At 39.7% G+C, this 72,089-nt stretch overlaps 1 protein-coding gene across 1 annotated transcript; it reads left to right on the top strand.

Moving 5' to 3' along the window:
• Nucleotides 1-30,942: 30,942 nt before the first annotated feature.
• On the top strand, nucleotides 30,943-71,626 carry PCSK1 (proprotein convertase subtilisin/kexin type 1). Its single transcript, XM_019929219.3, has 14 exons — nucleotides 30,943-31,257; nucleotides 34,417-34,521; nucleotides 37,815-37,925; nucleotides 39,873-40,019; nucleotides 41,328-41,404; nucleotides 47,020-47,108; nucleotides 49,751-49,923; nucleotides 50,940-51,152; nucleotides 53,641-53,741; nucleotides 61,912-62,145; nucleotides 65,249-65,406; nucleotides 66,791-66,924; nucleotides 68,481-68,642; nucleotides 70,751-71,626. Exons 1-14 carry the CDS (start codon nucleotides 31,078-31,080, stop codon nucleotides 71,126-71,128), a joined length of 2,262 nt encoding a protein of 753 aa, XP_019784778.2. The 5' UTR covers nucleotides 30,943-31,077; the 3' UTR covers nucleotides 71,129-71,626.
• The last annotated feature ends 463 nt before the right edge of the window (nucleotides 71,627-72,089 follow it).

Raw genomic sequence — 72,089 nt, 5'->3', positions numbered from 1 at the left:
CACATATAGAAGAAACTGGACCCTGGACTCAAACCAGTTAGGTTTAATTCTAAGGCCCCATGCTCTTAAATGCACAATATTTTCCTTATTCTAAGAGCATGTTCATTCTTGTTTCTTTGGGCTATAATACATTTTCTTTTATTAAATTCTGGTGATAATGGCAACATTTAAGTGTCTTTACTTGGTAAGACACTACAAGCTGGCAGCTCTGTTTATTTACTCTCCTCTCCAGTTCTTTAATTTTACTAATCCAGGAAATCCCGAAGTCTAGGAATTACTTCTCTAGATTTAAATTTCTGTAAAATCTAGATAGTAAATATTTTAGGCTTTGTAGGCCATATATCTTTTGCAATTACTCAACTCTGCTATTGTAGTGAAAAGCAGCCCTAGATAGCACCTAATCAAGTAAGTGTAGTTGCTTTCCAATAAAATTTTATTAATGGACACAAATATGAATTTCATAAAATTTTCATGTGCCACAAAATATTATTACTCTTTTGATGTTTCAACTATTTAAAACTGTAATGACCTTTCTTAGCTCTCAAACTGTATACAGATAGGTGGCTGAGCAGTTTTGGCCCTTGGTCCGTAGTTGACTGACAGGACACTGGACAAGCTGTTAACCCATGAAAACAGGGAATAAGACTTACCTTGACAATTTCCTTTCATGTAAATATATATCATGAAAGGAAATTTAAAATCAATTTTCCAGAGCAAAATCAGTAACATAAGAAAGATGAAATGCATTAAGTTTTAAAGCCCAACTGTAAGCTGCACAAAGGAGTTATAAACCCAGCACAGAGAAAAAGTACAGTTCCCTACCTAGGTGGCCTTTGTCGGGTGCATGTTCCAACAGAATCCCTTTGCTGGGAGGGGTGGCTTCCAAATGGAGGACAGTAACTGATCCATTCTGAGTTCGGGGAGACAAGGGACCATTCGATCCCTTAAAGGAAACATGATTCAGATAGGAAGGGAAAAGAGTCAGGAATTCTAAGGGACTCACTTGTATGAAGTTGTGCAGGTAGGAACACGTGCTGAGTTCGAAAGACAATTCATAAGACATAGGATGGGATCTGGACTCAGGAAGAATGAAAGATAAAGTTGCAAACATGGTTAGTGGAGAGCTTAAGGAGGGCTAAAAATGTGTACCTTACTGTGGGAGGCAGAGGTTAAAAGGGAATTGTCAGGAGCTACACCTAATATGCGGTTGTTTTGTTTAGTCTATATAGCATTTTTATAAATTTGAGGCAATCTTTCAAAATCCAGTTTCTCTTGAAAAATTAGAAGATCTGCAAATACTAGCCCAGCATTCCTGTGACCTTATAACAATATGCATAACCCAGCTTTCCACAGTTCCAAACTCTTCTTACTGATTTATTTCTATCTCATTTAATTCATTTTTGCTATAGCCATATAGAAACTTCTCAGATCCTTGAAGCTATCATGCTCTTAATTGCCTCTAGGCTATTACATACACATTCACACATTCACATTCACACACACACACACATTCATCATCTCTCTACAGCCCAACATCTCCTACTTATCCTTCAGGGCTAACATTAAATGTGGCCTCTTCCAAAAAGCCTTCCATGATGTGCCAAGTCTGGGTCAGATATTTCTAGAGCATCCTGTATCCAAGGGTGATTTTTCTATTGACCATGACAGTCTGAGCAAGGTCTGAATGTGTAATTGTTTCCAGTGTATATGGGGTATGATTTATCCATTCACAGACATTTATTGAGGACCTATAGTGCCAAGTACTGTTCTGGGTACTGGGGATGCAAAAGTATACAAAATTAAGTCCCGGTTTTCTTGGAGCTTAAATTCTAGTGCAGGGTGACAGATATTAAGTTAATAAGTAAGTAGTACGCAAGACAGTGACAAATGTTATGGAGAAAAGTAGAGCAGGATAAGGGGGCTGAGTGCTCCTTCTGTAAAGTGTTTAGGGCAGGCCTCACTGACAAAGTGACATTTGAGCAGAGACCAGAAGAAAAGTGAGGGAGCAGGTCATGTGGACATCTGGTAGAAGAATGTGCCAGGCGGAGAGAGGAACAATAGCAAAGGCCCTGAGGCCCACCTGACAAGGAATAGGTCCATAATAATCACAAAAACTTGCTTTCAAGAAAGGATTGGAATATTTTTGGGTTAAACTAAACTCACTGGTGGGAGTTAATACATTACCTTTCTTGGTGAAGGTGGATTTTTATTTTAATAGGAATCAAAACTTTTAATTAAAAGAATCATGGCAAACTGAAATGAATCAGCAGAGCTCATGAAGACTGGAACATAAAAGTCCATTATCTCTGAAATGATGTAATTGGGTAAAACAGGTATTACCTTGGGAAATAACTTGGCACAGGCTAATCTCAAACTGTAAAAGATAAATGAGCTTCAAAGTATTATTAGGCTGTATATATTTATTGTTTACACCAGCACCCCACTTATTAAGAGGTCATTTATCTGGAAACTTTGACTAGACTGATCACAACTGGGAATGAAGAAGACAAGAAAATGGTTCTCGGCAGCTAAAACAAATGTCACAAAGCCCGCGTATTAAGCTCGTGCAGCACTCTACTAACCATGTCGTGGAAAAGCGTCCCCCCGCTTCTCCAAAGCACTGGATTCCAACGAGAAAAATTATATGTGTATGTACGTATGTGTGAATACGTGTGTTTTTATATGTATATGTATTTATACTTACATATCGCAGAGTTCTAACAAGCCTGGTTATCTAGAAGCAGCCATTCTAGAAGGTTTAAAGAAGTCTGCTGAAGTCAGGTACTTTGACAATGAATAATCATGATACCTGACAGTCTTGTAACAATGGTAGAGAAAGAAAAACATTAAAAAGTAGTGGCAAGAGTTTAGAGGGTTTATCAACCCGGGCTATTTGGTGAGGGAAACAGCTTCATGCTCATAGAACCTGAGGAGGTCAGTGTCTGTGTAGCTGTGCCTTAGTTATTTAATTTTCGTACTGACAGCCGTGATACATAGAGGTAATGCGTGTCATGCTATAGACAGTCTGCTCTGTTTCAGAGATTGCGGAGGGGTGAAAAACAGTACAGGATAATTTCTGTCTGGAATGACTATAGAAAATCAGGAGCTTAAGCGGCAGCCTGCATTAATTCAATCAGCACATATTCAGGACTGCTTCCACATGTTCCAGTGACAGAGACAAAATCTCAACCTGACGGAACTGACACAGGAGCATGAGCACACAGAAGGTGTTTAAAGCCAGAGGATGGGGTGAAATCACCAAGCTTTGGATCTGGGATGTGTGCTTTCGTGGAGTGTACATTCTCAGCTGGTGTTGGGTAGGAGGGCCATCATTAAGTTGCCCATATCTGCATCCTAAGGAGAAAGTTTGTACAGGAGGCAAGATGCTCCTTAGTTGTGACAACTAAGTGGCAGATGTATTACCTGCGTATTCTGGTTTCAACCCCTCAAATGAATTTCTCTTAACAGTAGAACCATGATGTCAAGCTTCATTATCTGTATCTTTTTATAAACAACTTCATCTTATTTCCAGGGGTTATTTATAGTTTGCCTAGAATAAAAGTCACCTATTGGTCACTCTGTTTATTTATGACCGTGAATGAGCCTTACAGGAGTAATTTTTTTTAACGCACAATTTCTCTTCTATAAAAAAGAACTTTCCACCTGTTAATCTCTATAAAAGAGGTTGGAGGTAGCTTCTCCCTACAACTAAGCAGGGGCAGAGCCTAGTTCAGGACCTACTGCAGGCTGGGCTGCCTGAGACCCTGCCTATTCTCTTTTGGTTGTACTCCAGTCCGTTTCCAGGGTTGGCTACCTTGCCATATCATTGTACTATTTTTTTAACATGTATTATCACCATATGCCTGTATTATTACTTTTAAAATATCATTATTTCACTTGGCTCACTTTTAGCCTAAATTCATTTAGAAAGGACAACTTATATCACTATCACAAATGGAAAGTTAGCATCAGTTGTCATAAATAGAAGCTACTAATAAAATAAATGCTCTGTTGCTTGCCAAAACCTCTGAACCAAATGCCTGCTTTCACTTTATTGGTAAAAGAGATTAGCAGGAGCTTTAAAAGCATACTAGCCCCGGGCTTCCCTGGTGGCGCAGTGGTTGAGAGTCCACCTGCCGATGCAGGGGACACGGGTTCGTGTCCTGGTCCGGGAGGATCCCACATGCCGCGGAGCGGCTGGGCCCGTGGGCCATGGCCGCTGAGCCTGTGCTCCGCAACGGGAGAGGCCACGACAGTGAGAGGCCCGCGTACCGCAAAAAAAAAAAAAAAAAAAAAAAAAAAAAAAAAAAGCATACTAGCCCCAAGCTAAGCCATTCTTCTTGATGATTATTAGAAGGATAGAAAAGGGAATACAACATTCCCTTTGAGATTCAATATTACTTAATTCAGGGGTCAGTGGACCACCTAAAATCATTTCAGTTGCCACTGGTGAAACATTTGGGAAATAGGGGAATTTTTCAAAGAAACAATGTCTATTTAGTGTACCAAGGAAGTAGACTGGACATTTCAGTATTTTGTGTGTCCCATTAGGCTCAGCACAGAGCTGGGAGCAGGACAGACACCCCATAATTGCCACCTTGACATCTACAACTTCAACTGCACCCTGCCTCTGCCAGACATCCACAAAATTGCTTCTTTTGTTTGCAAAGATTCGGGCACAGTAAGATGGCTGAACTCCGGGACAATAAAATCATAGTGCTGGGGCTGTTGACAGTGAATCAATCACCAACACCTCTTTTGTGTTATAACGACGTGAAAGTAGCACTGTAGAATTTTTAAAGGGAATTAACTTTGGATCTATCTTCCAATATATGCTTAGGAACTCGCTAGTTTCAGATCTTGGCCAGGTTATTTAATCTCTCTGGTTTTGGTTTCCTTGTCTGTAATATGGGTCTGATAATACCTTTCTCATAGAGATGTTATCAGGACTAAGGAGGTGGCACATATATTATGGTTGTCACGTAGTAGGGCTGCAATAATTTGGAGATAGTTTTTAGGATAGCACATAGATAGTCTACAATAGCTCCAAGGTCTCTTCTTACATCATAGTTGAGAAAGAAAAAATTATATTTAGAGAATTAGGCAAAGTCAGAATTAGGCAAAGTCAGCATTTCTAAGGATACAGATTGGAGAGAAATCTTGAAGAAATTATGCAGGCATTCCAGATCAAAAGTCCTGCTCATTAGAACTAAGGAAGGCCGGTCTGCATTGTTTTTTTATGGTCTTGATTCATCTAGATGATTTCCTGAATTCTCTCTTTTGCAGCATGGATACAGCTCTAGTGTGGACCAAGAGATGCATCACTTTGCCCACTGTGTTTCATGGATGTTTTTGCATCCTGAAGAATTATTTTTAGATTTAGGTTTTTAGTTGCTGCCAAAGTCTTCTGATAGTGCTTTCGATTGAGTCTAGTTACCTGAAAGGTCAATGAATCATACCCCATATACACTGGAAACAATTACACATTCAGACCTCGCTCAGACTGTTATGGTCAATAGAAAAATCACACTTGGATCTCCCCCAACAGTGCTTTATGGTGAGGCCCCAAATACCTCCTGCAGCTGCATTGACACATTATTGTAATATAGCCAGGATAGCCATTTTCTTTTTTATATTGTTCCACTCTTGATTTCGTAAAGGAATTCTATTCCCTTAAATAGAATTAAAATTCATCGTTTCCTTTACTTACAGTCCTCTCTAGAAGAACTCTGTTAAGTTCACCATACATAGGTAGTGGCAAAATAAAGTTAATCTGGAAAATAATTTTGTTCCCCAATTATAAACCTTACTGCTTCTCCTTAAATACAATTAATAACTGTGCTTGTGTCAATGCGAAACGGGATCAAAACTGGATTTATGCGTATACATGGTGAAAAATAACAGATAATTATCCAACTGGCATTTAAAATTTTTTTAATTGAAATATAGTTGATTTACAATGTGATATTAGTTTTAGGTGTACAGCATAGTGATTCAAAATTTTTAAAGATTATATTCCATTTAAAGTTATTACAAAATAATGACTATATTTCCCTATGCTGTACAATATAACCTTGTTGCTTATTTATTTAATATATAATAGTTTGTATCTCTTAATCCCATACACTTATCTTGCCCCTCACCCCTTCCCTCTCCTCTCTGGTAACCACTAGTTTGTTCTCTATATCTGTGAGTCTGTTTCTGCTTTGTCATATACATTTGTGTTATTTTTTTAGATTCCACATAAATGTTAACATAGAGTATTTGCCTTTCTCTGTCCAACTTATTTCACTAGGTATAATACTCTCTAGGTCCATACATGTTGTTGCAAAATGGCAGAATTTCATTCATTTTTATGGCTGAGTAGTATTCCGTTTTCTATATATACCACATATTCATTTTGTTTTACACTTTATTTAAATTTATTTTGTAACATTTTGATATTTTCAGTGTACAAGTCTTGAACATCTTTTATTTAATTTATTTCCAAGTATATTATTTTGGGTGCTATTATAAATTGAGTTTTTTGTTTGTTGGTTTGTTTGTTTGTTTTGCAGTACGCAGGCCTCTCACTGTTGTGGCCTCTCCCGTTGTGGAGCACAGGCTCCGGACACGCAGGCTCAGCGGCCACAGCTCACGGGCCCAGCCACTCCGCAGTATGTGGGATCTTCCCGGACTGGGGCACGAACCTGCGTCCCCTGCATCGGCAGGTGGACTCTCAAACACTGCGCCACCAGGGAAGCCCCATAAATTGAGTTTTTTGTTTCATTTTTTTTTAATTGTTCATTCCCAGTATATAGAAATATAATTGATTTTTGTATCTTCAACTTCGATAATTTCCCTTATTCATTCTAAACAATTTATACATACCTTAGGGTTTTATTTTGAATTTTTTATACAGCACGTTCTTATTAGTTATCTATTTTATACATATTAGTGTATATATGTCAATCCCAATCTCACAATTCATCCCACTACCACCACCCGCCCCCCGCCACTTCCCCCCCTTGGCATCCATACATTTGTTCTCTACATCTGTGTCTCTATTTCTGCCTTGCAAACCAGTTCATCTGTACCATTTTTCTAGATTCCACATTTATGGGTTAATATATGATATTTGTTTTTCTCTGTATGACAGACTCTAGGCCCATCCACCTCACTACAAATGACCCAATTTTGTTCCTTTTTATGGCTGAGTAATATTCCATTGTATATATGTACCACATCTTCTTTATCCATTAGTCTGTCAATGTACATTTAGGTTTCTTCCATGACTTGGCTATTGTAAACAGTGCTGCAATGAACAATGGGGTGCGTGTGTCTTTTTAAATTATGGTTTTCTCTGGGTATATGCCCAGTAGTGGGATTGCTAGGTCATATGGTAATCCTATTTTCAGATTTTTAAGGAACTTCCATACTGTTCTCCATAGTGGTTGTATCAATTTACATTCCCACCAACAGTGCATGAGGTTTCCCTTTTCTCCACACCCTCTCCAGCATTTGTTGTTTGTAGATTTTGTGATGATGCCCATTCTAACTGGTATGAAGTGATACCTCATTGTAGGGTTTTTTTTTAAAATAGGACTTACTCTTTTTTTTTCTTAATTAATTAATTAACTTATTTATTTAGGGCTGTGTTGGGTCTTCGTTACTGTGTGAGCGCTTTCTCTAGTTGTGGCAAGTGGGGGCCACTCTTCATCGCGGTACACAGGCCTCTCACTATCGCGGCCTCTCTTGTTGCAGAGCACAGGCTCCAGATGCGCAGGCTCAGTAGTTGTGGCTCACGGGCCTAGGTGCTCCACAGCATGTGGGATCTTCCTAGACCAGGGCTCGAACCCATGTCCCCTGCATTAGCAGGCAGATTTTCAACCACTGCGCCACCCGGGAAGCCCCCTGATTGTAGTTTTGATTGGCATTTCTCTAATAATTAGTGATGCTGAGCAGCTTTTCATGTGCCTCTTGGCCATCTGTATGTCTTATTTGGAGATATGTCTATTTAGGTCTTCTGCCCTTTTTTTCATTGGGTTGTTTGTTTTATTAATATTGAGCTGCATGAGCTGTTTATATATTTTGGAGATTAATCCTTTGTCCATTGATTTGTTTGCAAATATTTTCTCACATTCTTAGGGTTGTCTTTTCATCTTGTTTATGGTCTCCTTTGCTGTGCAAAAGCTTTGAAGTTTCATTAGGTCCCATTTGCTTATTTTTGTTTTTATTTCCATTACTCTAGGAGGTGGATGAAAAAAGATCTTGCTGTGATTTATGTCAAAGAGTGTTCTTCCTATGTTTTCCTCTAAGAGTTTTATAGTGTCCAGTCTTACATTTCGGTCTTTAATCCATTTTGAGTTTATTTTTGTGTGTGGTGTTAGGGAGTGTTCTAATTTCATTCTTTTACATATAGCTGTCCAGTTTTCCCAGCACCACTTATTGAAGAGACTGTCTTTTCTCCATTGTATATCCTTGCCTCCTTTGTCATAGATTGACCATAGGTGTGTGGGTTTATCTCTGGGCTTTCTATCCTGTTCCATTGATCTACATTTCTGTTTTTGTGCCAGTACCATATTGTCTTGATTACTGTAGCTTTATAGTATAGTCTGAAGTCAGGGAGCCTGATTCTTCCAGCTCCATTTTTTTCACTCAAGATTGCTTTGGCTATTTGGGGTCTTTTGTGTCTCCATACAAATTTTAAGATTTTTTTGTTCTAGTTCTGTAAAAAATGCCATTGGTAATTTGATAGGGATTGCATTGAATCTATAGACTGCTTTGGGTAGTATAGTCATTTTCACAATATTGATTCTTCCAGTCCAAGAAAATGGTATATCTCTCCATCTGTTTGTGTCATCTTTAATTTCTTTCATCAGTGTCTTATAGTTTTCTGAGTACAGGTCTTTTACCTCCTTAGGTAGGTTTATTCCTAGGTATTTTATTCTTTTTGTTGCAATGGTTAATGGGATTGTTTCCTTAATTTCTCTTTCTGATCTTTCATTGTTAGTGTATAGAAATGCAAGAGATTTTTGCGCACTAATTTTGTATCCTGCAACTTTATCAAATTCATTGATTTGTTCTAGTAGTTTTCTGGTGGCATCTTTAGGATACCACAACTTCTTTATCCATTCACCTGTTGATGGACACTTGGGTTGCTTCTATATCTTGACTATTTTAAATCATGCTGCTTTGAACATTGGAGTGCATATATATTTTCAAATTATTGTTTTTGGTTTTTTGTATATATACCCAGAAGTGGAATTATTGAATCATATGGCAGTTCTATTTTTAGTCTTCTGAAGAATCTCCATACTGTTTGCTATAGTGGCTGCACCAATTTACATTCTCACCAACACTGTACAAGAGTTCCCTTTTCTCCACATCCTCACCAACATTTGTTATTTGTAGACTTTTTGAGGTTTGACAGGTGTGAGATGATAGTTCACTGTGGTTTTTATTTGCATTTCTCTAATAATAAGCAATGTGGAGCATCTTTTCATGTGTCTCTTAGCTAGCTGTATGCCTTCTTTGGAAAAATGTCTATTCAGGTCATCTGCTCATTTTTCAGTTGGGTTTTCTGATATTGAGTTGTATGAGCTTTTTATAGATTTTGGATATTAATCTCTTATTGGTCATGTCATTTGCAAATATCTTCTCCTGTTCAGTAAGCTGTCTTTCCATGCTGTTTTAATTACTGTAGCTTTGTAGTATAGTCTGAAGTCAGGGAGCATGCTACCTCCAGCCATGTTCTATTTTCTTAAGATTGCTTTGGCAATTCAGGGTCTTTTGTGATTACATGTAAATTTTAGGATTATTTATTCTTGTTCTGTGAAAAATGTCACGGGTATTTTGATAGGGATTGAATTATATCTGTAGATTGCTTTGGGTAGTATGGATATTTTAACAATATTTATTCTTTCAATCCAAGACCATGGGATATCTTTTCATTTCTTTGTATCATCTTCAATTTCCTTCACCAGTGTTTTATAGTTTTCAGAGCATAGGTCTTTCACCTCCTTGGTTAAGTTTTCAACTGGCATTTTTAAATAGCTCTTTCTGCTATGTTTTGAGATTCAGAAACAATGACTTTGAGGATTTACATTTCATCATACTTTGGAGGCCCATTTTTCTGTATTCATTCTTTCTTAGCTGAAATAAACAGTTGGGTTTTTTTTCTCTACAGCTGTTGGGGGTCATGGCTGTTCATTGGCTGAAGTCATTCCTTAGCTACTTGTTATTTCTGTGACAGGATGTTTAAAAATACATCAATTTCCTCACTTTCATTTATTCACTGTTCAACAGACGTTTATTAAGAACTATGTAGTGGTAAGCACTGAGTTAGATTCTTGAGGTTATATGTAGGTAATAGGTGGTATGCAAAGATGTATGACTAGGTCCTTGCTGCTCTGGGGTTTGCAATTTAAGCTTATGTAGAATTCATATAAAGCGTTAAATATATGCCGCAGAAGTAAATGATAGGTGCACTGGAGTACTGCAGGGAAAGAGTAGAAGAATCAGAAGAGAGGACATAGGTCAGATCTTGGAGGAAAGGCAGAATGTCAGTAAATGAAGAAGGAGGGCATCCCAGCAGGAGAGAATTTTCTTAATATGAACTCCTTCAGTTTAGTCTGATTCAGCCATGATTTGCTGAGCAACTGCTAAGGATAAGATACCTGGGACTCTGAGAGATAAAAATATGAATATGAAATAATTCCTGCCCATAAGAATGACCAGTCCAGGAGGTCCAGCACCCAAATAACAGATACAAGTCCCAGAAAGAGAGGATAAGGAATATTGATGGCAAGAAAATGAGTTTCCAGATTGTCCTTCAGATTTCCTGACACACGAGTTTTCAGATTGAAAGATACACTAAATGTCCAGTACAATGGATGAAAATAGATCTGCACTGAGGTACTTCACTGTGAAATTTCAGAACACTGGGATAATTTTAAAAAGAAAATGTTAGACCTCCAGCAATAAAAAAAACAAACAACAGGAATCATAATAACTTTGAACTTCTCAACAAAACATTTGGCAGTAGTATGAAATTAGAGTAATATTTAAAATATTCCAAGGAAAACATTTTTCCAACATGAAATTATACATCCAATTAAATTCTTAGTTAAATGTGAGGGTAAATTGAAGGCATTTGCAGACACGTACTACACATTTTCACAATCGTATTTTTAAAAGTACTCTATAAACACAAGGGAAAATACCAAGAAGGCAAAAGAGACAGAATCCAAGAAATTGGCTCTAACTCAAGAGGGTGGTGAAGAGAATCCCTGATGATGATGAAAGTGTACAAGATACACCAGGCATGAAGAGAAGAATCCTGTCCAGACAGGCCAGGCAGCTCTGGGAGAATATCCCCAGGAAGATGAGATGGACAGATTAGTTGATGCATCTGAGCATAACGAGAGGAGATTTAGACAAATGGGTGAGAATTTAGAGATGAATTGGTGATAAACACATAAAACACTAAGCAAAGAACACACCTGGCAAAGTGTATAAGAAGGGAAAAGTAATCATAGTAGACAATATGCCTCATGGGTGAAAAGACTTTACACAGTCTAATCATGTAAACACTGAATATGTGTTTAAACAAGATTGTGATATAACTGTATGAAGAGACAAAAGTTACTGCGTATGGCTGGAGTGCAAATGTGGTTAAAGAAAACTAGGTGCTTTTAGGCTAGATAATGCTTAAAATGGAAAAAAAATCAAGAAAGCAGAAAATAAGGTAATATAGAGATGTGGAAATAAAATGAAGATAAAATACTGAAAGCTAAGAAAGCAGAAAGTGTTGTTTTGGAGGAACTGGAAATGGAACAGACTATGGAGGGCAGAGGACTCCTCATTCCATAATGAGTCCAGCAGAAGTAGTTGATCTAATTACGTGTATAACTTTATACAAATAAAATGCCAAATCTTTTTAAAGGTACTATTTTTCTTCACCATTTATCAAGGAGTCTAGGTCTAGGGAATGGTTGCATTTTTAAATGGCATATGAATCAATTAAGCAGCAAACAGAAATGTTTTTGAGGGTCTCTGCTGGCCTACCTTTTTTGATCAGTGATATGATCTTTGTGTCCTTGTGTCTTCTTAGACCAGATTCCTTCCTCATGTGAACATGACAACCTGGGCAAGCTCTAGATATTTCGAGTTTCTGGGTTGATCTTTCCAAAGGGACTAAACGCACTAAGAGCTTTGAGAATTTAAGCACTGTTAGAAACACATCCAAATATTCACAGCTTGTTCTGATCTGAAAAGGCAGCATATATGTAAAGATATCATAGTCAATTGAGGGCAGGGAAACTGTTTCCAAGTACAGTGCTTGGTATTTGGTGAAAGCGTAATAAACATACGTAGAATGAATGAAATACAGCAAATTCTTTTGGGACGGCTGACAGGATGGGCTGCATATGCCAGAGTAAATCTTTGGCTACTTTCTATCACTTCTTTAAATCCAGCAAGGCAAGGACTCAGATGAAGTTATAAGCCCAAGGGACATAATTAGAAACATTTTATGCACAAATTTCCTGTTCCATTTGGAATTAAACCTAGGCCTTTAAGATTAATAGCCCCGGGCTTCCCTGGTGGTGCAGTGGTTAAGAGTCCACCTGCCAATGCAGGGGACATGGGTTTGAGCCCTGGTCTGGGAAGATCCCACATGCTTTGGAGCAACTAAGCCTGTGCACCACAACTACTGAACCTGCGCTCTAGAGCCCGCGAGCCACAACTACTGAACCCACGTGCCACAACTACTGAAGCCTGCGTGCCTGGTGCCCACGCTCCGCGACAACGAGAAGACCGCGCACCGCAACGAAGAGTAGCCCCCGCTCACCACAGCTAGAGAAAGCCTACACGTACCAACAAAGACCCAACACAGCCCAAAATAAATAAATTAATTAATTAATTAAAAAAAAAGATTAATAGCCCCCACACCTGTTAATACACTGTCTGTAACACACCCAGCGCCACAATAGTAGAGCAATAGTTTTCAAAATGATGTTCTTTATATAGGGGCAGTCCTATCCCATGAAAATACTCCAGACAGATGCCCTGAGTTGCTTCCTGGTCCCTCCTCTCCACTCAGCCAGGAGGGCCCTGCTTTTATCTTTTTTTACAGATGAGAGTTCCATCCAACAGGACATCTCTACCGCTTAAAACGAAACCACTGATGTAGACATGTGCTGTTCTAGCAGAGCAGCCGTTCTACTTCTTGTTGTATATTTTCTGGAGAGACTGGAACAGATATGTGGTCATACTACACGATGGACAGCATGTGAGCCAATTTAATTAGAATCTCAAAGAACAGGGCCCCTCGGCTGACATCTGGGTTTTATATACATGTGCACGTGTATGTGCACACACACACCTCATTAGGCACCCAATGGGTAAAATACATCTTTATTTATCTGTAAATAAATGTAGTGTCTATCATAAATTCACATTTCTGTCTAAAAGCAGAAAATGTGATCAAATTTTCCCAAGTGGATAGTAAAATTATTGCTCAGCTATTCTAATTTCAAACTCAGACAATTTTAAGGTTCTGCCTTTCTCTATTTTCTCCCCTGAACGATATTTAAATTCTGAAGAGGGCTTGGCAGGGGTGTGCATGTGTGTGTGTGCATGTGTGTGTGGTCAGTAGGCATTCTTTATTCTCTGCTGGCATCAGCTGCTATTTAAATTGTCTTGCCTACCCTTTGGAAATAGGCCCTCATGCTCCTTAGTTCTGTTACTGCCTGAGGTCCTAACACGGGTTCAAGCTTCTTAGAGTCCACTGGTGTTCTCAGCCACTTCCAAGACCCCTTGGGGCTGCACACTTTCAGCTGTCACCATATTACTGGAAGCCTGAAAGAAACTCAGAGAGGTATCTCATGCTTTCTCATGCCTTAACTTTTTAATTTTATTCCTCTCTTGCCACTGTCCTATGAAACACATACACAAGGCTCTGCCACCCTGAATTCTCAAATGGGAATCAGGCATTACTCCACTCTGTCCAGGTCTGTTATTTAGCCAACATGCACCAGAATGATCAGTTGGTTTGATTGTGTATCTTTTCTAATTGGCCAATCTTTGTGCTATGTTAAATACTTAGAATGATGACTATACTCTCAAATCTCCGAAATGATAGAAGGCTCAGTCACTTCTCTCTCTTAGATGTTGTTCTGATGGGGACAGGAGCTGAAGTCTCATGCCCATATTCCACTGTTGCTTTTTCTTCAAGGTAACTTTTTCCCCAAGTCTAGATAACCTTTCTCTGGTCTCCAGGATGGGGCACTCTGACTCCTTCTGTATTCTCTTCCCATTCTATTGTTTATAGCACAAACTTTATGCTCAGTTTCCTTTGGGGCTTGGCCTCTTGCAGCTCAAAAGAAACTGGAATATCTATACCCTTGACTTTATAGATTACTTTCTTTGCAGTGAGGTTGAAATTTTATTTTTAGACATTCAAAAGCTGAGCACTGACTGCTTATTTTCTTTTTGTATTCTTGGTATAAAACCCCACATCTTCTCTGAAGCAGTGCTTGCTACTGACTGAATAGGAGAGGATGTTGGACCCTGGCTAACATCTCAAAATTTTATCCTGCCACACCCGTAAAAGTGATGGGCCTACCCAGTCCTTTCTTTTTTCAAACATGGAAGAAGGCCAAGAAATTAGAGAGAAGCAACTGGCCATGGTATCCTTCAAAGTCATGGTAATGGTAGAGTACTTTGTGATGTAACCCAGGGTTATGAGTAAATGGTTCTTATACCATAATAAAGAGTCAAGTTAACAACAGAAGGACGGGTTTCTTATGCAGACTCAATGAAGGGTTCCAGTAGGGAGGTAATCCTAGGAGTTCTGTGATGTTCTTTTGGACACAAAATTATTTTGCAATTCCAAATAGAATCCCAGCACCCCTTACTCCCCACCCCAATTTCACATAGAACAATGAGAACTGGGTTCATCTTTTCTCAGAACCCAGCATGTTTCTTTTCATTTTACAGAAATTGAATCATATATTATAAACTTTGCTTATTAACTCTACAAAAGAGGCTGTGACCAGGCCTACTTATGGACAGCCACTGAATACACATGAGTGGAAGACTCTCACAGTGCAGGTGTAGAACAAAGTAAATCATCAAAGTGTGTCATAATAAGAATCTCTGGGCCTAGAACCTGGACATAGCCAGGTAGCACGATTGCTAAGTATTACCTTACATGGTAGAATAAATTATTTCTGGGGATTGAAATGGCCTGGAAAGCATACAAGGAGGTAAGCCTGACCACTGTGTGCCCTGGGCCTCTCAGACTTGTCAGATTTCTCACCTGCTCAAGCTGCTGACCATTGCTTTATCCCTGGGGGAAGAAGAGGAACACCAGAGGCTATTCTTGGTCAGAGGCATCCTTGTCAATATTGTTCTCATACCCTTTTGACACCGGATACAGCTTGTGAATAGAATTCACTGGTGCCTATGAGTTCTATTTCTGTCATTTTTGAACCCAGTTACAGTCTTCTCAAATCTGGGCCAAAGACACTGTGACCTTGGGCAAATTGCTTAGTCGATCTAAGCCTCAGTTTCCTCATCTATAAAATGGATAATAAAGATAGTTTCCTTATAACATTTTTTTTGTGTGAAATTACATGAAAAAAATTCATTAGGGTCCTTAGCAAAGGGTGAGGACAGAGAAAGTACTTTGTTAGCTACTATTATTAATGTTATTAATCTGTCATTTTCCACATGGAAATTGATACATTTCTATGTCAATAACTATTCATTGGCATAATTTTTTAATGATTAGATAATCTTCCATTTTATGAGAGTCCTACGGTTTATTAACTAGTCAAATATTGGGGGTCATTTAGATTGTGTTTGTTTGGCTATTATCCTTTCAGGTAAAGTTAGCTGATTAAATGCATGTGTCTACATGCACTCCCTCCCCAAACCCCTCCAAAACTACAGGGAAGGGATTTTTTTAAGGCATAAACTCATTGTAATGAGAACAGGAGTGGAAGCGATAGCAATAAAATTATGGAAGCAGAAAAGCAAATACTTTGGCAGACCCAAGAAAATTGAATCTTAAGCCAGCGGCAGGGAAAACTAAGAACTAACCCTTTCTACATCTCAGAATTCCCCTAAGGCTTGGGAATTCATGGCACCAAATGGCTCTGGAAGCTGAGATGTAAAGAGATGCTAAAATAAAATGGATTACTCTAAAGCCTGCTTCTGAAGCAACTATACCCCCAGATCCCCTTATCACTACCAGGAATCCACTCTTTTGCCACCCCAGCCAAAGACTAAAGGTTTCTTCCCTACAGAGAGTAAAACAGGGATTTATCAGGACACAAGCACAACTAAAGGTGGAGTTTTCCTATGGAACTACGTGAGGCATAATGGATGCTGAGTTCCCCAGGGCTCTTTTCCCTCTGCAGCCACCCTCTCTCCCTCCAGTCTGGGGGATGGAGGTTGGTGTCTTCTCTGTGGCACCTGACCAACCCAAGAGGAAAGACTTAAAAGACTCCGGCATCAGTTTTCTCACCTCGACTATCTGCTAGACCGCCCTATAGCAAAGTTCTCACTTGTCAGTCCCCTTTGAAAGGATCACAACTTCCAACCATCCTTTCCTTGCCTCACTCTTAAACAAGGTCTGGCAATCAAGGATTGTCAGATATCTGAGGAATGCCTTTGCTTTGACAGAGCAGAAACAGAAAAAAACAAAAACCAAAAAAACTTAGTGGCTGCACAGGGGGAGGAAACTTCAAAAAAGCAAAAAACTGGCAGGAATATTCTCAAAGATACGAGGACATTTTGCAACGATGAGAGAAAAACAAGGACAAATAAAAAGGAACATTCCTAAAACAAAAAGGATCTCTTGGAAATTAACAATATGATGGCAAAAATGAAAATGAAGAACTCAGTGGAAGAGCTGGAATATAAGAAAAATTTTCCAGAAATAGTAAAAAAAAAAAAAAAAAACGACTGTAAATGAGAAAGAAAAGATTTTTCTTTTATCTATTACACACAATGATTTGGTGGAAATCTTTGAAAGAAAGATTTTAAATTATATAAGCCAGCAGATTTTGCAGCATGAGATAAAATCAGAAAAGAATTCAACTTCTAAAAGGTCCTTAAACTTTAAAATATAGAAAACAGGATAAGTTTATTCCCAAGTGCCAGAACATTTAGGCAGACAGCAAGTACTAGAACTTTATTAGTGATCTTTCTAAATAAAACAAATTTTATGCCTAGCACCTACAAAGTGAAAAATCTGTTACACGAGGCATATTGGCAAATCACGATCTCAATGCACCTATTTTCAATGAGAGCTGAAAAGGCCTAAGCCGAAATTGAAGACCAGTGTAAAAAAATAGTCTCTTTACATAAATCTCTCCAGCTAATCTTCACAAGCTCCAGAAAGGGTGAGGGGGGGTGAATGAACTCTCAACTCCTTCTGGCTACTTCTATGACTACTCTGATTCAGCCATGAGAAATGACTGACCAGCAGACTTAACTTGCTTTTTACCTTCATTCTTCACATTGCTAAGATTCACTTGGAATGTCCTTGAAGTTGCATATGTTATTAGGTGATAAGAGTATTTTGACAAGGTCAAGTACACCCTAGCAAAATGAAATGGAGAATTCAGGCAGTTAAGAAGTCCTAAACCTAATATTTCACTTTCCCTAAAATATGCAGGAATTGAGACTAAAACGTTCTTAAAATTCTCTGCTTTATTTTACTTCTAATCTTAATCCGTACCTATGCCTTACAGAGGAAGGCAGAGAGCTGCAGTTGTCAAGTAAATCTGATCTGTGTGTATTAATAACCACCCTGTGATGCTCAGTAGAGTTCCTTCCTAGCATGCTCTGGGACACACTAATTCAATCATAATCTCTGGGTGTGGGTCCATGGCATCAGTATTGTTTAAAAGCTACCTAAATGACCCAAATGTGCAGCAAGAACTGACAACCACTGATAATCACATCTATAATTTGGGCTAAAAACACTTTGAAACTCATGCTTTGGATTAGCTATTTATATTTCTTTAAAAGTTGGTAAGCGCTAAATATCTTCTTTCTTTGAAGTGGTACAGATATAGTATCCAAATAGGTGACCATACTTTGTTCGATTAAGTGGTTTATAGTTGGCACTTGGCTCTGTTTTCTGGTTTCTCAGCAATAAGGTTCAATAAGGTGGGAGTTGGGATGGGGAGAGAGGACCAAGAACATATTTCTTGGAAGGCCTGGCTGATTTGAAGCAAAAAATCAATATAAGTAAGATTCCTATTGGATTGTATGGATAATAATCCTATACCTAGTTATGCATCTTAATAGGAAAGACTTTAAGGGCATTAAAGACTTTCAGGGCATTAAATTTGGTTCTAACGTTAATAAGCTCTGGAAACAAACATGGGCTATTTTACTCTTTGTGACAGGGCCAGAGCCCAGCAGCCATGTGAGAGCAAAATGATCACTTCAACTAAATAATTGTCTTCCTAATTGGCTCCAGGGAAGTTATATACATATATTTTTTCCCTTTGAGTAATTACTCTGTATTTTTCCCCCAGGTTCAGTGGCATTTTCTCTAAAGAGATGATAATATAGCTAGCTTAACAGTGGAAAATAACCTCAGGAAGTCTGTTTGAAAGGCTAAAAAAAAGAAGAAAGAAATGAGAAGATAGAGAAGACAAGGGGATGAAGAGGATGATGGTCACAGTGACAAAAACAAAAAAGGAACAGAAGAAAGAGAAGCAGGAGAAGTAACAGCAGAGTAGGAGTCAACACTGGTTAAGGGCCTTTCAGAGTTTCTTACGACCTCCAAGGGTATTTGTTAAAGTTTGCAGATGCCTACACCCCACACTATCCAAGAATCAGAATGGGAGGAGGGATGCTTAGCAATTTGCATTTTAAACAAGCACCCCAGGTGAGCTTTATGTACAATAAACAGTTTGAAAATTACTGGCCTAAAATATGCCTGGTACTAATGCCAGGGATGCCGTCCAATTTAACTCATTTATTTTGCGAGCTCCCAGTCTTGCAAAAGCAACAAAGGGTAATAATATTTTAAGATAATATAAACCTAGGGACATAGTGTTTCCAGGATTACTCTCAAACCATGGTCAGTTCTCTTTGATTCAAGGCCAAGAAAATGACCAGAGAGGACAGACCAGAAGTCATGACAGGTAGCCTTTACTGAGCACTTACCATGCTGCCCCAAGCCCTGTTCTAAGCGATTTACATGACTGAGAACCTTCAGTTCTTATAAAGAGTAGTCAGTATTATTTCCCCTACTGCACAGATGAGGAAGCTGAAGTTTCAGTTTAAGTAAGAGGACTCATATCCTCAACTGCTCAAACTATTAAACATCAAAATATTCCATGCAAAGGAAGATAGAAGTACTGCAGGCCTGCGTTCTCATTTTAGCTCTACCAGATTAATTATGCAAACTCTGGTGGCCTCACCTGCCTATGACTTAGGTTACTTGTCTGTAAAATGGGATTGGTGGTATTGGTGTAGTGAGAAGCTAGTAGATGTTAACTCTTTATCAAGAGTATAAGGTACCATACCATGTCAGTTATCATTATACTCCTGTAATCATGGTACACGTGGGCCAGATCTAAATCCTCCCACATGAAGTTAGAAAATAGAAATGAAGTAATTTTGTTACTATTCAATCACACAGGTAGAATCATAGGTTGGTTCTAATAGCAGGAGGACAAGGTGGAGGGGTGAAGTAAAGTTTTTAAAAAGGTGCCCTTTTGACTGTTTTCTCTGTGTGCCTCAAACTCTGACCACTACTCCTGATACTGACTGTAGAATACACTGGCTCAAGCTTTCACACAATATTTTTTTTTTTTTTTTTTTTTTTTTTTGCCGTACACGGGCCTCTCACTGTTGTGGCCTCTCCCGTTGCAGAGCACAGGCTCCGGACGCGCAGGCTCAGTGGCCATGGCTCACGGGCCCAGCTGCTCCGTGGCATGTGGGATCTTCCCGGACCGGGGCACGAGCCCGTGTCCCCTGCATCGGCAGGCGGACTCTCAACCACTGCGCCTCCAGGGAAGCCCCACATAATACATTTTCATCATACTTAACATATCAAGTCAACATAGTACCTCATTTTTTTTAAAGTGCCATTTTTAGAGACTGTGTTTAGAGGAGTAACTTTCTAGTTCTTCCCAATACCCTTAACTCAGTGACTGTTTATTCTCCACCATGAAATCAAACGCCAAGTGCTCAAAGAGGAAGGAGCTGGTACCCAAAGTCAAATGTGTGATGTCAGCTGCATGAGCCCAAGGTAAATTACTTCACTCTTCTCCATCTCAATGGAGTAGAGTTAATCAAATCTGTCTTGCTCCTCTCAACAGGATTATGGGAAAAAACTACTGAGAATATGCAAGACTATGATAGAAAGAGAGAAAAGAGGGAGGGAAGCACACTGGAAAACAGTTGAGTAGGAACAGAAGAGAGAGTGATGTGTGAATTGGGTGCCAGAGCCAGGCAGGTTTAAACACTGCAATCACACAACCAGTGTGCTTCCACAGCCCCACAACCTCCTCCGCATTGAAAAGACACTTCTCTAGCAAACTGTGGTATAGCCAATGTGCTCTTTTCTCAATAAAAATAACTATCATTTACTTGCACTAGGTATATTATATACCTGCATCAGGTAAGTTACTATTATAGACCTTTTTACAAATGAAGAAACTAAAGCACAGAAGGGTCAGAAACATGTCCAAACATCACCAGCTAATAAGTGGCAGAACTGGGATTCAAACCCAGGCAGTCTGCTTCAGAGCCTGTTCTTACCTCTGTGCTTATTACTTTTCAAAACAGTGTCCATGTAGAGTTTGGGGCCAGTCTGTCAAATGGTGTCAGTTTTCCAGTCAACTCTCAACTAACCTTGCAAATAAAATTAAAGGCCATGCTTCTGCTTGGTCTAATGATAGAGTACCAGGAAGGAGAAAAGGAGAAAATGGATCACCAGCCACGACACACCACAAAACACTTTCTCATGCCCATTTTTCCCCAGCTTTCCCAGTGCCAAACTCCACATTTCCCCATGCGTAGGTGTGACCCCACCCTAGAATCCTGATTAACCTGGACTGGAGAGTCAGAAAACCATGAGCATCCTTGAATTGACCCCTTCACCTTGCTAACATACCTTCCACCTCCATCCCCACCAACACACCCACTCACAAGTCCATCTCTTCCCCAAGTTCATGGGCTGGGAATGAACTCTTGCCACCTATTAGTTTCTTCCTGGGATGTAACAACCCAGACCTGGCCAATTACATGTTTTCTTAAGCTACTGGACCTGCTGTCCTTTGCCTCTTTCTTCTTGTGAGTAAAGAGCTGTGGCTGCCGTGTAGCCAGTTCTGGACAATACAGGAAAGAGTCTTCAGGAGGCTCCAGGGAAAAGGTTGCAGACACAAATACTCAGAGGAGATAGGCAGATACCATAGCTGAACGAGTAAGTCAGGCATAAGAGAAAGTTGTCTTTAAAAACTTAATACCTTCTGCTGTGCTTTGTTTTCCCACTCTCAATACAGTTAAGGATACCTGAACTCTATCATAAGAAGACAAAAGCGGGGGTAAACATAATGGCAGAAATTGACACTTTGTCTCAGTGTCTGAGAATGGTGGGAATTCAGACCCATATTTTCTAGTTTTTAAAAGAAGCCAGAAAACCCTATTTGCATTAGACATCTCCTGAGCTTGAGCGTCAGAAACCAGTTCAGAATTTTAAAGTAATGTGCTATGGACCGATTCTGCTTTCACAGGTTTGCTTTCTCTTTCCAGTCAGAGAGCAGTGGTCAAAGAGGCCCAGGAGAGCAGCTGAGAACTGAGTCATCTGTGCCATCCCCCAGCATCAGCTTTAGGATTGGTCATCCTCAGTGAGGGATAAACAACAATGGACTGAACCTAACTTTTCCTTTGCTTCTCATGTCCCTCCAGTGAATGCTGGAATTAATCTGTTTATTGTTTAAACAAATGTAATCCAGGAAGGATTGCACTGAAGCTGCTGTAAACAGGTGAGGAAAAGCAGGCCTCAAACAATTGTCTCTAATTGTGGTTCTAAGAGTGGGCCAACCCTGATCTCAGACATGACAAGCAAGAAATACAATCAGTAAGGCTGAAAAGCAATCTCCTGGAACGTGGAAAAATAAATAATGAGGATCATAAGTACAAGTGTCCATGGAAGTGAAATTATTTTTATTTTCTTTTATTTTCTCAACAATTATTTTTGCATGGAAATAGTCTTTCTCAAATAGTAACTTTATAGTGGAGGATAACATGGCCAATGCCACTTTACTCAAGTGATCAGAGATCTCATCACTAGTAATTAGACATATGGATGTCCGTACCTCCTGATACCAGGAATGAAAATGACATAACATCACTTCCTACTAAAAAATGCATAATTCCAATCTAATCATGAGAAAATTTGAAGAAGTTCTGTAGAATAGTTAATAGTATTGTATCAATGTTAATGTCTTGGTTTAGCTAATTGTACTATAGATACATAAGGTGGGAAAGCTGAGTGAAGGGTACATAAGAGTTCTATGTACTGTTTTTGTAACCTTTTGTAAATCTAAACTTTCAAGATGAAAAGTTAGAAAAGATATTATCTTGTTTTTATAACCTTACCCCTAAGTCTTCTTTAAACAATTTTTAAGGATTTAAATTTATCACATGCTATATTTATATTATTTTGTCTAAATTAACTAATTCAACATTGATATTTGCTTTTAAATGTTAAATGATGCTTAAATGCATCAAACACAGGACACATAATATGCAGAATGGGAAAATATGAATTGTCAATGACTATTCTTTACTTGCTTTCTGCCTACTGAAGGGCATGGTGATTGCTTATGTTTCTAAACACTTTTTCTCCTTTTATTATGGGAACTTCCTTTTGTTTCTAAACACTTTTTCTTCCTTTATTATAGGGACCTCCACTTCACCCTTCCTTTGGGGAATTGCTCTTTCCTTACTGAAAACACTGAAATAATGATGCGGCTACAAGTCGTAGTAAAGCTAATACCCTCCTCCCACTTTCAAATACAACGTTGGCCACATGGCCTACGTCTGGTCTATCACAACACTAAAACTTCCTGGCCACAGTGATTGGCCCAGGGCGAACATATCACCCAAACCTACCTAGCACCCAGAGTTTTGTTCTGGGATTTTCATGTTGAGGATGGAAAGGAGGTCCTCTTTTTCTCCTTGGATTATGAACTGGAAAGCTGTGATCCCAGAAGTACCAACAGTTGTATACTTTACCCTTTGGAAAAGCCTGAGAAACGAGAGCTAAGAAGATGTAGAAGCTGAGAAGTGAGGAGAGAGGGGGTGGGGAGGGCACTCGATAATGCTGTTTAAGTCTCTGATTCCAGTCTCCTGGGCCAGTTCTATCTTTCTTTTTTCAAGCTTTAATAACATAAGCCAATGTATTTCCTTTTTCTTCTTTAAGCTAGTTTTAGTTAGGATACAGCTCTTTGTCTTTTGAAACCAAAATAATTTTGATTCATCCAAGATTACTTTTGTTTTGATAGACAAAAATGTTACATGTATCAAATGATTCTGTTTATACCACTACTACTTGGGACTAATTCAAGGGGCGGGGACAGATAATATAGTTAAACTTCAATTAAGAATAAATTTATTCTAAACGTGAGACACCTGAAGCAGTGTCAAAGATTACTGAGGAATATTAGAAAGCAGAATAAAGATTCGTACTGAAAGACGAGAGAGTCAAAAATTCTCAGTTCCAAGAATGAAAAAGAAGTAAGTTCTATGAACTAGATCAGTGGACTACCATCAATTTCAGAACAAATTATTAAAGTTTTGTTTTTTATTACTCACAAAATAAATTTTGATCACTGACACCCAGCATGACATAGAGTCAGTCCTATAGCCACTATATATCTGGACTTCTGCATATCATGTGACAAGGTCTTTTTGCTTTCCTTTTGAACAGTCACCGGCAAGATAAATTTGTGACTGATTCTAAAGCATAATGATTATTAAATCAATTAACTTGTAGGGAAGTTTCTAATGGTTCTATCTTTTCTCCTGTCTTTTAATTAATTAATTTAAATCTTTTATTAATAACTTGAATGAAGATACTAATGGAAAGTTGACTACATTTGTATATAGCATAAAGCTAGGAGCAAATCAATGGATGAAAAAAATCAAGATTCCAAAAATCCTGAGAGGCTGAAACTCAACAAGGAAAACACTTAACCCCCTGCCTCTATATACACAGATAACAAAAACATAAAAACTGTGCAAATCAGGGTGGAAATGTAACTTAATAGCAGCACATGTGACTACAAATAGAGATTCTAGTAAATTATTTGTTCAATAAGAAAAAAGTAAAGCTAACTCAGTTTTAGGCTATAGTGGCAAAAGGATAGTTTCCAAAAAGAGGTAAAATTCTTGCTCTAATCAAGGTTTGGCCAACTATATTACATTTAATTCTGGGTACCATATTTTTAAAAGTGTGGTAAAAAAGACCTTGTTCAGACAAGAGTAACCAGGATGCAAAATCATTAAAAAGATTGGGGATGTTTAACCTAGAGTAGAAAAAACTTAGACAAGACAAAATAATCTGTCTTCCAGGTCAGAAGAGCTGTCATAAAGAACAGAGCTTGAGACCTATCAGTGTGGTACTATAGGGCAAAGTTAGCATGCCTAGAGGCAGGTAATGAGGGAAGATTTATGTCATTATAAGGAAGGGCTTTGTAACTATTTGAGCCAACCCAAACCAAAGAATGGGCTGTTTTGGGAGACCTTGAATTACCTAACCACTTGATAGAAATATTCCTTTTTCTAAAAATTTCAATTTTATTGGAGTAGAGTTGACTTACAATGTTGTGTTAGTTTCAGGTGTATGGCAAAGTGATTCAGTTATACATATACATATATTCATTCTTTTTTAGATTCTTTTCTCATATAGATTATCACATAATACTGAGTAGAGTTCCCTGTGCTATACAGTATGCCCTTGTTGGTTATCTATCTTATACATAGTAGTGTGTGTGTGTTCACCAAAGTTCTTGATTTATCCCTCCCCCCTTCGACGTTTCCACTTTGGTAACTATAAGATTGTTCTCAATATCTGTAGTCTGTTTCTGTTTTGTAAATAAGTTCATTTGGATCTTTAATTTTTTTATTAGACTCCACATATAAGTGATATCATATGATATTTGTCTTTCTGTGCCTGACTTACTTCACTTAGTATGATAATCTCTAGATCCATCCATGTTGCTGCAAATGGCATTATTTCATTCCTTTTTATAGCTGAGTAATATTTCATCATATATGTGTACAACATCTTCTTTATCCGCTCAAATCAATAAAATTAGAAATGAAAAAGAAGTTACGACTGACACCACAGAAATACAAAGGATCATAAGAGACTACTACAAGCAACTATATGCCAAAAAAAAGGACCACCTAGAAGAAATGGACAAATTCTTAGAAAGATACCATCTTCCAAGACTGAACCAGGAAGAAAGAGAAAATATGAACAGACCAATCACAAGTACTGAAACTGAAACAGTGATTAAAAAACTTACAACAAACAAAAGTCCAGGACCAGATGGCTTCACAGGCCAATTCTATCAAACATTTAGAGAAGAGTTAACTCCTATCCTTCTGAAACTCTTCCCAAAAATTGGGAACACTCTCAAGCTCATTCTATGAGGCCACCATCACTGTGACACCAAAACCAGACAAAGATACCACACACACACAAAAATTACAGGCCAATATCACTGATGAACATAGACGCAAAAATACTCAAAGAAATACTAGCAAAACGAATCCAGAAATACATTAAAAGGATCATACACCATGATCAAGTGGGATTTATCTCAGGGATGCAAGGATTCTTCAATATATGCAAATCAATCAGTGTGATACACCACATTAACAAACTGAAGAATAAATACCATATGATCATCTCAATAGATGCAGAAAAAGCTGCTGACAAAATTCAACACCCATTTATGATAAAAGCTCTCCAGAAGTGGGAATAGAGGGACTTACCTCAACATAATAAAGGCCATAAATGTCAAACCCACAGCTAACATCATTCTCAATGGTGAAAAGGACTATTCCTGAGGAGTGTTATGTATTTAGGGACGTGTTAACTAGATCAATGCTTCTCAAACTTTAATTGCATGTGAATCGACATAGACTAATTAGAAAAACTGATTCTGATTCAGTAGTTTTGGGGTGGGGGCTGAGAGACTAAATTCTAACAAGCTCCAAAGTGATGCCTGTCATGTGGTATATGGACCACACTTTGAGAAGCAAGGAACCAGATAACTTGTTAAGGTTACTTTTTGATACTGAGAGTCTATAATTTTCATTAAAAAAAATACACTTCAGGAACAAAGAAAGCAGTTATGTACTGTGTTTTCCATATGAAAATGGCAGTGTTTGAGCACATAGAGGAAGCAGGAGCATTGCCTGGAGACAGAAGCAGCCATACTACAAAACTTACTCAGTAAACGCATATTTTTAAGGAACCTGTTCTAAGGTAAGAAAAATTGTTAATAAATACTTGTACATGACTACATTTAATTATCCACTTTCATTAGAAGTGACGAGTCATGTTCAGTAATCAGAATTAATAGCACTCATTTCTTCAATTTTAATAATCCAAATCTATATTAAATTCAAGACTTTAAGGGTTTGTCTAGTTCACTCAACAGAAGTCCTTTATAATTATCCATCCACTTCAGAGCCTTTCAGTGTACTAACTTTGCGTTATTATTCTCTTACCTTCATTTCTATAGATTAGGGCTTTCCAGCTGGTAGAACTATAGATGTCCCTCAAGATATTCGGTCTTCTTATCCTTTGGGAAGGCCAGCCAAGTAGCTTGATCCTGGGCTCCTGGGAAGAAGACCCAACCAGATTGGCAATTAGTCAATCACGATTAGTGAGTGACACCTAGCATTCATTAGTCTGGCCTCAAGACATTGAGCTCAACCAAGCCAAGTGTCTATCATCTTGATATCAACTTCAGCAACTTGCTGCAAGCATGTCCGTTTTTATCTTAGGAGAAGGCTCTGTGGATCTGTTGGAGAAGTTCAGGTCTTAAGTTCTTCACTAGCATAGCATGCCCACCAAAATTTGGCCATGGGTGGATAGACAATGAGAAAGAAAGAGGTTTTTGGCAGGTGTATCTTTAGGTGATGATCCCGATATCAGTCTTCCCATACATTAAATACTTTTATCCATTTGTGGCAAAGTAGGTACATGGTAACATCTCTAAAAGGTGTGTGTATTTTTCAATTTAGAAAAATGATTTTGTAATACTTGACATATAAAGTTTAGGTAAATTCTAAATCTATAGCATCCTCTTATGAAATTCCAATGGTAAATCTCACAAGGAGCTAAAAGGAAGAGTTGCTATATTTAAAATCAGATGTTGCGAATTGTTTAATGGTTGTAAAACTTGTTTCAAAATTTTTATTCTCTTGTACAAATTTTTTTTTTCATTGACAGCAACCATCAACAATTCAAAAAGACTTACTGTTTTGATTAGAAATGGTATATAGGCTTTCAAGCATAAAACCTGAGATAAAAAGTTATATTGATGGAAGTATATTCACAGTTCTCAATTTAATGTTATCTATATTCAATTTTAATATATTGCTCCAAATATTGTGTTTTATTTTCTTGTCAAAACTGTATCATATAAAAAACTGTAATGAATACCTTTACTAAGTACCATACAGATATTCCCAAATTTCCTCCAGTTTTACCCCAGTGTGTCATACAAATATTGTTAATTTTCTATTTGGGGGAACACTGCTATAGGCAGATTTCCCTCTATAATATGTTCTGTTACCAAATATCTTCTAGTATACGGACTAATTAATTATATATTTGTCTTAATATATAGCTACTATTACCCAAAGAAAACAGGTAAGTCTACATAACAATTGGAAAATGTTAAACCTAAGTTATTTCCTCACTCCTTCTCCCATGCCTCTTGAAAAAAAACCTGGAATATTATTCTGGAGGGCTAGCAATGCTCTTTTTCTTGACCTGAATGGTTATATAGTGTTCACGCTGTGATAAATCATTGAGCACCTGGCTTTGTGCACTTTAGTGTACACAGTTTATTTCACTGTAACAAAAGGTTTAAACATTTTGTTTTCTAAGACTAAAGAGATACGGTCACCTCTGAACATATTCTTACTTCCTGTTCATAATAGCCTTGCTCTTATTACTTTCCAAGAAAACCTAATAAATGATTAACTGTATCACTGGGCAGTTGGGAGCAGTCATGAAAGGCATGACACTTACTTAATAATTCATAATAGAAACACAGTCCTCCTCAGTTTCTGAATTATCCTGTTTTCTACATAAATTAATCAGACGAATCAAATGCTGTTAAAACCAACTTAAGGGTGATAATTGGCTCTTCTAATTCATGATATAAAATATGACAGTGATGGGCCTGCTATGATCCACATAGCAGGATAAGACTAGCCCTTGATATGACAAAGTTAAGATGAATTCTACATCTATTTGCACCCTCCAGCCTCGGTAAACATTCATTTCTTCTGCATCCCAGAAACTGTGGCAAATAAGGTCCATCAGATAAGATTCACAGAATTTCAAAATAAATTACTGATATATATATATATATATATATATATATATATATATAGTATATAGTTTGGATGGGGAGATTATCGTTTTACTGTGAGAATTTAGTTTGCCCTATTAAATATATCAACCAAATGTTTACTCCAGGTGTGTAGGGTGCTCCGTTTAAGACAAATTCTTCATTACTGAGACACTGGCCTCGCTAACGATTTACTTGAACTGTCAAATTCACAGTAAATATTTAATAATATTTATTAAATAATATTAAATATTTATTAAATAAATAATATTAAATATTTAAAAATATTTAATAATGAAACACCATTATTAAATATTTGCCACAAGTTTCTTTTGCTTTGCTAGCACACAGTTAGCATCTGTCTGTTGTGAGAATGAAACACCCTAGACAGCTTGAGGCCGCAACTCAGGCTGAGGCACGAAGAGAAAAGAAGACAGTTCACCTAGCCATCAACATTCACACACGTGAATTTACGGAGCTGACAGAAGAACTGTCAATCTGAGCCCATTCTACAGCACCTCATGTGAGAGTTACATTATAGTAATAGACTTAACTGCATCACATGGCTTATTAACGTTGGAATTTGTTTTTGTTAAGAAGCTTTATGTTTAAAGAAATTATCAATCTACTCCACATTTCTGCAAACATGGAGGCAAATGCATTTCTCAGCCTTATCCTCCACCAGGCCTCCATCTCACTTGCTTCCGGTAAAAAGTTATCTCTTGCTTCCTTTCTCCACAAGCTCATATGCTTTCTTCCACTCTTATCTCTTTTCTTCTTTTAGAATAGGCTGCGCCCCCCGGCGGCTGTGAACTTAAAAAAAGAAAAAGACCTTTCGCAGGCAAGACTTTGAATCCCCTGCAATTTTACTTTTGGGCTGAGACCGTCGCTTTCCCGCGAACTCCGACGGAGGTAGTCACGATCATTACCTAACCGTCCTTCTCCCTTGAGGTCAATTTCTTATTTTTCCATTTTAAAGAGAGGAAAGGCACCAGTCAAAAGAGAAACAGTTTGGTTCTAGGCGGTCGCGGGAGGACGACAGTTTTTGGAGCTCAGAAGGGCAGCTCCAGCAACCAGCGCTTGTGGCGCTGTCCATTCCTCGGTGCTGAATGGAGATCCTGGCATTTCCCGCCAGGTTCAACCCCTCAGGATCAGAATAGGTTCAGCCACAGTGCACTGTACCCATTTCCCTGTTCTGGGATGGGGGGGGAGGGGTGGGTGGCGGGGAGAACCATTTAGACGTCTGCTTATTCTCTTTCCACGGGAAAACACCCTTCCACAAAAAGAAATTGTGCATTTTATGGGAAAGTAATGGCATAGCTTCAGTTCAACACCAAAGTGAAGAGCTCTACTGAAGGAAGAATGGAAAGTTCAGAGTTAATGAAACCTGCTCTTTCTCTCCCTGAGTCAACACAACAGCACTTGGGTCCCTACACTCCCTTGTTTATAAATAAAGGAAATAATTTTCTGTTTTTAAAAATCATGTGAATAAAAATAAATAAAATTTTAAAATCACGAGATTAATCATTTTTTTTCTGATAAGGACTGTAAAGTGGGTGGTAGTGGGTCCTGCAATATCTGGAATAGAATTTTAGATATTGTTTTACTGAGGTTGAGAAACGGAGGAGAGAAGGATGTAAACTTGTTAACTAAGGTGGTTTGAACGGTTAAAAATACGTTTTTAAAAGTATTGCTTTAGCATTGTCTTCCAGAAGTGCTCGTTTATCCCAGGCGATTTAGGTTAGAATCCGGGCAGTAGAAGCTTCCCTTCTCTCTGCCCTCCCAGCCTCTGTCCGATCTGAAAGACTGAAAAGCCCTGTTCTTCATAGCAGGTGCCGATATCCACAGGGCCGTTATAAGAATCCTCCTCCCTCCCTTCTCCTCTTACACAAGATAATCAAGTAAAGATAAAGAAAACGGACAGAAGGGAAGGAAAGTGTGCTGCACGCCAGATCTTTGATTCGTGGTAGCTATATTCAAATGGGGCACTTCTCTTTGAGAAGTGAAGGTGTTCCTCACGGCTACAGAATTTACAATCAGAACGGGAGCAGACTTAACCGATACGAGCAAACGTTTCCTTCCTTTTCTTCTCTGCTGCTTATTTTAGCCGCTTCTCCATCCCGCTGGGAATACCATCCAGATCTTAGTCCAGGTAGATCTGACGTCAAGAGATGGCTTTCGTAGATTTGACGTGTAAACACTGATTTCCATTCCGACTCGGAAGGGCTGGGGCTCCACTCTGCCGGGAGACCGGGAGACCGAAGCGCTGCACTGAGCGCTCGCCGCCGCCCAGCCTCTCCTGCGCGTCTCTGTCTTGTCGCAGAACAACCGGGAGCGAGAAGTGGTCCAGAGCCGGAGGGTGGAAGGGGCGATCCTTTCTGGCTTTTCTATCTTGCTTCTCATTCCCCCTCTCCTTCCCACTCGTGTGCGAGCGAGTGGGAGAGCCATGGAGCCAAGAGCCTGGACTCTGCAGTGTACTGCTTTCGCTCTCTTTTGCGCTTGGTGTGCATTGAATAATGTAAAAGCGAAGAGGCAGTTTGTGAATGAATGGGCGGCGGAGATCCCCGGGGGACCGGAGGCAGCCTCAGCGATAGCCGAGGAGCTGGGCTATGACCTTTTGGGTCAGGTAAGAGTTTGCACTTTCAAAAAACTTTCTGGGGCTCGAGGGGGCTGGCGGGACTGGAGCGTAATCTCCCATGTGGGAGTCCCAGGTTGCACTCTCCTGAGCACAGTGGCAAGGAGCGGGAGCTTCTCCAGCTCTCGGCCCTGGCGCGCTTGGAGAAGGCTTGCCTTATTTATTGTTTGGGCTGGGCGCAGCCAGGCAGAACCAAGCCGCTGCAGCTGGGTACAGCTTAGTCTTGCTGCTGTCCGCTCTGGAATTGAAATCCGTTCCCGCGCGGTTTGGAAGAAAAATCCCTCCACGCTTGTTCACGGAACTTGAGATGCACGCAGGCTCTTACTAACCAGTGCCCAGAGGAGAGGCAGTGCGCTCTGTCCCCTGAGACTCCGCGGGTCTGCGTCAGGAGCTGGCTGTTTCATTCTTTTCAATATGGCAGCAGCAGATCCAAGTCCTGATTCAAGGGGCCAAGCAGGCTTGGAGATGTTCGCCGGCAGCCTTCGAGGATACGCCCAGGGCAATGGGAGAGTGTCAGTGGCCGGGCCTCGCGACCCGGGGGCTCGGGGGCTATGGAGTGGCAGAATGAGGTGGGTGAAAGACATGGGACCAACTCTCCGGGCCTCTACCGCGAGCTCTGGATTCTCAATGGAAACTTGCAACGTCCGAGCTTCACAACTTTGCTCGGTCAGTTCCCCTGAAGGGTCAAGCTGCCGAAGTGACTGGGGAAAGGATATCTTTCTTGTTCCCCAGCCAAATGCGTATTCGCTTTCCAGGGGTTTCATCCAGTGAAAAAAGCTGTTGCCCGTCCAAGCAAGGCCTGGCTTAATAGACAGCTGGGGGGTGGAGGGCCGTTAAGGCATTATGTAGGGGGCTCCTTAGCTGTGCACCGCAGGGGGTGTGAGTTCTAATCTGAGCTTTCCTTTCCCTTGGCTCAGAATCAAGCCCTCATTCCTTGCCTTGTGAGTTGCTGTGCATGGAAACGGGCCGGGGGGGGGGGGGGCGGGAGGGAGGAAGGAGTTGTAAAACATTTTGGCGCGTTTTTTCTAGAGGTGGTGGTAGAGATGCAGCTGAAGTCATGGATGAGTAATGGGGTGTGGGCGTTGGCAATTCCATAGATCCAGATCCACTGGGGAATGTGCTTTTCCTTCCCAGAGGCTTCATTCTCCAACTTCATGAGCCAAACTGTCTGAAATCCCCAGCAGGGAAGTCAATACGCATATTGAATTCTCTTCTCCGTGTCCCAGTAGCAGACCCATACTTCTGCTTTTGTCCAGTCCTTGTTCTGTGCTAGGCTCCGTGTTAGGGGCTGAGGAATAATAGGAGGAAAATAAACTTTCAAGGAATCGAGAGTCTAGAGACTGGTTTAGAAACAAATGACTGCAATTGCAAGCAATTGGTATAGCAAAAGAAGCTGTTCCTGGAGTCTCAATACTTGTTGATTGAAGGATTGAGGATGGAAGGGAATTGGGGAGGGGTGAAAGAAGACAGCCCAAGGAGGAAACACTTGCACAGGTTTAGGAAGAAGAATCAAAGGTTGCCCTGGAGAACATGAGGACATTGGAGAAGGCACTCCAGGCATAGAAAACAGCTTGTGGGAAACCAGGGAGATAAAAAAGAAAGTGACTTACTTATAATTCTGGAAACCGCAAGGCATTGTTGGGATCTAAAAAGAGAGTGAGTAGTGGGCAGAACTGTATGGGTGGGTACTGTGGGCATCATGGAAATCTTGTGTGTCCTATGAGGGAAAAAAAAAAACTGGGAACTTAATCTTTTGGGTAGCTAAATAGCATTGGTAATTGTGTGAAAGGAGATTGGAGGAGAGAGCAAAAAATAACTCCCTCTTCATTTTCTCACCTTATTAGCCCCAGACATACATCCAAACCCGGACCATTCATTATGCGGACTGTCTTTCAAAATCACAAGTCTCAATAAATAAATAAATAACAATAAATCAGTACTCTTGGTAGGATCTTCGAGGAAGGGGTGGCATAGTCACAAGAGGCTTCAGAAAATAGTGGGAAAACCTATCTATACTTGCATGTGATTTGCATATGCATATTTCCAGTTAAATGGCATCACTAGTAAATGTTTTTAAAATAATAATTCTTTGTAAAAGACTGATAGTGCTTTCCTGGCTCTGCTTGTTTCTTCCTTTGTTTACACTTAACTTAGCATCACTATCTTGAGCTCCTTAAGGCCTCAAAAGCTAGGACTGGGGGCAGGGGTGACAAGAAGCAAAACCAGTTGATAGCAGAAACAGAGCTAAGCACTGGTGATCTTTTCTTATGGCTAATATTCTCTCTCCCCAACTCCATGTAAAGCTTATAGCAGATTCAGCCCCTGAGGTTCAGGCTTGGAGCAGGCCCTAAGCATCTCTATTAAAAAATTCTCTAGGTGATAAGAAACACCAATTTAAAGAATGCAGTTCTTCTGAAATAACCCATTGTCAATTGTTTGTCTCAGTTTAAAAACATACAGGGCATCTAGAGAATTTGGTAGGTTCAAATTAAGTACTATTTTGAATAAAGGGAAACTAGCTTAAAAGAATAATGAACTTAGTTCTAAACGGACCAAATGTATTGACAGTCACCCAGAGAAGTTTACACACTCCAAGGTGGAACACCTGTCCTAAATGTGGCATGCTGGTTTCTTCCTCAAAGACTTGAACTATTGGAAAGTCAGATGGTCACTACTAGTAGCTTATAATAATTATCACTATGGATTCAATGGCTATATTTCGTAACAAATTATTCTAGCTGAATGTGGCACTGCCTATATATCATACCAAAGGGTTTGCCTGCCTTCCACAAATTATTGTTCTCTGACAGAATAAATTTGACAAAATGAATATTTTTTAAGAAATGTCTATCTACACAATAACATCACCTAGAAAAGCAAATGTAGTTCCTCTGAAATACATGGAACAGAAGCATCAACGGCTCCCAAGTATGCTGTAAGCCCAAGTGATAATGTCATGAAGCTCGTCTCACTCAACACACTGAGAGGGAAGGCTTCTATCAGTGTCTTCCTCATGAAGAAAAAAGTTAACCTCAATACAAGAAATGGATTTAACAAAAGCTGCCTGTCTCCAAGTTAGCTGTGTTTCAACCTAACCTATAGATACTTACTTTGGAAAGAGGATTTTTATTTTAATTTTTTCTTTTATAGATTGGGTCACTTGAAAATCACTACTTATTCAAACATAAAAACCATCCTCGGAGGTCTCGAAGGAGTGCCCTTCATATCACTAAGAGATTATCTGATGATGATCGTGTAAGTGTTGTGCATTTGTCTTCAAACCAGTAACCTGACTTATCTGCCTTCTTTGTGATTGCTAACAAGAGCAAAAGCAAATATGATTTTTTTTATTGTGTTCACAAAATCTGTAGTGTTTCTTATTATCTTCATAGTGTTATAATTGCACATAATAATAACTGGATCAGATTGAATTGGTTGACTAAATTTTATACATATATATATATATATATACACACACACACACACACACACACACACTATAAACACTAGCTCACAAATCCAGTCTAAGAGCATGAAAATGAATATGAGAATCAAGTGGCAGCACTGATGAACTGTTTGACAATACAATCGATCAACAAACTTTTATTATATGCCTATTATGTACCAAGCACTTTGATATCCGATGTGATGATGCCAAAGAAATATAATACATAAACCCTGTTCTTAATAACATTTCAGTGTAACTGAAAAAACATTCTGCTATTCTGTCTGGTTTGGTTACGTAAGGAACTAGTGCTTTTGAAGGAGCTTTAAATCCATGTCTTCATGAGGCAAATATTTCTATAAGTATTGTATAGTCTGATCCAAAGCATTTGATCTCTTTTTATCCTGGTCTGTATACATATTCAATGATTAGGCAACAGCAGGAAATGTCTAGAATGGATATAGGTAAAGTGTGGAGCCAATTTCATGTATATCTAATGTACCTTTTGATTTTGAAGTCTGTTTTCAGGGTCAGCAAACACACCAATAGAATGTTGAAATGAAATAGAAATTTGAAGTATTGGAATCTGCATACACAACGTTGCCATTTCACAAGAATTTGCCATACTGGTGAACACTTATCCTGGCTGGCCTGATGTCTGTGTACATGATTTCTGTTGTCTAGGACATTCTAAAGAATTCTGGAAGCTTTGTGAGAGATACAACACATACTTTCAACTTCCCATAAAGAAAAGTATAAGTGACAGAAAGGTGCTAGAACTGTTTAAAGTACAGGAATTCGTGAACCCTGTAAAATAATTTGCTATTTTATTTGTTATGCAACTGATAGAATTTAAAAAAAAAAAAAAGAAGAAAAGGAAGACAGATTAAGAGAGTAGGAAATGACTGGGCCTGGGTTACCAGCGTTCAAACATGAACGAAGCAACCAAACCCAGACCAAGAATGCTGTATCAGGACCACAGACAGCAACACCACAGCTCACAAACAACCATTGCTGGCTTTTACCCAAGTTAATGGCTAGAAGTGAGAGACCTAATCAGAGGCCCTGGACATTACTTTAAACGTTTCTTGTCCAGCGAAATCTTCTCTTCGCTGTCCCAAGGCAGATGGCTAATTGTATGTGGGCTTTGAAGGTAGGGCAACTTCTAGCACTCTGGCTAGGCTTAGTCCTTGGGCAAAACAAGAGAGAGATTTCCTTGTCTGCCTAAATACATGCCTGACATTAATGCACAAGAAAGTAAAACTGACCTTCCTTCTCATCTTAATAGGAGGAAATTGGATAGAGTGGAGCAGACCTAACTGTTACTATTACTCAGTATCTCACTAAAATGAAGAGATGGCCCAGTTCTATTCTTTAGATATTTCCTTAATAATTGATTTGGGGGAGAAATCTCAAAGCATAAGGAAGAAGAGCTAAGAATTTACTCTTCAGCATAACTTCATAAAAAAGGAGTCTATATAATCCTATGAAAAGTTATACCCAGAATAACTTTAGTTCAGGAAAAACCCTAGAACACACTGAAGCTTGCAGTAGGAGGTTAGACTAGATGATTTTTAATTCCCTTTTCAAATCAAAAGGATTATTTACAATTAAGCACATGATACTTATTATATACATAATAGAAGGACACCATTAATTTGCTCTGTTCCACTTGGTCTGCTCTTACAGAGATTAATATGGCATTTGGAGTTAATGACATTAATCATAACACTGTTTCCAACAATTGGATGTTTATCTGATCAGATGACAGAGTGTCTCCTCTTATATTCCATTTTTTAAAAATTGCTTTTGATTTTCATTTTATTGCTCCTTTTTTTTGATAGGGATGATATTCTTTCAAATTAGCACTCTGAAATGCAGCAATAAGCTATCTTTATAAGCCTGTTAATGAAATCTCCAACTGTAAGTGACTCTCTCCCTCAAAGATTAGTACTTGTTCCCTAGCAGCCAGTTCCCAAAGACCAACTCAGAAGACAGGCAGTGTATTCCAAGCATTGAGGTATTTTAAGCCAAAACACTTACGCTTGAAGACACAGGCACTTTAAAAATAAATTATAGTGACTGATTTCCAACTCTCAAGTCCCTCCCAATGTTTATAATAGGTTTGCAGTACATTTTCTAATTGGAAATTCAGGACAGTCTTAGTGGATGGTTTTATCCTTTAGTTGCAAATTATTTTTCAGTTTTTATTTTTGGATCTGACTCATTAGTATTCTCACATTAAAAATATCCTATCACACCATGGACTATCATCATGAGTACAGAAGAGAGGATATGTTTTGGGTAGGAAAGAGTCATGTTGCTCAGCAAAATTAGAGCACGGTATTATCTCATCATGAATATAACCACAAGGCAGCCCCTCACCCTCTCAGGGCCTCAAGTATAATAGGATTATGCTATAAATGTGGGGAAGGTAATTTTTGTATTGTCAGGTGTCTGCATAATATATGAAACTAAATCAATGGTAAGTGTGCATGGTCAGTAGTGCCCATTCATCACCCTGGATCTGTTTCTCATATTAAATACACTTAAACAGAAGGCTGAAGAATAGAGGAGGCAGAATTTCAAATCTGCCAAGACATAGCGCCTTTCTTGTCTTTTGTCACATTTGCAATTTCTATTTTTGTATATAAAGAAAGAGAAATTAAGCTGTAAGAGCAACATAACAGCAGTTCTAGGATCTCTTAGCTTGTTGACTCATTCCACGAAAATGCACAAATTTTCTGCCACAGAACCCTGGAACCTCAATATAAAAGTGAGTAATATGGTCCATTTGCTGATGAAAGCAGGCTGAACTTTTACTTCCACTGTAATCACAGTGTAAATAATTTGAGGGAATCATCACTTCACTGACTGCTTCTCCTCCCCCTAAAGGTACATTTTACTGTAATAGAGGAAATGTTCATCTCACCAGTGGGCAATCCCTTCTTCTCACTGAGCTGCCAGTTTGATCTATAGTCAAACGAAAACACTGTGGAGCTGCCTGAACTCTGATGGAGAGAGTACTAGAGCTAGTTAGAGGGAAGATGATTACACCAGAGGTGGCTATTTGTTGATTTTTTTGCTCTAAAACTCCTTGTAGGTGCTATGGGCTGAACAACAGTATGAAAAAGAGAGAAGTAAACGTTCAGTTCTAAGAGACTCAGCACTAGATCTCTTCAATGATCCGATGTGGAATCAGCAGTGGTACTTGGTAAGTACCTACAGGAGGACTGTGTAGGACCTGGGTTATTTGTTATATCTGCACAACAGATTTTTTAATGATAGATAATTCAGCAGAGGGCTGTGTTACCTAGAGATTAGGGTTGACGGGACCTTCCATGATCTGGATCTTCTGTTTTACTATGTGAGGATGTCTGAAACACAGATCTTTAGCTACTATGAGAGGAGGGGTTGTTGCCTTTTGTCTTCTTAAGTTTATCTGGAATAAGTACAGAAGAATCATGTCTTGCAAGTTAGGGGTTCCAAAACAGTACTCATGGCAAAAAAACATATTTGATCAAAGTTTCTCTTGAGAGCCCTTTAAATCACCCAAAGAGTACAGTGAACATGATTCAGTATATATAGCCCTGAGAGGCAATTTGCACATGCTTACAGGTGAGAATTTCTGAACTAGGCTAAAGGAAGGAACACAAGGAAAGACAAAAGGCATCTATCTGCAGAGGTCCAGACTTGCGAACCAGTTCTACCTTTAAGATAGTTATCAAATGCTTGTTGGAATGTAGGCACCTAGTGGAGAAACTGTAAGTGTTCCTGTTTGCCTACGGAGTGCTCTCCTCTGTTTTAATGTTAAGCCTCTATCGTAGTAATACATGTTAATAGAAGTGTTTATTGTTGAGAATATTATAAAAGATGAATTTTCATGACAACCATAAGCTAACGCTTAGACATCCTTGTTGCATAATGGATGGGAAAGGAGATCAATTCCTATTGAAACTCTCTTAACCTAGGCAATACCTACTCCTTGCAGCAGAAGAGACTCATTAGCTAACACTGGTGCATTTGCTATGTGTCAAATACTATTCTAAATGTTTGACATGAGTTAACTCATCTAGTTCTCACACAACATTTTGTTGTAGGTATAGTAAGTATCCCCATTTAACAGATGAAGAGACAGAGACATTGGCAAGTTAAATAACTTGCCAAAATCACGAAATTATAGCGGAGGGGGCATAATTCATGGCTCCAGAGGCCATATTCTTAACAACCACACTCTATGATCGTTCTTCTGACTGACAGAGAGTCCTTCTTCTCTGGCGTTGGCCAACAATCTGTGTGTAGTTCCAGCCTCCTGTGATTCAGCTTCATGTTGGCCTAGTAAATTCTTGTTTTGCCCCCACCTCTTTCTGAGGACATCAGCCAGGGGCCAATGCATTCACTGATACTTTTGATTGTTGTTATTTATAAATATCTTGTTGACCTCTTCACTAAAAAGCAGACATTCTTCTAGTGCATCTCTCTTGAATGCTTGGGGATGTGCTCATATCTGTGTTCCCTTGCTGTCTAGCTCTTCTTCCTTACAGTCCCACATACAGTAACTAACAGAAAAATTATCTGAAAACAAATCCCAAATCTTCTCTCACAGGTACTTACTCCCTAAATCACTAATACTTGGACATAGGCAGTTAGATTGCAAGTCTTGGTAAGACCACAGCCTCCTGGGCATTCCAGGTTCTGTCTTTTCTTTTAGAAAATTTATAAAAACATCCTTGAAGAGCTGTGGACCAGACAATATAAAGTACATTCAGTGTGGCAGTGGAGGCTCAGGATTTGGGGGGAGATGGAAACATGGGACATCAAATAAAGCTTTGGTAGATGAAAAGCTTGAGCACGTAATTATAAATGAAAGCAACTTAGGGATGAACTTCTTCAAAGCCACGCAGCTCAAAGACAAGGGGCACAGGGTGATTCATCCTTTTGAGTGATTTTCCATTGGAACAACTGGAAAAAGAGCAGCACTCTGATGATTCACTTGGTCTCACCCTTAACTTTGTTTTTTTATTTCACCTAATTGCCCGCTTCTAACGAATAGAGTGACCCCAGGAAGAAGAAAGATGGGTCTCCAGACTGGAGCTTCAGTTCTTATTTTGCAGCAAACAAGTCATGGTTTTATCAATGCTTCTTGGTTTTTCTTTATCAGCAAGATACTAGGATGACTGCAGCCCTGCCCAAGCTGGACCTCCACGTGATACCTGTTTGGCAAAAAGGCATCACAGGCAAAGGAGTTGTTATCACTGTACTGGATGATGGCTTGGAGTGGAATCACACAGACATCTATGCCAACTATGTGAGTCTAAGCCCTCCCATTGCTGCAACTTAGGGAGTTGTCTACACTGACACACAGTTAGGACTTTGCTTCCCTCAAGCAGGAGGCTACTCTGATGTCAGCCCTGGTAATGACGGGCCACGGTTTTGCCACTTCCCTCACCATTCTGCCAGTGCACATAAATTTTTTTTTTTTTTTTTGTATCACTGGGCATCGAAAGAATTTGCTGGAGCCAAGGATTGTACGAAAGCATGTGTGTTGGGGTAGGGGGAGGCACTTAACATCAGCTAGATTATTAAAAGCCATTCAAACTCTATGCCACTCAGTATTTGGGGACATGAAAGCAATCAAATCAAGCCTGATGCCTGAGACCATGTTCACAGTCTTCCTGCTGACATCCCTTATGGGTCAATATCTCTCACATTGTGAAGTTATGTGAATGTGATTCCTTCCATGCAAATCAAAGCGTGCACTACACAATACAAAAATGGCAAGCTGAGAAAAGTTTACTAAAAATGGGAAATAAGTAAATGAAAGTTATTTACTTAATTGGTTATGAAGTTCTCCATAATATTTTAGGTCTTTAAATCAGTGTTTCATCTTGAATATTGCCCCTTGTCTTTCTCTCATCCTTTCTACTCAACCAACATTCCCCAGCTAAAGAGCAAAGGAAACAGGAAGGAAAAGAAGAGATGAAAAAGATTAGGAATTATTAAAAGATATGGAAAACATAGAGAAGTAGCAGTAGTAGTGATACAATTCCTACGTGGAAGATGTTTAAGTGTAGCAATCTGATTGCAAAGGGGGGTGGGACCTGGAAGCTTGTCTTGAATTTCAAGCACAGCCTCTTTAATTAAATTACATGTTTATTTTAACTGAGGAGGCTGAAGGAGATCACTGCAGACCTGAGCCCCAGCCCACAGCCAGCTCTTTGCACCTATATTCTTAAGAAAGATGAGCATCAAAGTGTCACTAACTAGGGCTCTAGCTTAATTAAGCCATTCAAATTCTCTGGGCCTCAATTTTCTCATTTGGAAAATGAGGTGGTTGAACTAAGTGAACTTTGACTCCTTCTGTTCTAATATCCTATGAGAGTCTATGAGTTAGAGGTTTGGAAACATTCACTGAGAATTGGATGATGACTCACTTTTCTGTGTATATCACCTCTGCCTGGTTTATGGGGATGATAAATGATCAGAAACTGGGCCAGAAACTCTAAAATGCAGACTTTCGAGCTATCAGCCAGGATGGGAATAGGATAGGGATAGAAGGCTCGGAAAGTACTGCTTTTTTTATGATGCTACCATGTTATTTTTGTTTTCTCTTTAGGATCCAGAGGCTAGCTATGATTTTAACGATAATGACCATGATCCATTTCCCCGATATGATCCCACAAATGAGAACAAGTGAGTAAATGTGGATTTGGGGGTGGGGGTAAGTGCTTTAAAATGCTTTTATCTTACTTGAGAAAATTACACTATAAATATAATCCACATTTGAGCTCTCAGAAAATGTTCATGTACACCATCCATACCACAATATTTTGTTGCTTTTAAAACAGAAACAAAAGTTTCTATTTATATATTCCTTTGGGCTTATAGAACCATATTTCAATTAAACTTTCTTCTTACATTATGAAATGTTCCCCTCAAATGTTACTGAATAGTTATGGCTTTAAAAAAATTGTTTGAGACATAAAGAATAAAAATCTGAGTCCACCCCCCCGCCCCCAATTCCTCTATGAATCGTTTATTACTAGCAACATGCTTGATGTCAGTCATGAAGAGAAATATAGATGACCAAGGTAACAAATCCCCACGACTTCCTATGTCGGCCACAACCATGCTCACTAGTTCCCTCAGAAGAATATGACAAGGCACCAGACGAGAAATATACCATGGGCTTGGCCCTCAAATCCAACACAGTCTCCGGGGCATTGGGCTAATTAGTAGCCTGTTCCAGAATTTCTGCTGGGTATTCTAAAGCTAAAGGGAAGAGAAAAAGGATATCTTCTGACCCCTAAATTAACTCTCCATAGCAGCCACAAGGTGACGAGTGAGGCCAAGAGCCAGACCCACCGAAGCAAGAGGCCAAATAAAGACCCAAAGGCAAGAGACATTTTAACCTTTCTTTTCTTAGCTCCAAAGGAACTTCACCCTCTAGGCACACAGCCTCAAGTGTCCATGCCCGTGTGAAAACTCATCTTTGTGCATAATGATGTCTCTCACAGACTTCAAGGAGACATTCACACTTTCCTCTTCATTTGCTCCACCCAAAAGAAACTTGCACCAAAGCAGATGAAAGCCAAGGCAAAATGAGTGCTGCTACAAGTGGGGATGGAAAGAGCAAGTAGGGAAAAGCTCTTCGTGGATGCCACATAAAGTGCTTCCCTTTTCTTTCTTCCTCTCTCAGATTATTAACCAATTAGGGTCAATAGAGTTCTCTCTCTCTTGCTCTCAGTTTCCCTCTCTCCTTCTCCCTTATTTTCTCAGAATTCCCATGTGGCTGGTGTAGTAACGTTGACCTAAAGTTACTTTGGATTGTCCTCCAGGAGGCCAACAAACCCCAGGAAGGGAGGCTGGGGCTCCAGGACTTGGCCTCAACTTCCGAGTGTATATTTCTTCCTTGAGGGGAAGGGGAGGCTTGGGGAGGGTTCTTTCAGTACCATTTACTTCTTTTAGGGTTTATCTCTTAAAGGGGTTAACAGCAAACAGCCCTTGAGGTTAGAACATTCCAGTAACAATACAAAAGGAACCATGAGAGGGCACCCTTGGAGGAAAGTGGGATATCTCAGGAACTTAGAGCAGGACCCCCCGAGACAAACGTTCAGCCATATTTCTGAGTGAGGGCAGTGCAAGACCAGGAGGAACACATGTTCTTTGAGAGCATGACCTTGTAATGTTAGCCTGCCTGGTAGTGATGGCTTTGCCAATTACCAGGAGGGAGGATGACCTTGAGGAAATCACTCATCTCACTCTGCCTTTATTTTTTATTTCATCTCCTAAAATGGTGACAAGGTATCTGTTCCCTACCCTCCTAAAAGAAGCTTCCTAAGGAAATGGGCAGTAAGTGCTTGGAAGAAAAGGACACTCTTCCTAGAATGAAGTAAAAATGACAACTCTCAATCCATCCCCTTGATCAAGACTAAGAGGGAAATCTGCTCCCGACCACATGGGCACAGCTGAGGAGACTGTTAGCTGAAGGTGTCAGCCTCCTTCTTAGGCAGTGTGTACTGGGTCTGGCCCAGGATCCAAAGTGGGTGATAACTTGTGTGGTAGATGCATGATAGGTGAATACCTGGTGAAATGACATTCTCTAGAGTTTTGTACTCATGAGAAGGGAAATTCAGATGTCCCTCTTCCCTTCCCCCCCAGAAAAGGGACTCTCAACTTATGGTACTGATAATAGCCACATTTCCCCCAATTCACAGAGTTCCAAAGGCCCCAAGGAAGCAACACATAATTGTATGTATTTTGTGCCTGAAAACTCTGAGCTTCCAGAGAATAGCAGACCGTGGACCTTGCACATAGCATAGAGTTAGTGTAGCATGGCCAAACAAGAGAGCACAGACTTTGCAGCTAGATTTAGATCAAATCTTAGATCTTCCACTTAATAGGTGAGTGACCTTGAGCAAATTATTTAACTTCTTTGTGACTAGTTTTACCATCTACTAAAGAGGTAATAATAGTACCTACTTCATTGGGTTCTTAGGGGGATTAAATAAGTTTATATATGTAATTGGCTTGGATAGTGCCTTGTATATAGAAAAAGTTAAATGTGTGCTATGATGATGATAATGATCAAGGTTTTTCATTTAGCAACTAAGGTAGACCTCCTTTCACTGAGAAAAAAAGCTTGACAAGAATAGTATCATCTGATAAGAGCAGAAGCAGAGACAATTTTCTAAGCCAATTCAGAATCTGCTATTTGAAAATTACACAATAAGCAGCTATCTCTCAGGGTCCTCTTGACTATCAACCAAAAAGCTAGCATCCCCATCATTTATCAAAATGTATACTAAAAGTAGAGTTACCCTTCTAGCATATTGTCAGAAATAAATCCCTTAGGTTTAGAAAATGAATGGCCCCATTTTGTCTTGGCCTTTATAGCAGTTAGAGACCTATTATCTCCCAATTCCAAGGGCATTATCTCTCCAAACTATCTGTGTTGCTGCTGTTCTTTATTACTATGTAAATGAGGTTAATAAAAGCTACATTTGAATTCTCCTCTGCAAATCAAATGAGGAATCACTAAATAACAAAATCTTAAAAGTGCAGGTAACTCTTACTACTAATCTGGCATGAATTTGTGATCAGTATTTCAACACCAATTACAGATTATTCATCTATTTTATAACAATGTGTGGCAAGGATATTTTAACTAGTACAATAGTAGTCTTTACATTATCTTCTGGAATAATTTTTTAAAAATCAATTTGTTTAAATGCCAGTTATAACCATTGTTCTAAGATAATAGAGTGTTCTTTTATCTCAGAGCCTGATTTAAGGAAAGAAAACTGCAGGTCTAGGAAGAATGATATAGAACCACTTTAATAAAGTCTTTTTTTCTCAAGGTGTGCAGGTGAGAAGTGAGGATAAGAGGAGGCAAAGATATCAACCCCTATTTGTACCACGATCCTGCACATTTTAAGAAAATAGTACTATGTAAAGAGAGATAAACACTATATAAAGAGAGATAAATAATAGGTAGTGTCATACTGCATCATTTTTAGGACAGAGGTACAATGCTGGAGATGTTTGCCAACAGGTTGATTCTGTAGGCTCTACCTGGAGACTTCGCTATCTTGGGCGCTGTCTTCCATCTTGTGTAAATGGAAATACAGGTGGTGGTGACTTCTGGTAGCATATTTCCCCGATTATGGCAACTGAATTTTCCCTTCCACAAAAGGAAAGAAGGCTAATCCACAGGCATAAGGTGCCTTCTATGTGTTCAATATGCATGCATTTCTCAGAGAATGGGTGTGTTGGTCAGGAGAGCTTCAGTTGCAAGTGAGAGAATCCTAACACAAAGATTAAGTAAAATGGAGATATGAAAATATTTTTTCCCAAGAGATGTTCAGCTTCAAGCATTGCAAGATCCAGAAACTCAAATAGTATGCCATCAGGACACCAATTACTCTGTATCCATCTCCTAGTGCTGCTCACCTCCACTTAGCTTCATTCTCAATAGAACACTGCCTGGTAGCAAGATCCACATGGCTCACGTGGAACTTAAAGCTGAAGATTCTTGAGAAAGAATATAATTCTTTCCCCCAGAATCTGCATCAATTCTTGAAATGCTCTCTGGGAGGACAAGCCTCATGATAGAGAATCACAAGAAGTAAGCGAGGGCCACTTCCCAAAAGGGGGAAATGCTAGAAGACCAAAAAGAAGTGGGTGCCTGCTACATTAGGGAAGACTGTGAATTAAAGATAATTACATTGTTCTGACTTAGGACTCCTATCCAGTAGTAACATAAAGGAGGAACATCATTTAGTGGAAGGAGAACAGGAAATCAACTTTGGTATTTTAGGAAAAAAAGATAAGTGAAACAGGCTTATTTTATTTTTTTCCTTAGGAATTATTCTTTCTTTAATTCATAATACAAGTATTAAATAAATCAAGTATCAATATTTAGAATTTTTTTAACTCTTTTTAGTGGTTTGAGAGATGGCAATTTTTAAAAATTAATTAATTAATGTATTGATTTTTGGCTGCATTGGATCTTTGTTGCTGCGCGCAGGCTTTCTCAAGTTGCAGCGAGCGGAGGCTACTCTTCGTTGCGAGGTGCAGGCTCCTCATTGCAGTGGTTTCTCTTGTTGCAGAGCACAGGCTCTAGGCATGCAGACTCAGTAGTTGTGGCTCACGGGCTCTAGAGTGCAGGCTCAGTAGTCATGGTGCACGGGCTTAGTTGCTCTGTGGCATGTGGGATCTTCCCAGACCAGGGATTGAAACAGGCTTATTTTAAATGACCCAGTCAATTTAGGATTTTTATATTTCATGCTGGGCTAAATTAATTGATGTCTAGTACAGTAGTGTTCAAAGGGAGCTGGCTGACAGAGTTGCTCAGAGCTAACCCTTCCTCTTTTTTCCTCTGTGTCAGCATATCTGGTCAGTGGCTCCTCCAAGGCACTAACAGTCTTCATGCTGCTCCCAGGAGCTTCCACAATGGAATAAAGTCATGAAGTAAACAAATTCACATTAAAGTTTCTCTCAACTTATTGACCCTCCTGAGGTCAGGGAAGTGATGGGAAAAGATAATCACTATCCCCAGAATTTCAGAATTGATACTTTAATGGTGGACTTTGGTCTGTTTTAGAGATGGATTTTTTTTTTTCCCCAAACACTCTGAAATCATAAATTACCCTCATTGTCCCTAGTTGCAAAACTAGTCTTGTTCAGGTTTCTGGTCCCAGTCAGAGTTGCAGGAGCACCCTGGTTTCCCAAATAGCCTGTAGTGTCTTGTTAAAATTTCAAAATCCTCTTGGTACCAGGAAACCTTCAGATGTTTTAGTCTGGTATATGGTTAGAGGAGGAGAGGAGGGCTTGAGAGGGGGCTCTGTTTTACACATCCTACTAGGACTTGTACAGGTTAAACTAATCCAAGGAAGTCACTAGTGAGGGGAAGTGAGGAGTCACTTTAACACCAAAATTCTGGTACAGAAACCATTTCTTTGAGATGGTATCAATAGCTAACACTTCCTGGGTTCTTACTATATACCAGCCACTTTCCTAAGTGTTCTGCATACAATATTTTATGGGATGTCACGATTCTTTGAGGACGAGTAACTTACCCAAGGTCACATCACTAGTTTGTGGCGGAAGCTAGAACTTGAACCCACATACTTGGGCTCCAGTACGTGTTCCCTTCATCTGATACCTACACTTCATCTAATACCGATGGGAAGAAAACCAGCAACAAGCCTGACAAAAAGTTAACATATCCATGTACCATGGATTCATATGCAACACCAATGTCTGTCCTCATTTACGTTTTATAAATCCTATTTTCTAATCCTCAGACATGGGACCAGATGTGCAGGAGAAATTGCCATGCAAGCAAATAATCACAAGTGTGGGGTCGGAGTTGCATACAATTCCAAAGTTGGAGGTAAAGCAAAGGGTTGTTCCTGTAGTTTTGCACCTTAATTTGAGTCTTGCATTACCTGGTGTAAATGGGGTGGTGTGGGGGGACTTTGCAACAACCAGAGGAAGAAATGAACTCCATGCAAAATTTGCTACACGACTTGAATGTGATTTGCAAGCAAATCAATTGACCTGGATTCTTAGAAAATGATAGCTGAATATAGCCCATACGTCTTTGTTGGGTGGGAAAAGGAAATGTTGAATAGCTTTTGAAGCAAATCTAATTTTCTCTGTGTTCTGATTTAGAAGAGTTTGTTATTGAGTGCTTGCTAAGAGAACAGGAGGAGGAGGTAAATTTAGGCGAAGATTTTCCCTGCCTGTCAATTCTGTAGTCCTTTAGTTCATAACAAAGAACAGTTAAAAACAATAAAAAGAATACATACTTCTTATAGTAAGGAGCCAAAGGTTATCTGTGGTAGCAAAAATTTAGAATCTCTGGTTGTTTCAGTCAGTGTCTTTATAGGTAAGCATATGGTAAGTTCCATCAGGGCAATTTAATAAAGGAACCATTTACAAGAGCTAAAAGAAACCAACAAGAGACTAACTGATGTAAGCAGATGTTACCACCTTTAGACTTAATGGAGCAAGGGGAGGGAGTAGTCATGGAAACTGGAGAGAGAAAGCTGTGACCACATGAGACAGCCACTGGACAGGAGCTGTGGCCATGAGTACAACAATGGAGTTGCTTCTAAGCAGGGGGGATCCAGGAATGAGTACCTCACTCTCCCCTCACCCCCAAACCTCCTGCTGCTGTTTCAGTTGGCTGAAACCAATGGGAAGACAAAATAACCCACTGCTGCCATCCACGTTCCTGTGAAGAAGGGTGCAGGGTGGATCTGCAGGGGCTCACAGAGAATAAAACACTTGTCTCTCCTCTTCACACTAGCCCTGCCTCAGGCTTTCATGGTTATACTATGAATTTTGCATTTAGTTTGTTTTCTAAAACCACAACAAAACGATTCATTGTAGAACATGGCAATGACAGTAAAACTCCTTTAAGCTCTACCTGAGTATACCTTGAATCTGGCTTTGTATTCCATTTCAGAAATCAAATAAATATACATCCTAGCATATAGAATGCATCTCTCACTACTACAGCACACTCCTAGATTTTAAGGGTCATTCTTGATTCCTTTATACCAGCATCGTCAAAATGCCATGTTAATTTAAAGAAAATGGAGGCAGGAGCACAAATTACATAATCACCTAGAAAAAGAATGCGCTTTTAAGTAATGATGAACTAAGTAGCTATAGTCTGTGAGAGAATCATCTCATCCCTTCATTTTATAGAGGAGGAATCAAAGGCAAGATTCTCCAGGAAACCAAAACACACCTACTGTATGTCCATCATTTACCTTCCAAGACATTATCCACATCCTGGAAGTTAACAGGATGGATTTGAGTGGCAGATTTCTGGGATTCAAGTCCCAGCTTCCCAGCTGCAAGTTGTGTGGCCTTGGGCAAGTCCCTGTCCCTCTCTGGCCACAGTCTCTCTCCCTGTAAAATGGGGAGAATTACAGCACCCACCTCAAATGGTTGTCATAAGGATAAATGAGTTCATATGTTTAAGGCCTGTACAATGGTAGCCGCATATAGTATATCCTCAATGCACACGAGCTGTTATCATCCGCATTTTACAGCTGAAGAAACTGAGGCACATAGAAGTTAAGTGGTTTGCCCAAGATCACAGAGCTAGTAAATAGCAGAGCTGGAATTTTTCTCCTAAATGCATTTTAAACAATTTTTTTAAAATAAATATAACTTCTACTAGTCATGTCAACTACCTGTTCTTTTACCCAAGCTCCATAGTAAATAATAGTGTGAAAATATAAAGCTGTGCACTCCATTGCATCATTAGCCTGAAGCCAGGAATAACCAGGTAGCTGCCTGGATCCGTCTAAATTGCTTTTGCCTTCCTGGCTCTTGAATACATGAGTCTGATGATGGGTGACAGCCTGTTGGAAAGCATAGAGCCACTGCATCTGCCTTCTCCTGATGAAAACCGATTCCCCCTCAGGAGTAAAATCCATGGCAATGATTTCATCCTTGAGATTATTTAGAAGAAAAGGAAGCATGTTCCCTGAAAATGTTTCTTAGCAAACACATAAAAGAATGGCCTCTGGGTTATTTTTAATCAGTGCTTAGAAACAAGAGTTTGTTCCCTATTTGTGAGTTTCCTATTGTAAGTAGATCTTTTCAAGCTGCACGGTTTCCCGTACAGAGTCCTCTGTAAGGCACTGACCAGGCCACAGCCATTCATGGTATAGTCATGAGCAGGCATGTTGAGAGAGAGCTGTTTGATGCCTCTTTCTGAAAGCTATCCTGTCATTTTCAGGTTATCAGGGCAGCAGAGGGAGGGGAGACATTTTGTAAGTGACAACAACCATGGCCACAGCACAGCACAGCACATAAGGAAGCTTATGCAGGCGGTGACTTGATCTCCCTGCTGTGCTTTTAGCAGCTGGGTCACAGTCATTTGGGACATACACTGGTTACCTATTTTTGACTCTTTTGGGAGTCCTTTAAAAAATGAATATTAAGAGCATCGTGCCATTCTACATGTACACACTGACATCAGCATATGTATTTGTCTGTTTTGCTGTTCAGGGATAAGGATGCTCGATGGCATTGTGACGGATGCTATTGAAGCCAGCTCAATTGGATTTAATCCTGGACATGTGGACATTTACAGTGCGAGCTGGGGCCCTAATGATGATGGGAAAACTGTGGAGGGGCCTGGCCGACTAGCCCAGAAGGCTTTTGAATATGGTGTCAAACAGGTGAGATGCTTAACACAGACCCACTTGAAATGAAACCTGACTGTTTGAATATGAGGAGAAGGGAAGGACACTTAGTTTATATGCATAGAAATGGTTGTGAACTTCTTGTTATTGTTTATGATTTGAAGTGCATTTAGAGAGCCAAATCGTCCTTAAAAGGGATGGAAGTTAAGGGTTAAGAAAGTTTTCCCCATTTGGGTCTGACATTCAACAGATATTCATTAGTCTTAGAATATTTACTTTCAAAAATACTCTGGATATGTCCTTTCTCATTTTCCTGCTGCTTTTGGATTTCTACATGAGGTAAACTACTACCCAGACTTCTTTCAAATACTCTGAAAATGCATCCTTAAATATAGCAATGTGCCACCTCCCTCTCTGCACGTGCCTGATGAATACTTGTGCCTTGGTTGTGTTTCTCTGTCACTGGGGTTGAGTGCATTCTTGCCAGGATTCTAAGGCCTCGTTCTGCACAGGATGAAACAAAAGTAGGAATTTTGGAGAGCACAAATTGAAAACTCATAGAAAGGGTAGCCTTGACGAGTTCCATTCAATTGAAGAGTCCCTTTTAATGCAGCTGCAAAGCAGATCTGAATAATGCCTGATTTTGTCATTCTATCAGTCAGCCAGAAGATTCAAGCAGAAAGAAAGGAAGTTCAAAGATTCAAGCGTAGTGACATAAGCCAAGGGAACAGTGAAGAAATTCGAGTGAGTGCTGAAGGCCAGATTATGAATCCACATAATAAAGAAAAAAGAGAAAAGTCCTCACTCAGCGCCATCCCAGAGAGGGCCCAGATGGAGGAGGGCGGGCAGCACCAGAGCTCAGTGGCTTGTAACATACAGTCTCGCGAGAGTTCCAGTATCGATGCTGGAGGACCTGGAGTTGAAACAGACTCCAAATTACTGTTTCTGAGAACTTCATGCATGTATTTATATATTTGTTGGGGATTTTATTGGGATGTGACAGTGACCCCAGTGATGATAATAGACGTGATATGTTTTGGCTTTTCCTTTAGGGGAGACAAGGAAAGGGCTCTATCTTCGTCTGGGCTTCTGGGAATGGGGGGCGTCAGGGAGATAACTGTGACTGTGATGGGTACACGGACAGTATCTACACCATCTCCATCAGCAGTGCCTCGCAGCAAGGCCTATCCCCCTGGTACGCTGAGAAGTGCTCCTCTACGCTGGCCACCTCGTACAGCAGCGGGGATTACACCGACCAGCGAATCGTAGGTTGCTTTTGTCTAACTCTCTCTGCTTAGGTAGGAGAACACGGCTCGCCTTCAGAAGGATCCTTTGGTCAAACCGATTTGCTTAAGCTTCATGTCTCAGCTGGGGAGACTCACACTTTGCTCACTTGAAGGGTGGGTATATATTGGGAAGTTTTCTCTCCCGGGCATAATGATGCTTCTACCAAAATGATGTCGCCTCTCAGTCATTTTTAAACTCAGCCCTGAGAAGCCACCAATCTGTCATTACATATGGCCGAGACTCCAAATGTCTGTTCAGCTTGTGTGATGCCTCCCTGAAAACAGCCTTAAAGGAGATTTTAGGGCTGTTGGAGCTTTATCACCCTTGTACTTGTTGATCCTTTAATAGCAGGGAAAATGTCTGACTTGCCCTTTAGCAGATGATAAAAATACAGAGCATACACTGGCTATGTCTCCTAAGGATGGACGACCTACAGGAAAATAACAGTCTAAATTTCCCCTGAGGTGAACTTCTCAGCATCCAAATAAGGAGCTTAGGAAGGTTATATGCTCAGAGAACATCTCCAGCCCCTGCGTGGCTGTGCCTTCGTTTCCATGAGTCAGACTGCCAAGGGCAATTATTGGATTTCCCTTCAAGGGCATGATGATGAAGGCCCATTCGGGGGCTCTGAGAACAAAGAGAGGCACTTCTTTTCATTTAAGAATTGAAAGCCTCAAACTTAACTCCTGACACAGAAAGAACCAACCAGCTAAAGTATGTAGAGCCTAATCTCAGTAAAAAACCAGGTCATGATCCAATTAGATTGTGGGTAACCTGCCTAATAATTAGCCTTTGGAATGTGTGTAAAATTCATATTAATGGCATCTCAACAAAACTGTCAGAACTACGATCTTCACGCAGGATCACTCTTCCGGAACTCCCTGTTTCGGCAACCTACTCTAGTTTAGACAGTAAAACTATGGTCTCAACTTAGAAGCCCTGGCCTACCTCTCGTGCCCACATCTTCAATTACTCAAAGAGACAGTAACATTCTACCTAGGGGTTCTTTACGGCAGGTATATCTTATACCCTGCTGTAAAGGAGCCTACCAGACATGTGCCCCACTTGCATTCACAGCCCCTGGTTCTTGATGACCCTGTGGGTGTTCAGAGTGGCTTTTCAAAAAATGGCCTGTGGTCCATTTCAGAGTCACCATTTCATAGACAGTCCCTCATCTGAGCCACTCTGTGAAGCAGGAGGAAGAATTTCCATCTTTGTAAAGATCCCTCCTTAAGTAAATGAGCCATAGAAGAGACAGCTGGTGGATTCTATTTGAGACAGTTGCACTAACATAGCCTTTGTCTTACGCAAACCTCTTCCTCAGCACAGTCATCTCTGGGGCTTACTTGCGTCAACAGGTAAAAAGGGCAACCTTGCTTCCGCAGCCCCCAGAGGAACAGGGCTACCAGAACTTGAGATATTCAGCGACTCCAAGTGGGAAGCCAAAGGAGGTGATAATAGAACAAACTGGTTTTTTTGCACCTCCCTCCCACACCTTGAAATCTCTAGCTAAAAATCATAGTGTGAGAGCCTGGGTGGGTGTCTTGTTAGTAATCCTTTGGCCCAGGTACTTGTTCAACCAACACCACTGTGGTCCTCAGGCAGACTAATTGGAAGTCTCTCTGGTTTCTTCCCTTCATCTCAGCAACCTCTTCACTAAGCTAAAATTAGCCTGGGTAATTCCTTATGTGCAATCACATTGTGTGAAAATGCTTTCACAGACAGGATCTCATTTCAGCCTCAGAATAGGAGTCAAGAAATATCAACCTCATTTGACAGATGGGGAAACCAAGTGGCTTGCCCATGGGACACATCTACTGAGTGGCAGGTTTAGAATTTGAGCCCAGATCTAAGTCCAGCACACTTTCATTTGAAAAACTCGCCATGTTCATCAAAGTACAAATGTGACACTAACTCATGGCCATCAGATTACGTCAACAGTGAGTGCAAACCACACACTAGACACGTTTTGTGCAAATAGTTCAAGTGGCCCAGATCAGGATGGCTTTACCTCCTCCTGCTGAAGAGGCAGTCAAATGTCAATCTGAAGGCAGAAGGGAATTGTGCCTGAGGCAAACCTTCTAAATATGCCAGGCCAAACACAATGGCCCTGATGATTAATGGGCCAGCATGATTCACCGTGATTTTGAAACACTCCCTTTCTTACAGACAGCATTTCATTTGGGAATCTCAGAAGAGAAAAAAAATTCATAGTGGGAGGACTTCATCCCCAGAAAAAGGCATTCTGACGCCAGAATTATAGACAAGTTGCATATAGAGGAGAGTGAGCTAAAACATCAGCAGATGGCAAACATCCGCCTGTAGTTTACAGGAGGAAGTAGGGAATCGAATCAGCTGGGCTTCCTGATCCTAACAGATGCAGCCCTCGGTAGGGCTAACCCCCGGGGACAGGATCACACTCCTCACATGTTCTCCCATGTTTCTTTCTTTCCTGGTGCCCCTCAGACGAGTGCTGACCTGCACAACGACTGCACAGAGACCCACACAGGCACCTCTGCCTCAGCACCCCTGGCTGCTGGCATCTTCGCTCTGGCCCTGGAAGCAAAGTAAGGCCCAGAATGTGTCTAATCACCTGTAAAAAACTGTTTCTCCTTCTTTTTCATAGCATATATATTTTTTCTGAATATATGGTTACAGTGGAAAACTACAAAAAATAATAAAAAATAAGCTCTCTTCCTGTCAACATCTCAATGTAGATTTAATACACACACTTTTCTTGCAACATTGGAATCTTAATTCACACATTGTTTTGTAATTTTTTTTTTTTTTTTTTTTTTTTTGCGGTACCCGGGCCCCTCACTGTTGTGGCCTCTCCCGTTGCGGAGCACAGGCCCCGGACGCGCAGGCTCAGCGGCCATGGCTCACGGGCCCAGCCGCTCCGCGGCATGTGGGATCTTCCCAGATCGGGGCACGAACCCGCCGCGTCCCCTGCATCGGCAGGCGGACTCTCAACCACTGCGCCACCAGGGAAGCCCTATTTTGTAATTTTTTAAATCCACCTATATTAAGAGCACTTTCTCATATCTAAATCAATCTTCCTTGACTTTTAAAAAACTCATGCTCTCCTCCCACTCAGTCCTCTCCAGTCCTCCTACCACTCAGCTATAAGGCCTTCTCACTTCTGTTTATTCCCACCAAGAAAGACTTTGTCCAGATAATTTCCTGTGGGTAGTGTTAGGAATAATAAGTTTAAAAAACATCCTTTTTTTTTAGATTATATAAGCCCCACCCTAGAGCTGATATAACACATCAGAGGACATGAGAATTAAAAACAGGACTTATATCTTTTTGTAGTATACCATTATATAAATGCAAATTTTATTAAGGCCATTTCATGATCAAACACCCTTGTCCATAGATATCAGTTATCATTTCTGATAATTTCCTTAAGATAAACACTTACGATTGGAATTTTGGGGTCAAAGGGCATGCATGTTTTAATGATTTTGATACATATTGACAAGTTACTGTTGATAAAGATGGTACCATTTTGTATTCCCACCAGCAGTATATGTGTGAGAGTGCCAGTTTCCTAAACCCTGATCAAACCTACTTTTATTCTCTTTTAAAATGTTTGCTACTTTGTTAGGTGAAAATGGCATCTCATCTCTATATGCTTTTATTTCATTACTAATGAAACTCAATATTTTATATTCTTTTGCCATTTATCATCTGTGACTGTTTATGACCTTGATTTTGTTTTATGGCCTTAGTTAGAAAAGCTACTAATGCTTGGTTAGTTTGACATTTACCTTTTAATTTTACTTACATGTAATTTTTAATGTAATGAAGTTAATATGTATACAGTTATCTTTGTTAGTCTCTTTAAGGTTTTTTTCCTTTTTATGCTCAGAAAAATCTTTACAACTCCAAATTATATACACATTTATTTATATGTCTTTTATTATGGTTCTTTTACCATATTTATGTTCTAAATCCCCCTGGAATTTATTTTAGTATATGTTACCAAAAAGAGATTTAGCAACATTTTCCCCTTCATAATAGTTATTCAATAGTCTAATACTTAATACAGAGGAAAAAATGTTCCGATGTTGTGTGGTGAGAAATCTTTAAATGTTAAGTCAGGTGCTAGGGTTGCATGATAGAGGACGTGTTAAAACTTGTAAATTACTATTATCCTTCCTAATAAGGAAGTTATCTTAGAAGAACATCCATATTCTCTACAGAGAGGACAAAGCAGTTCCTTCATGTCAGGTTCAGTAGATGAGGTGAGGTTCACAGTAGTAGAAGAACAGAACTCCTTGGCCCGGGCCATAGCTGGAAAAGCCCTGCAGCTGCTGAGGAGAGGCCAGCATTGTTCCAGGAGCCCTGGAGCCACCTGTGGAGTTGTGGTTTAGTCCCTGGTATCTCAGTTATGAAACGGCCACAGCGGCTAAGAAAGATAGGCCTAGTAAGGCTTGTATCAAGAGTCTACCTACTTGGAGGGGCTGGAAAGATACTGATAAAGGAAGAGCAAATCCAGATGCCCGATCAGAAACAGGGAAATCTGAAGCTCTTGAATCCAACAGAAAAGCTATGTTCAGAATCTGAGTCCAGTTGTAACAGGAAGGGGATGGACAGAGGGCAAAGTCTAAAGACACAAGCTTTGACTGGCATCAGCAGACCCAAACCAAATTTGAGGAAAGATAATCTAAGCAGTGAAAAGTGCAAGGAACACCTGGCTTCAAGTTCTAGGCGTATCACTAGCTATGTGACCTTAGACAAATTAAGAGGGCTCAATTTATCATCTATAGAATGGAAGGGTCAGATCAGATTATTTTTTTTCGAACCTTTTCCCTTTACAAAATCCTCCAGCTTGAAACTGAAGGTATCAGCATATAGAGATCATCTAACATGAATTGCTGAGGTTGGTGGTAAGAGGTCCAGAGTGAAAGAAATAAGGTCCTATAAAGGCAAGTAGTTATACACACGTAGTGAAACAAGATCATGATATTTATGATTTTAGGATACAAGCTTTTAGCTCCAGGGAGCTTTTAAAAGAAAACCGTCCTTAAAATCTTGTCTTCCCTACCCAACACCTATCAGATGCATGCAAATGTAACTAGCCAGACCTAGCCCATCCTTGTCTAGTGACCAGAATAGTAGAAACACCCATCTAGCTGAACAGATGTAATGTTATTTTGACCAAGAACTGAAATTTTAAAAGTGTAATCTCTGACTTCTAAAATTTCAAACCTTCTATTTCTGTATAAGGAGAAAGTGATTAAGAATGATCTAGCCTTATTAATCTCAGTTAATTCCTAATGGACTATGTATAAAGCAGGGGCTCCATGGATTGTTATGAAATACGTGGGGTCCATGAACTTCTTTGAAACTAGATGCAGAAATGTTTGGGAGTGCGTGTCTGGCATTTTGGGGGGAATGGTTTGTAGGTTCCATCAGATTCTCACACTGCTCACGATTTAAGAGACATTAAGAGTCTATGATCTCCCTGGTGCATGTAATAAGAATTTAATTCTTTTCGTTTTGATTCAATCATCAGTAAGATGGCCATAATCTATCTTAACATTCATAAACTTCCTGCCAAAGTACATACAGATTATTGGGATGTCTGTTCTCAACTGGGCAGTTTTCTTAGCTCCATTCAATTGTCTATACCCAAATGACTATGTCAGAAAATCTGAATGCCAGAATTTCTAGAAGAGTCCCTAGACAATCAAGATTGGAAGAATCATTTAACCATGTGCTTCTCCTCAAGGAACAACTATGGAGACTGAAGAACAACTCTGGGCTAAATTTATCAAGGATAATAACATTCAGTATTTATCAGCCTCTTACCATGGCCGGACACTGTGCTAGCCTCTTTATATACAAGACCAACTCTAATCCTTACAACAGTCTTGTGACACAGAAATTATTAATTGCATTTTACTAAGGAAGAAACTGAGACTTAGAGAGGTTGAGAAATGTAACCAAGTTCCCACAAAAGATTCAAACTTAGGTCTGTCTGACCCCAAAGCCTGTACTACCAGCAGCTACGGGACACTGCCTCCTATAGTCCTGTGAGGGAGGGGAAAGTTCATCCCCTCAAAGAAAGAGGAGTTAAGAAGATTGAGACTGATAAAGAAACATCTTAACTCATATTTATGAGTTCTGAATAAAAGGCTCCTGTCATGCATATTACTTACTATGCTGCATTAAATATGGGACTCTGGGGAAAGGGAAGAGGAGAGGGAAGGAGAAAGAATGATTTCTGGCTCAAAGAATAGTTTCTGGGGCAAATGTACAGAGGAATACTTTCCTTCCCTAAAAGAGTGTTTCTCAAACACCAGCATACAGTCATCACCTTGGGTGTTTATTTAGTTTGCAGATTCCCGGGTCCAACGGCCAGTGACTCAGATTCAGAAGTTTCTGATATTCCAGGCAATGTTTATGCTGGTAGTTACCTTAGCCAAAATTTGAGAAACAGCTGCTATGAAGGGTTACCTTACAACTGTATTTTCCTACAATCTCACTGGGCTGTGACTGTAAAGATGCCCATTAGGATACTTAATAGGCATATCCTGGAAATATATATATATATATATATTATAAATAATACACACACGCGCACACACACACACACACACACACACTAAGAGACAGGAATTCCTTGGATAAATGCCTGTGGTACTATTATACTTAAGAAAGATGGCAGACAGTAACCTGTCTTTTGAGGGGAGAGCAAAGAATCAGAATAATTTTTAATAAAGAACAAAAAGTGAAACATTGAATCCCTTCACATCTTTGGAGGTATTAAACAAACAGATGAACCAATCTTCTGTTTTCATTAAAGGTTAGAGGATGGGAAACGGACTTTCAAAGTTGCGTGAAACCTTTGGATAAATCACATCAAAGAAATCCTTGACTCAGTGGATTGTGAAATGTTGGAAAGTCTCTAGGTTAGAAAATCTTCAACATCTAGGCTTATCTAATTGTGATTAGAGGCTAACCCACGTAGCCTTTAAGATTTTTCCCCTTAGAGTTTTGTCTCCAGATTACTTTACCGACACTCTTCTAATTAGAAGCAATGCTTAATTTCAGTGTTTAATTCCAAAGCCCTTATTTTCTATAAACACAGCCTTGATTAGCAACCCAATGTAATTTTTAAAAAATTTAATTATTCTGGATGCCACTGAGGAGTGAGTTGCTAATTAACAGAGGAAGACTGTCAGGAATGAGATGCACTATTGTTAGAAGCTCCTTTTCATTTACCAAATGCACTCACTCAAATGAAAAATAGGCTTAATTTTCCTAATTGCATGACAATGAAGCCTCTTTGAATATTTTGCAAAGAATAGGTAAAAGAAAATTAAAAAACAAAATCTGCAACTAAATAAAAAACAATTCTCTAACTGTAGAAATGTAGAAAATCTGCTTTGTGTTCGATTATCATGATTATCAAGACCATGCCTCCTTACTACATATCCTCATCCCAACCTACACACACACACACACACACACACACACACACACACACACACACACACGCCCGCACTGAGAGTCCAAGTGGGAAATTGGTGTGTTGCCCAGAGACCCCCTTGATAAGAGGCTTTTACCTAAAACTCCCTTTAAAAGACTGGAAGCAAGAATTTCAATAAAGTGCCATATAGGCCAGAACTAGTTTCCACTTTCAGAAAATAAGCCACTTCTGCTCAGCTAGTTAATTATTCCTCCGTGTGGGATGGCCAATGTGGAAACAAGATCTACAATGAAGTATGTATGGTATTGGGCAGACTGGAGCTCTGAATAATATGGAATTTTCAAGATTGTCATACTCAACCACTCATCTTATAGATGAGTCCACTCAGGCCCAGGGAGATGAAGTGCTTTGCTTAAGATCACACAGGTCTTTGGCAGTAGAATATAATTTAATGTGCCTTCTATTACTCCCTATTCTGACCCCTAATTGTCTTAATTAGTTATATGCTTGTATTCTTTCTTCCAACTCCTATTATTTTAGGTATAACATAAAACTGCCTAGACAGTTTTTTTCCAATATACATAGAAAATCATGCCCTGCCCTCAGATATTTTGATTCAGTAGGTTCAGGCCTTTATCAGTCACTCTCTGTGCTGTTTGTCAGGAGCTCAGCTGAGCAGAGAGAAAGCATATTGAGCTGCCAGGGGTCAGGGTAGCTTTAAAGCAACAGACCAAAAATGAAAGAGTTAAGCCTTTCATCACTTACTGTGATGGTAAAGGCCAGAGTCTAAAACCAGAGAAAACACTGACTCTCCCTATTCCATTTTCCCCCATGGAAAGGTGCACCAGCTGATGGTCAGGTGAAAGCATGGACATGGGGGTTGTCTCACTGTTGAGGAAGCCCCAACAGAAGGCTCTGGTAGCTTTATGGACTCTGGGGTGGGGTGGGGTGAGGGGGAAGGCTTGGAGTGGAGAAGTACTGGGTACTGAGTCAGAGTGGGGAGAAGTATCTTCGAGGTTCCTTCTCCTCCCCCATTAGGAGGCCTTGGCTGAGGGCCTGAAGAAGAGCTTTGCCCAAGGCCTCAGATAAGGAGAACTAGGCACGAAGGCGCAGGGCCTAGGAATGTAAATATGGGAAAAGCTTGATGGGGGAGGAAGGCCTGAGTCCTTGACTGCAGCTCCCTTCAGAGATGGTGATGCACGGGCTGTGCACTCAAACTGGGGTGGAGAAGACAGCTTCCCCATGAGGCCCACCAGATAGAGCCTTTGCAGCGCTCATGATGAGGACTTAGATCTTAGTCAGCAACAGACTCCTCAGTGTTTAGGAATGTGTATTGACTCTTGCTTGTCACCAGGGGTTTGTTAAACCAGTCCATGATGGGCTCTGGGGAGAAGATAGCAAGTTGAGACAGATTCCCCTGATGGTTGTTTCACAACCTAATGGTAAGATAGAAACCTTGAAGACTCAACACTTAGGCATTTTTTATTTAATAAATAATGCTTGATTGGCTTGGTAGAAACAATGCAGGTCTCAAAGCTAAGGAAAAGCTTGAGATCATGAAAGACTCTAATGACTAATAGCAGTAAGTTTTAAAATTGTATTTAAGGCTAGTTAAACACTTGCACACACTCAATCATCCAACCAACCGATATTTCCCAAGCATATATACCCTGCGCCTGGCATACTTCTGAGTGCTTGGTACACATCAGAGAACAAGATGGATAAAAATCTCAGCCCTTCTCCCAGCTGATTCTAGCAGGGGAGACAGACATTAATAATACACAAAACAAATGAGTTGCTCAGTATGTTAGAAGATGATAAGCACTATGAAAGGAAAAAAAAGTATAGCAAGGCAAGGGAGCTCAGGAGTATTTGGGGAGAATTGAAATCTTAAATAGGGTGATCAGGGAAGGTTTCATTTTCATTATAACAGACCTGACAATCCCATGCATCTCTGATTTATCTTTATATTGCTGCTAAATTAATTTTGCCAAGACTCCTCATTATACCATTCCCTTGCTCAAAAATCCTGAATGGCTCCCCTTTACCCAAACGATAAAGTATAAGCTCCTTTTCCTGGCATTCAAGGCCCTCACCATCCGGCTCAGTACTCCAGCTCACCTCTTCCTTGCTTCAGTAAACAAGACTATTCACTGTACTCTGGTCACATCCTATCCTTCCCCTGTCAGAGATTTTGACCCATTGCCTCATCCCCTGTTCTCTCTCTTTCAACTTTTTGACATTCTACCCACCCTTTAAAAATCAACTCAAATATTTCCTCCTAGAAAAGCCATCCTAGATCTTTCCATCCCAAAAGAATTCTTTCTCTTCAAAGTTCTACAGTACATTATGCTATGAATACAGCATTCAGCAGATATATTATAGTTATTGAAAGACTTAGTTCATTTACTTGATTGTACACTTCTTAAAAACATGAACTACCTCCTTGAATATCCCCACACTATTCAGCATGGTGCCTTGTAAGAATGATCTCAAGTAGCTAAGAGCTTCTTGACACTTTTGCTATATAAAGAAAAGAGATAAAAAATATTTAAGAGTTGGGCTTCCCTGGTGGCGCAGTGGTTGAGAGTCCGCCTGCCGATGCAGGGGACACGGGTTCGTGCCCCGGTCTGGAGGATCCCACATGCCGCGGAGCGGCTGGGCCCGTGAGCCATGGCCGCTGAGCCTGCGCGTCCGGAGCCTGTGCTCCGTGTCGGGAGAGGCCACGACAGTGAGAGGCCTGCGTACCGCAAAAAAAGAAAAATTTAAAAAAAAAAAAAAAAATATATATATATATATATATATATATATATATATATATATATATATATATATATTTAAGAGTAGGTAGCCAGCCCATGTCTAAATCTGAGTGTTCCTAAGAAGGAAGTCAAAAGCTCAACTGTGGGTTCATAATGCTGAAAATACTAAGGCTGTTAATGAACAGCAGAAGATTGGAGGGCACAAAGGAAGTGCTGTCATTTTAAATTTTTGCTCCAGTTAAATGTAAGTACATAGGAATCAGGGGCCAAGTTCTACTTTTCTACAATGCTGAAAACCAATTTTACTCATGCTAAGATTGTAACTTATGTGGTATGAGGAGAAGTTTTCAAGACTGTATTTTAAATTATGAATGAAAGACATAACAATAGTGATACACACAAAATTTACATAAGCACAGTTGCAAAAGATACCTCATCATCTCTGAATGGAGATGATTGTTTTTAGCACTTGCTTTTGCAAGGAAACTTCTTTTTGTCCCTTAAAGATTCTTTGGGTCACTTCCTCTCCAGTCCAAATCTCACCTGGCGAGATATGCAGCACTTGGTTGTCTGGACCTCTGAGTATGACCCACTGGCCAATAACCCTGGATGGAAAAAGAATGGAGCAGGCTTGATGGTGAATAGTCGATTTGGATTCGGGTTGCTAAATGCCAAAGCTCTGGTGGATTTAGCTGATCCCAGGACCTGGAGCAGTGTGCCTGAGAAGAAGGAATGTGTTGTAAAAGACAATGACTTTGAGCCCAGGTAAGTGTCTCCAGGAATTTTAAACAAATGTGCGCCCATGGCACTATTTGAGTATGACATTTGTCACTCTGCCTAATTTTTCTCACCTACCCTTCCGAAGTAGATGGAGATGGCATTTGTCAGTGTTCCCTGTGTGTCCATGAGGAATCACAGAGATCAAAGATTTGCAAATCACGTTAACATATTTGTATTTTCCTCTCATAGCCTACCAACCAGATAGCAGTAAGTTAATGTGCACAATTGTTTTATATATCACTAAGAAAAATCATTGCCAATTAAACTATTACCAACCATCAGTTCTTTAATATTCATTCCAAATTCAAAGATGTTAAAGTTTTTTTTAATGCATCTTAGAAATGATGAAATGCAGTACTTGCCAACCAGTGTTAGCCCAAACCTACTTCCAAAAGAACCTCGCTTCATGCCACAGTGCTTTGTGATTCATGACTTTCCTTCCGTGAAGGATCTTCTATCATATGGCTTTCAATTAGACGACACCTCTCCCACTACATCTAGCTACGGAAGCAGAATCTCGTATCAAGGCAACTGCAATTATACTGAAGACCCACTCACACAAAATACCCAAGGGTGGGAGGCTTGGAGGGCCTGCATTAGGGAGAGAAAATCATTTCTTAAGAGGGTATATTTCAGTATTGGACCACTTTTTGATGGCTATAAGGCAAATCTGCTTGAATTCAATGCCATGGCAAATAGCATTGTATTTAAGTATCTGTGTCTTCCTTAACATTTTTTTTCCTTTTTTCCCTTTTTATTTTATTGTGTTAAGAAGTCTTAACATGAGATCTACCCTCTTAAATTTTAAGTGTACAATACATAATTGTTAACTATAGGTACAATGTACAACTGATCTCTAGAACTTATTTATCTTGCTTAAAGTTTATGCCCAGTGATTAGGAACTCTCCATTCCCCCCACAAGCCTCAGGCAACCAACATTCCACTCTTTGATTCTATGAGTATTTTAGATTCCTCATATAAGTAGAATCATGCAATATTTATCTACCTGTGACTGGTTTATTCTCTCAGCACAATGTCCTCAAGTTGTATCCATATTGTCACATAAAGCAGAATTTCCTTCTTTTTTAAAGCTAATATTCCATTGTATGTATGGAATATTACACATTCTTTATCCATTCATCTGTTGATGAATATCTAGGTTGTTTCCACATCTTGGCTACTGTGACTAATACTGCAATGAACATGGGAGTGCTAATATCTCTTTGAGATCCTGGTTTCAATTCTTGTGATAAATATCCAGAAGTGAGACTGCTGTATCATACGGCAGTTTTATTTTTTTTTAGGAAACTTCATACTGTTTTCCATAGTGGCTGTACCATTTTGCACTCCCACCAATTGTGCAAGGGCTCCAATTTCTCCACATGCTCATCAACACTTTGTCTTTTTTCTTTTTTTTAGTAATAGTCATCTGACTCTTAACAGGTGTTTTTTTTTTTTTGCGGTACGCGGGGGCCTCTCACTGTTGTGGCCTCTCCCGTTGCGGAGCACAGGCTCCGGACACGCAGGCTCAGCAGCCATAGCTCACGGGCCCAGCTGCTCCGTGGCATGTGGGATCTTCCCAGACCGGGGCATGGAACCCATGTCCCTTGCATCGGCAGGCGGACTCTCAACCACTGCGCCACCAGGGAAGCCCCTTGACAGGTGTTTTGATGTGGGTTTTGATTTGCATTTCCCTGATGATTAATGATGGTAAACATTTTTTTTTCACATACCTATTGGTCATTTGTATGTCCTCTTTGGAGAAATGTTAATTTAGGTCCTTAGTTCATTTTTGAATCAGGTTGTTGGTTTTTTTGCTATTGAGTTGTAGGAGTTCTTATATATTTTAGAGATTAACCCTTTATCAGATATTGTCTACCATTCTGCAGGTTGCCATTTCAGTTTGATTGTTTCCTTTGCTGTGCAGAGGCTTTTTAGTTTGATGTAGTCCTACTCGTTTATTTTGTGTGTGTGTGCTGCCTGTGCTTTTAATGTCATATCCATTAAATCAGTGCCAAGACCAATGTCATGAAGCTTTTTCCCTGTTTTCTTCTAGGAGTTTTACAGTTTCAGGTCTAATGGGTGGGTTTATGTCTGGGATCTCTATTCTGTTCTATTGGCTTGTATTTCTGTCTTTATGCCAGTACTATACTTTTTTCTTTTGAAGTATAGTTGATGTACAATATTATATAAGTTGCAGATGTAAAATATAGTGATTTACAATTTTTAAAGTTTATACTCCATTTATAATTATTATAAAATATTGGTTATATTCCCTGTGTTGTACAATATACCTTATAGCTTATTTTATACCTAAGAGTTTATACCTCTTAATCCCCTACCCCTGTATTGCCCCTCCACTTCCCTCTCCACACTGGTAACCACTAGTTTGTTCTCTATATCTGTGAGTCTGTTTCTTTTTTGTTATATTTACTAGTTTGTTGTGTATTTTAGATTCCACATATAAGTGATATCATACAGCATTTGTCTTTCTCTGACTTATTTCACTTAGCATAGTACTCACCAAGTCCAGCCATGTTTTTGCAAATGGCAAAATTTCATTTTTTTTTTATGGCTGGTTAGTATTCCATCGTATGTGTGTGTGTGTGTGTATCACATCGTCTTTATCCATTTATCTGTTGATAGACACTTAAGCTGCTTCCATATCTTGGCAATTATAAATAATGGTGCTATGAATACTGGGATGCATGTATCCTTTCGAATTAGTGCTTTTTTTCCTTCAGTACCATACTGTTTTGATTGCTGTAGCTTTGTATTATATTTTGAAATTAAGAAGTGTGATTCCTCCAGCTTTGATCTTCTTTCTTGGGGTTGATTTGGCTATTTATAGTCTTTTGTGGTTCCATATAAATTGTAGAATTGTTTTTTCTATTTCCAGAAAAACCTTATCATTTTCTTGTGCATTAAAATTACTTTATACCTAATCCTGAATTGGTTTCTACTCGTAATAGAGAGAGACAACAAGCCTAGCTGAGTATCTCCTTAAGAGTGTTGTGTACATATTTCCATAAAATGCAAGGAAGAAGAGATACACTTTGTTCAGTGATGATTCTTTAATGTATTTAGAGCCCTGAAAGCTAATGGAGAAGTTATCATAGAAATTCCAACAAGAGCTTGTGAAGGACAAGAAAATGCTATCAAGTCACTGGAACATGTGCAATTTGAAGCAACAATTGAATATTCCCGCAGAGGAGACCTTCATGTCACCCTCACTTCTGCTGCTGGTAAATTTCAACAAAACAAAACAAAATTCAATTTCTTCTAAATTATGTGTTTAAATTTTTCAGTATAAATTAAATGATTTCAAATCAATGATTGATTTTTGTTTATATATAGACCTAAGTCTTCCCATAGACACTTTCAGGTCTTAAAAAATATGTTTGTTTGGTTTTTTTTTGCATCAGAACTCTGCTCTGCTCATTCAAACTGATCCTTAGATAAGCAAAGAATGAGGCCTATTCAAATAATACCAATTAATAAACCCTTCTGAGTTATGCATTTTCAAACTGTGCTCATTATCCCAGGTCACTGATCTATCATTCATTTCTCTCAGGTAACACATTAGTGAAAATTACTCTAATAATTAAGCTGACAGATATATCAGTCTCATCCAAGGAATTAAGTGGAAAAACTGAGAATTCTGATCCATGAAAGAGAGTTGAGGAGACTAACAAATTTTCCACAATTATATGATTAAGGCATATGATACGATATATGGACAATTTGTCCTCTCCTGAAAGGTTACTAAGTCAGACAAGATCATAGATGGTAAAGAGCTTGTGAAACATAAACCATGATCCAACCAGGAGAAGCTGTCCTAATCCTTTTTCATGTTTTAGTAGGGTTCAACTGACTAAATTTAATTCCCATAAGTGATGTATGAGAAAGATGAACTATCTCTATAATGCCCTTCCAGGATATGAACTTCCTAGAGGTTTGGAGTAAGTTCTGTTAATTCTGGAATTATGCTTCCTTACTACCTTGGAATTGGCCTGAAATATTGGCAGAATGCTTTTTCATTAATGGCCCTATAGTTCATTTGACACTTTCTTTTAAAAATATTATTTATTGATCTATAGAGAACTTGGATTTGAAAATTTAGAGTAACTACTCTTACTAGTAAACTACTTTTACTAGTAGCTTTTATATGACAAGAGATTAAATTATATATGGCTTTATTTTATTATGTCTATGCTACATTATAGACTCAGGTACCTATTAAATTTTCAAAACTTCCTCTTAAATTTCAAAATGATAGTTCCATTAATATGTATGTTAGGTCTTTGATGCTCTTCTTTAATGTAGTTCATAAACATAGTTCTCTGAATTCTCCTTATTCAGATAAACCTTACTCAATATATTCATCCATTATTTATTTTTCTACAATATTTATTGACAGCTTATTATATGTCAGGCAATGCACTAAGTACTGTGAATAAAAACTTTTTTATTTCCTGAGAATGTCTCCATCCTAGTATTATACTCAAAGGGAAAATTAAGAGGGCTAGTTTTACCCGGCTTCTATTTTCAGTTATCAAATGCTAAAGTGTGTCCTACTATCAGATCTGTTAGGACACTTGTTAATTTGTGATGCTTGCATGAAAACAGGAACCAGCACCGTACTGTTGGCTGAAAGAGAGCGGGATACATCTCCTAATGGCTTTAAGAATTGGGACTTCATGTCTGTTCACACATGGGGAGAGAATCCCATAGGCACTTGGACTTTGGGAATTACAGACATTGTAAGTATGAATGAAAGGATACAGAACCACAAGCTCACTTTTAAACACTCTGAAGCTCTTTTAAAGTTAGTGCATAAGAAAGGGCCCAAAGGAAATTTGATCACTCCTTATAGAGGTAAGGAGAAAGTTTAGTGTTTCAAGCTCTCCCCACTTGGCTATATAGAAAATAAATTTAAAAAAATTAGGCACCAGCCATATAAGAAGGAAGAAAATATATTTTGATACACAATGTGACAGACTGTGGGGCAAATCCAAGTATACCCATGTCATGTCAAAACACAGCCAGCCACATGACCTACTCAGCCACCAGAATCAGCTGTATTTACAACCATAGTTAAATGCTACATCAACTTTGCTATGACACTCTGCTGGGGTCATATGACAGAACTCTTAGCAATATTTACTGCAGTGGCTATTTAAAAGTAGCTTACTTGTTAGATAACATATCTTATTTAATACGACTTTTTTGGTTTTGTTTCAGTTATGAAACAAAAGCATTTCTCAGTTTTCTTTCTGTTTGCTAACACTGATTTTCTTCTATAATTGTAACACACAGTCCCAAAAATAAAGTGTCTGAGCAAAAAGCCAAATACATTTGAATTATTTATTTTTATATCATTTCTCCAGCATTTTCTATAGGTGAGCATATAAATGAGTGGTTTTTCAGGTCCAAGTTATTCTGAGATAGCAGTGTTATAAGTACCAGTAGCACCAGATTCAATGTCTAGATAACTTTTTTAAAATAAATGATTTTAAATTCCTGGAGATGTTACTTAAGTTAATAAAAATTCTACAGTCATTGTTACTTTTTTTTTCTCTGAGAATAGCTTTCATCTAAAGACTGCTAAAATTGTGATTTAGCAATGGAAGTTGTAAAAATTTCTGCTCTCAAAGGGAGAACAAGAAAAGATTCTTAGTTTATGGTCCTGTTCCTGACCTTGGCTTCCATTCTTTTACTCAGTTTCACCATAAGGAAACTAAGAAAATCTGTTTACCAAGATGGGACTATTTTATACCAAGTCTGCAAAATCTGATTCTATAATTTTAGATTATTTTTAAAGATATTTTAGATTTTTTTAAAAGATATTTTAGATTTCAGCATTATTTTTAACATAATTGTTGAGCCTGTGAAAATTATTACTCTTCCCATAAATATACAGCTCTTAAGGACTGCTTAATGCTGAGGGCTATTTATATTACTCTGCAGACTTTTTTTTTCCCCAATGGAATGCTTCTACAAGTTGATAATTGATAAATATAATTCTCATTATATAAGATATAGTCAACTTTTCAAGGACACACCCAGTATAGAAAAGAAAGTTCACGTAGAGAGTTCTCCTTTTTTAATTGAAGGCAATTAATCAGTTTTTAAATCTTTGAACCTGTCAACTATCTATTTTCATAGGAAGAGTGAGGCCAGTGATTTTTGTCTTTGTACCCAGAGCTCTACACATGAAATGCACAGAATTTTAAAATTAAACTATAAAATTTAGCTATTTTGAAGGAGTTTATATTGCTCAGAACATACACTAAAATTATGTATGCTTACTCATTAGTCTGGAAGAATGCAAAATGAAGGAAGAATCGTGAACTGGAAGCTAATTCTGCATGGGACCTCTTCTCAACCAGAACACATGAAACAGCCCCGAGTGTACACGTCCTACAACACCGTTCAGAATGACCGAAGAGGGGTGGAGAAGATGGTGGATTCGGGGGAGGTCTGTGTGGCTCTGTTCTTACTGGCATGTTCTTTTGTGAACTGTAGTAGACAGTGTAGTGGGTGAAGCTGCCCCTAACTTTTAGGCAGGAAGTGAATCAAACATGGGTTGGCAGGGCTTCCCTGGTGGCGCAGTGGTTGAGAGTCCGCCTGCCGATACAGGAGACACGGGTTCGTGCCCCGGTCCGGGAAGATCCCACATGCCGCGGAGCGGCTGGGCCTGTGAGCCATGGCCGCTGAGCCTGCGCGTCCGGAGCCTGTGCTCCGCAACGGGAGAGGCCACAGCAGTGAGAGGCCCGCGCACCGCAAAAAAAAAAAAAAAACACAAAAAAACATGGGTTGGGAGGAAAGGCAGTAGGAGTAAACTGTTTAGTTTCCATAGGAAATTGTTTCATTCATTTATTCTTTTATCCAAAAGTTAGAAATTAAAATGAATGAATTCAAAATTATTCAGTTCTCTAACATGAATTTTCTCCATTTATAACAATATCAAATTTTAAAGAGAGCTGTCTTTTTGTATGATCACGTATAGCTAACATTTGTATTGCACCTAGTTTGTAAGCATTTTTCACATTGTCTCATTTAACGTATAATCCTTGTAACCTAGAAAGGAGAGACCTCAATATATCCATTTTACAGAAAGAAGACCAAGGCTCAACTGATCAAATCATGCAGGCTTCTCTTTACTAATTCCTTAACTGACACTTCTTGGCAACTCCAAGGGGAGCTATAGAATCACAGTTTCTCTCAGAAAGTTGCCAAGGAAAGCTCAAGTCAGTCAGTTACGTTCCTAGGTCTCAGCCTACTGAGGCTGCTGGCTTCTCCCTTATCAGATGGTGGGCAGAAAACACATTTTCTTTATCTCTGTATCCCCCAGGCCTCTAGCACAGTGCCTCAGAGGTAGTAGGTAGGTTATCAGAATTCCCAGAATGTCCTTTCCTGAATAGGTCTGGCTCTGTGACAGGTGTTTTGGAAGGTACAAAGACATTATTTATTCAAGAAATTTATAAACTAGCTGTGAGAAGGCCTCAGCTCATATTATGGCCCGTTTACATTCTGCAGAATAGCTTTCCTCTGGGACTCCACCTTGGAGGCCTCCTCTTCCCAATTCTGGAGGCAGGTGGACCTTGTGGGTATTTCTTCCTCCAAGATTCCTTAAGGGGTATTAACAGGACCATTTGGCTGTTAAAATACTGAAATGCTTCCACAACGTTGACAAAGAGCCGCTTCTCTGATTTCTCCAGTTCCCCCCTTCCCCGCCCACCACCCCAATCTCTTCCCAGGCCCCTCCTGACAACTCAGAGGCTGAAAGTGCAGCTCCTGACAGAGCAAGAGGCCTCTAGAAAGCTATTCCCACATGACAGCACTGTTGGCGCCTCTGTACGAGTTATTACCTACATTATTATCAGCTCCTTCCCAAAACATGGGTGGGAGGAAAGGGAGTGGGAGTGGTAAACTGCTTCTTTTCCATAGGATGAAACCCTACTATCTTTTTTTTGCGGTACGCGGGCCTCTCACTGTTGTGGCCTCTCCTGTTGTGGAGCACAGGCTCCGGACGCGCAGGCTCAGCGTCCACGGCTCACGGGCCCAGCCGCTCCGCGGCATGTGGGATCTTCCCGGACCGGGGCACGAACCCGTGTCCCCTGCATCGGCAGGCGGACTCTCAACCACTGTGCCACCAGGGAAGCCCCCTACTATCTTTTAAAATTTATTTTTTCATCCAGAATTCAGACATTAAAATTAATGAATTCAATATTGTTAAATTCCCTAACATGAATTCTACTACAGCAGGCTGACAAGTGAAGGAGACCGATAGGTATAAGCGCTTACATACATCATCTGGTTCAGTCTTCAACACCACCAGAAATGGAGGGATTCTTATTGCCATCTTACAGGAGAAGTTCACGGAGTTTAAAAAGGTGCCAAAGGTGCCTCAGTAAATGAGAAAATGAGGATTGAACTCCGAGATAGTGTGATTCCAAGCCTTGTGCTCTCTCTGCTCCCCAGACTGCCTCTCGAGGGGCAGGCAGTGGGCGTGTGCTGCAGCTGGCTTGCCTGCTCCTGAATAATGAGCCTTCTCCCCTTTGCCGGTGGCTTTCTGTGTTTCAGGAGCAGCCCACACAAGAGAACCTGAATGAGAACCCTCTGGCATCCAAAAGCCCCAGCAGCAGCGGTGTGGGGGGCAGAAGGGATGAGCTGGCAGAGGGAGCCCCTTCTGAGGCCATGCTACAACTCCTACAAAGCGCTTTCAGCAAAAACTCACCCCCAAAGCAATCACCAAAGAAGTCTCCAAGTGCAAAGCTCAACATCCCTTACGAAAATTTCTATGAAGCCCTGGAAAGGCTGAACAAACCTTCCCAGCTTAAAGACTCTGAGGATAGTCTGTATAATGACTATGTTGATGTTTTCTATAACACGAAACCTTATAAGCACAGGGATGACCGGCTGCTGCAAGCTCTGGTGGACATTCTGAGGAAGGAAAATTAAAATGAGTGGTGGCCCTAAGTTGGAAATAGTCATGCTTTTTCCTTCCCGTTAGATATTGCCTGTGTCTGAAGTGGTTGTTTTGTCATTGATTCTTCTGCTTGTAATATCCTTTGCGGTACTTTTTCTTTTTCTCCCCAACCTGGATAGTTGAAAGCTCTGAGCTCAAGCAGTAAATCCAACTTCCTGAATTGATTATAGCTCTTTCAAAACACATCTTCCCTGCCTGCACAAGTCAAATGTTTTGTTCTTTCTGGAGCCACGGTTCAGACGTGGTCCTCATACCACATGAGAATGCCTCCTCAAGCCTCCCATTTCATGTCTGAAAAGAAAAGGCATCACCTGGGCAACAGTTAATTTGAAAAAGTAATCTGCAAAAAGTGAGAGGAAGGAAAACTATTCTTAACAGCTTGTCCTCTGTCTTTGCCATGTGGTGATTCAAATTTTGATGCCAAAGAAGGGTTTGGAAAGTCTCTAATGAAGGAGTTCACAATCAGACTCACACCCTGCGTCTTTCTACTCCAAAGTACTGCTCATTCAGGAAGTGGCCATTAGATCATCCTGGGGAAAGGCTGGGTTATTTAGATCCAGAAACAGGCCTCAAACCCTGCATTTTCTGGGTTGAGCAGTTTTAGAGCATTTTTCTTTGCTTGGCTTGGTGTGCCATGGAGAGGCCTCCATGGATCTAAAGGTGACTGTGACTCGTGCTGTGAGCTCTGGCCTTCCTCTCTTCCTCATTACCTTCTCCTTTCTCAGCCACAAACTAAATACTGAGAGAGCTACTGATACCACTTTCTTAGAACAAACTTATACTAGGGACTTGGCAAATTCCTAATCATAATGTTTTTAATAGTCATAATAGGAAACCACTCATAACATGGAAAACCAATAACAGGAAAATATTCATAATAAGGAGAGCCAGTGGGAGGTTTCATTTGCTTTTTAAATTATGTTCATTAGAGCA

The sequence above is a fragment of the Tursiops truncatus genome, chromosome 3 (assembly GCF_011762595.2).
Source record: "Tursiops truncatus isolate mTurTru1 chromosome 3, mTurTru1.mat.Y, whole genome shotgun sequence".
Lineage (NCBI taxonomy): Eukaryota > Metazoa > Chordata > Mammalia > Artiodactyla > Delphinidae > Tursiops > Tursiops truncatus.
The sequence above is the reverse complement of the archived record's forward strand: the minus strand, read 5'-3'. Positions and strand labels throughout refer to the sequence as shown.

Coding starts and splice junctions, on each gene's coding strand:
- PCSK1 (XM_019929219.3), top strand. CDS start 31,078: ATGGAGCCAAGAGCCTGGACTCTGCAGTGTACTGCTTTCGCTCTCTTT. Junction 47,109..49,750: donor ATACAATTCCAAAGTTGGAG/GTAAAGCAAAGG, acceptor TTTGCTGTTCAG/GGATAAGGATGCTCGATGGC. Junction 66,925..68,480: donor CTTTGGGAATTACAGACATT/GTAAGTATGAAT, acceptor CTTACTCATTAG/TCTGGAAGAATGCAAAATGA.